General features: G+C 36.7%; 3 protein-coding genes across 5 annotated transcripts; all 3 read left to right on the plus strand.

Moving 5' to 3' along the window:
* The first annotated feature begins 19,134 nt into the window (after window positions 1-19,134).
* On the plus strand, window positions 19,135-21,584 carry LOC145011052 (putative zinc transporter 10). Of its 2 annotated transcripts, none has more exons than XM_078969674.1 (3): window positions 19,135-19,884; window positions 20,781-20,930; window positions 21,029-21,584. In XM_078969674.1, exons 1-3 carry the CDS (start codon window positions 19,276-19,278, stop codon window positions 21,311-21,313), a joined length of 1,044 nt encoding a protein of 347 aa, XP_078825800.1. In that variant the 5' UTR covers window positions 19,135-19,275; the 3' UTR covers window positions 21,314-21,584. The 2 variants fall into 2 exon arrangements, with proteins under 2 accessions (XP_078825800.1, XP_078825799.1); XM_078969673.1 differs by having other exon boundaries at window positions 19,138-19,884; window positions 21,008-21,583.
* Window positions 21,585-38,055: 16,471 nt separating this feature from the next.
* Window positions 38,056-40,993, plus strand: LOC145013060 (5'-AMP-activated protein kinase-like protein). Of its 2 annotated transcripts, none has more exons than XM_078971865.1 (7): window positions 38,056-38,823; window positions 39,193-39,362; window positions 39,459-39,649; window positions 39,760-39,905; window positions 40,143-40,276; window positions 40,378-40,446; window positions 40,714-40,993. In XM_078971865.1, exons 1-6 carry the CDS (start codon window positions 38,306-38,308, stop codon window positions 40,443-40,445), a joined length of 1,227 nt encoding a protein of 408 aa, XP_078827991.1. In that variant the 5' UTR covers window positions 38,056-38,305; the 3' UTR covers window position 40,446; window positions 40,714-40,993. The 2 variants fall into 2 exon arrangements, with proteins under 2 accessions (XP_078827991.1, XP_078827990.1); XM_078971864.1 differs by having other exon boundaries at window positions 38,057-38,823; window positions 40,143-40,290.
* A 27,945-nt stretch (window positions 40,994-68,938) lies between these two features.
* On the plus strand, window positions 68,939-71,997 carry LOC145012849 (protein NRT1/ PTR FAMILY 2.13-like). Its single transcript, XM_078971651.1, has 4 exons — window positions 68,939-69,218; window positions 69,542-69,759; window positions 70,432-71,012; window positions 71,095-71,997. Exons 1-4 carry the CDS (start codon window positions 69,077-69,079, stop codon window positions 71,969-71,971), a joined length of 1,818 nt encoding a protein of 605 aa, XP_078827777.1. The 5' UTR covers window positions 68,939-69,076; the 3' UTR covers window positions 71,972-71,997.
* Window positions 71,998-72,089: the final 92 nt, after the last annotated feature.

Genomic DNA, 72,089 nt, shown 5'->3' on the forward strand with positions numbered 1-72,089 from the left:
CAATGACTTTAAATCCTCATTAAAAGTATAATGAATATTATAAAATAACTAAACTCTTTTAATTCCCAATCTTAGTTATTTTAGGAAAAATGTGAACATGGTGCTAGTCCATGGAATTCACACTTTGTACCTTACCAAGTCGTTGGTGGAGCGTGTGTGGTTAACCGGCACACTAACTAGGACTAGTAAGGATCACGAAGGGTGACTTAATGTTTGTCATAGATCAATGGAGCGTGTGTGGTTAACCGGCACATTGATTAGGTGATAATATTAAGAGTACCAAGTGAATTAGCATGGTTATTCACACCTTGTTTTGTGATCCTCGGTATCCCAGTCACAAAACTTGAAGGGCACAATCGAGATTGAAACATGCCATTGAAAAGTTCAATGAATCTCAAAAGAATCTAGGAATTTCAAATCCAATTAAACCTAATAAATCATTTCGTTTTCATGGTGGAAATTGGTGAATCGTCATTCACCTACCTTTCAAATATATTATTACTTAGATTACGGCATCCCTCTTCTAAGTGTAATATATTGTGATTGGATCCTAGCCTTAATATTACATTTGGGTGTCTTATTAAGGATCCTAAATATCTAATCTAAACTTACTTTCTTCTTTCAGATGTCTTCCAACACTAATGCTTCAGGCTCTAACCCAACTGGTTCTTTCTCTCTCATGAATCTTTGTGGGAGGGTCATCTTTGATGGTTCCAACTTCATGGATTGGATTAGGAACATCAGGATGGTTACTCGTTACGAGGACAAGGAATATGTCCTCGATAAGGAGTTAAAAGAACTTGATGAGTCTACTGCTACTCCTGAGGAGATCGCTGAATTCAGGACTCATGAGAGAGATGCTACTAAGGTGGCATGTATCATGATGGCCACGATGACAGCCGAGCTCCAAAAGTCGTAGGAAGATTTCTACCCTTTTGAGATGCACCAAGACCTGATGGAAAGGTACCATCAGAGTGCTCGTCAGGAGCGGTATGAAATAATCTCCTCCATAATAACTACCCGCATGAAGGATGGTGAATCCGTCACGGGCCACATGCAAAAGATGCAAAGGTATGTGGACCGTTTGCTGAAGCTGAATGTTAACATCCCTGAGGAGTTGGCAATTGACATCATTTTGCACTCCTTGCCTTCTTGTTATGATCATTTTCGAATGACATATCATATGAACAAGGAGGAAGTTACCCTCAGCAAGCTTCAAGGACTCTTGAAGACCGCTGAAACCGGTCTTAAGGGTAAAGCGGTTGTTACCTTTACTACTCCTACTCCAACTTCTACCCCTGTTTTAGCTATTGGGCAAGGCAAAGGGAAAAAGAGGAAGCACCCTTCGAAGGGTACCAAGGGAAAGTCTCTTGAAGGCTCCTCATCAAAGACTAAGAACGGTTCTGTCACTCCTTCTGCCATTCCCAAGGATGTTGAATGCTTTTATTGCCATGAAAAGGCACACTGGAAGCAAAACTGCCCTAAGTACTTGCAAGATCTAAAGGATGGGAAAGTGAAACCCACCTATGCAGGTATTTACACTATATTGTCTAATTACTCAACATATTCTAACTCTTGGGTGCTTGATACAGGATGTGGTATTCACATATGTTCTGATTTGCAGGGCCTAAGAAGAAGTGAGGATGTGGAGCACGGGAAGATAAACTTAATCATGGGGAATAGGAAGGCTTCACCTGTTTCCAAGATTGGAGTTTATACTTTGTTTCTTAATAATGGGTTAAAATTAGATTTGAATAAATGTGTGTACTCGTCTGAAATGGCGAGGAATATTATTTCTTTTCATGCTTTGTACAAACAAGGTTTTACCTTTTCGTTTGATAATGAATGTGGTGGTATTAATGCTTTCTTTATTAATGTGTTTTATTTTAAAGCATTACCTTGTGATGGTGTGTATGAAACTGTGTCGATTGTGGACAACTTAGGAAATAATGTGTTGTATATTGATTCTTCTACTAGCCTAGATAAAGCATCATTGTGGCATTGTCGTCTTGGACATGTAAACAAGAAACGCATAGGCCAACTCCAAAAGAGTGGAGTCTTGGAATCATTTGACCTCAAATCAGATGATAGTTGTGAATCTTGTCTACTTGGAAAAATGACAAAATCACCCTTCACTGGAACTTGTGAGAGGGGTGAAGGTTTGTTGGACCTAATACATACTGATGTATGTGGGCCATTCAAAACCGCCACAAGGGATGCTAATCGGTATTATGTGACTTTTATCGATGATTTTAGTAGATATGGGTATGTCTACTTAATCAAAAATAAGTCCGAAACCTTTGAAAGGTTTAAGGAATTCAAGCAGGAAGTAGAAAATCAATTGGGCAGGAACATTAAGATGCTTCGATCCGATCGAGGTGGTGAGTATCTTAGTACCGAGTTCCTTGACTACCTTAAGGAGTGTGGGATTGTCTCACAATTGACTCCTCCCAGGACACCACAGCTGAATGGTGTAGCTGAGAGGCGTAATCGAACCTTGTTGGACATGGTTCGCTCTATGATGAGTCGAGTTTCGTTACCAATCTCTTTTTGGGGGTATGCCTTAGAGACTGCCGCCCATATCCTTAATCTAGTCCCTACAAAGAAGGTTACCAAAACACCTCATGAGATGTGGACTGGGAAGGTTCCCAATTTGGACCACATCAAAATTTGGGGTTGCAAAGTCTTCGTGAGGCGCGAAACTCATGATAAGCTTGAACCCCGAAGTGAAAGGTGTATTTTCATCGGCTACCCACAGAAATCCTTCGGTTACCTCTTCTACAGACCCAGTGAGAATGTGGTCTTTGTAGCACGAAGAGGGATCTTTCGCGAGAAAGAATTTATAAGCCAAGGAGACAGTGGGAGGTAGATTGATCTTGAAGAAATTCAAGAATCAATTGGTGAAGGAACCTCAGACACTAGCAATCAACCTGAGGAGGAAACTCCTGTTGATCCAGCTGACGAGTCTGTACCTCCGAGGCGTTCCACACGGGTTAGGAACACACCTTCGTTTTATTATGGTTTTCTTATTACTACGGAAGGTGATACGTTTATTAGTGATAGTACACTAGTAAATTTGGATGAACCTAGCAGTGTTAAGGAAGCCATGGCAGGCCCGGAGTCTGCTAAATGGAAGGAGGCTATGGACAGCGAGATACAGTCCATGTATGACAATCAAGTTTGGAACTTGGTTGACAATGTACCAGGCCGTAAAACAGTCGGGTGCAAATGGATCTTCAAGAAGAAGACATACATGGAAGGAAAAGTGCATACTTATAAGGCTCGACTGGTTGCGAAGGGTTTTACTCAAACTCAAGGTGTTGATTATGATGAAACCTTTTCGCCGGTAGCAAAGATTAAGTCTATTAGGGTTATGTTAGCCATTGCAGCATTTCATGATTATGAAATATGGCAAATGGATGTCAAAACTGCTTTCCTTAATGGAAAGTTGGCTGTGGATGTGTACATGAATCAGCCAGAGGGTTTTGTCAATGCAGCGTACCCTAATAGAGTATGCAAGCTTGAGAAATCCATTTATGGATTAAAACAAGCATCTCGTAGCTGGAATCTTTGTTTTGATGAGAAGGTAAAAGAGTTTGTCTTCTTGAGAAGCGAAGATGAGTCTTGCGTGTATGTCAGAGCTAGTGGGAGTATAGTTAGCTTCTTGGTACTGTATGTGGATGACATACTACTCATAGGAAATGACATCCCAACCTTGCAGGAGGTTAAGTCCTGGCTTGGGAAGTGCTTTGCTATGAAGGACCTAGGGGAGGCTACCTATATCCTAGGGATAAGGATATTAAGAGAAAGGAGTAGAAGACTAATTGGACTTAGTCAGAGTATCTACTTGGATAAGGTGTTGAAAAGGTTCAACATGGAGAATTCCAAGAAAGGAGATTTACCGATCCAAAGCAATACCAAACTGAGTAAGACTCAGAGTCCGAGTACAGAGGCAGAGATAGATGAGATGAGCCAATTACCATATGCTTCCGCAGTTGGCTCGATCATGTATGCTATGACTTGTACCCGTCCTGATGTGGCATTTGCTTTGAGCATGGTCAGCAGGTATCAGGGGAACCCTGGCAAGGCTCATTGGACCGCGGTAAAGAACATTCTCAAGTATCTGCGGAGGACTAAGGATTGGATCCTTACCCTTGGTGGTAGTGATGACTTGAGAATATTAGGGTATAGTGATGCTGGTTTTCAGACTGATAGGGATAATTTCCGCTCTCAATCGGGCTGGATCTTTACCTTAAATGGAGGGGCAATTTCTTGGAAGAGTTCCAAGCAGGAGACGGTGGCTGATTCGACTTGTGAATCAGAGTATATAGCAGCGAGTGAAGCAGCGAAGGAGGCGATATGGCTAAAGAACTTCATCGGAGACCTTGGAGTTGTACCAGCTATTAAGGAACCTATAGAGATTTTCTGTGACAACAATAGTGCGGTTACCTTAGCCGAGGAACCAAGAGATCATGGCAGATCCCGACACATTGACAGAAAATATCACTTCATAAAACACAAGATTGAAGAAGGACTCCTTGTGACAAGGAGGATATCGTCGGATGAGAATCCTGCAGATCCCCTTACGAAGGGACTGACGAGGGTTAAGCATTTTCAGCATGCGAGACGCATCGGGCTGAGGGACGATATTAGTTTTACAGATTAGATAGTTTTCCTGAAACTTGTAAAATGTAATCAACGTTTGATGATGAATAAAATTTGTGATTTATTTATGAGTAAAGTGTTACTATCATTGTTAATTATTTACTATTGTTTCAGTTTTGCATGTTTTGACTTCCAGAATAATTAATTTATTCAAACCTCCACAATCGATCATACGTCGGAAGTAGGTATGAATCAAGATTGTCATGAATTGGGTTTGTAGATGCCTTAAAGGTGTTTAGACATGGAAATGGTTGCTGCAACATTCATGAGTACTCATAAGTTATGAGTATTGGTATAAACCCACGCTCACTTGTATCACTTCATGGAATTTATCTCGAGTGATCGTGAGATGATAATATCATATAAATCTTTAAACCTAGAGATATGAGTTGTTACCTATGAGTTGGTTGTGCATTGATTGCACGTAAACGCATCAGTAACTTGATGTTATAAAACGTGCCTTTGTGTACAATTCAATAAGTAGTAGAACAAGCATATCAGTCAAAGTTTATCTGTTCCTTCTAGAAATAGAAGCGATATCTGGGCCCCTCGATGATTTTGTGTTGATCCATGTACCAGGCCTGGTCAGAACTAAACCGATGTGTTCAGTGAAGTTCTTCGTCAAACAAATCGGAAAATCGAAAAACAACTGCTAGACAATAAGCAAGACATAGTTCCATGTGTTTGTCCGGCTGATATCATGAGAACAGAGGATTATGTGATCACTTATCTAAAATGGCGCTTCATAGTTCGACAGAGTCTTCATTGTTCGAGGGAGTTTTCGAGAGCTACGATTGTTGGTTGGTTCCTGAAGTTATAGGCAAATATAGTTATTAGACTTATCCAAGTGGGAGTCTGTTGGATAAGGTGTCTAAGTCCATAACTTATTTGGTATATACTTGACCCGACCGGCATGGTCCATTTGGGTTGCATCTCATCCAAACTATTATGGATAATTTTATGAGAGTTATACACATATGTTTATTAATATATTATGAGTTATAATATATTAATATGAAGTTACGTTATTTAATTAGTTTTAGTCTTAAATTAATTATGAATTAATTTAGAGATTAAAAGGAATACTAATTAAATTATGGGCTATTTGTTTTATATAGTGTGGGCTAATACTCATTTGTTAATGGGCTAGGCTTATGTGGAAGTCCATGGATGATCCATGGAGCTTTTAACCCATGGATCCTTGGAAAAGGAAAAGACATGGGTTATTAGGGTTTCACCCTAACCATGCACACTATATAAGCATGCTTATGGAGCATGAAATGGAGCCCAAAAGAGAAAACTAGTGAACTAGTGTGTGTGTGCATGTGTGTGGCCGATTTTATACAAGGTGTATACTCTCTCAAAGTTTTCCAAGAGTTTGTGGTGTTTGTGATTCCATTTGAGGCATTCACACTATTGGTGCTTGGCCCTCAAACTCCTTAGAACCAAACTCACCAAAAGGTATGTAATCTCTTCTAACTCTTTTATGTTGAAATGTTCCCCATGCCATGTTAGATAGGTTATAAACCTTGGAAAATTATTATTTTGCATGTATTTAGACAAACATAGATCCAAGGTTTATTAGGGTTGCATGCACACTTAGGAAGTGTTAGATTGCTCAAAACCCAACAGTAAACACAACCAATAACTTGGTTGTTATGAAACATATCGTTGTGTGAAATTTGATAAGTACAAGCAAACATTTGGGTCGAAGTTTATCCATTTGTTTTACCCTTGGAGGGATAAAAGCGATATCTGTGGGCCCCTCGATGATTTAGTGATGACACCCCTAAGTTCTTGGCCAAGCCTGGACTGATTTGATTTGTTCAATTACTCAGTCGTCATAAATCAGAAATCGGGAAACAACAGATGGACAGAGAGAATGATTATAATCCATGTCTGAATCCATATGATTTCTAGAATTGAGGAATATATAATCCCTTATCTAATGGACACGTCATTTGACTAGGTCGGAGTTCGGCAACGGCCTTAAGAGCTACGATTACTAGTCGGGATCTTGGAGTCATACTTGAATAATAGTTTTAGACTTATCTAAGTGGGATACTATTGGATTAGATGTCTAAGCCCATAACTATTATTAGTATGTACTCGACCCGAGAGTAGCATGGTCCATTTGGGTTGCACTTCACTGAAACAATTCGTATGGATAGTCTTTTGAGAATAGTATGTCTATGGTTTATTAACATATTCTAAGTTAAAATATATTAATATGAAATCATATTATTTAATTAGTATTGATCAAGAATTAATTTAGTGATCAAAAAGGAACTAATTAAATATGGACTCTTATATATATATATATATATATATATATATATATATATATATATATATATATATATATAATGGGCCAAGTTCATTTTGGATGGGCTAAGCTTGCATGGATAGTCCATGGAGTTTTTAACCCATGAATCTTATGGAAATGAAAGGTCATGGGTATTAGGATTTACATGAATGTAACCATAATCCTTCATACTATATAAAGTGGTCTTTGGCACATGAAATGGCACTAGTGTGTGAGTGAATAAGAGTGGGCTGATTTCTAGTGTGATTACTATTCTCTCAAGTTTTCCAAGGTGTTTTGGTGATTTGTGATTCCACTTGAGGTATCCACATTATTGGTGCTAGGATCTTAAAGCTCCAAGGAATTAACCACAGGAATAAGATGTGTCATCCCACTAAGTTTTATATTACAAGTATCCCATAGTATGTTAGTTAGGATGAGAACCTTGGAAAAATCATATTTTTATGTATAATATAGAAAAACTAGATCCAAAGTTTATAGGGTTGCATGTACACCATAGAAGTGTTAGAATACTCAAAACCCTTCAAAAACTACATCCTGTATCGAGGACCCAAGACATAGCATGTGATGAGTTATTAGATTGAATAGTATAAATACCTACGAAGATGGGCTTTATATTCCCATCCTTGATGTCCTGCAGGTACTTCGGGCAGCTTCGTTTCCAATGCCCTTTCTCGTGGCAGTAGAAGAGGTACCATCGTGATACTTTCCCTTGTGGCTCTTAGAAGGGGCATTCCTCTTCTTTCCTTTTCCTTGCCTAATAGCCAAGACATAGGAAACAGTAGTAGGAGTAGATGTAATAGATTTTCCTTTCAGACTACTCTTAGCAGTCCTTAGCAGTCCTTAAAGCTTGCTTAGAGTGACCTCCTCATTGTTCATGTGGTAGGTAATACGAAACTGGTCATAGCAAGGAGGTAAGGAGTATAGAATAATATCTATGGTCATCTCCTCATAGAAGTTAACTTTTAACTTCAGCAAGCGGTCCACGTATCTCTGCATTTTCTGCTGTTGAGACGTGATGGACTCTCCATCCTTCATTTTGGTAGTGATCATCACAACGATGATCTCATACCGTTCCTACCTAGCACTTTGATGGTACCTTTCCATCAAATCTTGGTGCATATCATAGGGATAGTAGTCCTCGTAGGACTTTTGGAGTTCCACAGTCATTGTTGTGAGCATGACACAATGAACCTTCAGAGCATCTCGCTCATGGGTTTCATAAGCAGCAATTTCTTCGGGAGTGGTAGTGTTCACATTAACCTCCATCAGCTCCTTGTCGAGAACATGCTCTTTGTCCTCGTAGCGGGTGACCATGCGAATGTTGCGGGTCCAATCATTAAAATTGCACCCATCGAATATCACGCTCCCACACAAGTTCATGAGTGAGAATGAGTCGGAAGGGGTCGAGCCAGAAGTGTGGTTGTTGTTTGAAGTAGACATCTAGAAAAGGAACAAATTTTAGATTAGATAAGAATCCCCAATTAAACACCCAAATGAGAAATTAGGGCTAGGACCGAACATAATTATCTACAATTTAGAAGAGGGATGCTGTAATCTAATTGCATATAATTTGAAGATAGGTAATGACGATTTACCAATTTCCACCATGAAAAACAAAAAAGACAATTAAGTTTTAAATGAATTGAAATTCCTAGATTCTTTTGAGATTCATTGAAAATTTCAATGACATGTTTAAATCATGATATGTCCTTCAAGTTTGTGACTGCGATACCGAGGATCACAAATAAGGTATGAATAACCTTGCAAATGTCCTTTGTACTCTCGATGTCATTTACCACATAATCAATGTGTCGGTTAGCCACACACACTCCATTGATCTATGATAAACATCGAGCTACCCTTTTCCACCTTTGGTAGTCCTAAATTAATCCGTCGGTTAACTACACACGCTCCACTAACGACTTGGCAGGGTGTAAAGTGTAAGTTCATGGAATAGCATTATTTCACATTTTTCCTAAAGTAACTAAGATTGGGAATTTTATAAAAACATTTACTTACTTTATAGATCATGAACTTATTAATTAGAAATTATTTGCTCTATCCTACCCATTCAGCTAACGACCCTCCACCAATCAAGGAAGCGGTGGGTGAGAGAGGAAACCCATTAAACCACCATTTTATAGGTAGTAACCTTATACTCCCTTATAGATCGACTTTGTGAATGAGGCCTACTAACGGTAAGACTAGCTTATCTTTTATATATATATATATATATATATATATATATATATATATATATATATATATATATATATATATATATATAATTATTAATCTTATAATATTATAATAGTATAAGAGTTGAATTTTAAACTTGTAAAATTCTAGGGTTTAGGATTTAAATATTTCAAAATTAAAACTTTTAATTAAATTTTAAATCCCAAAACTTGAGGACGAGTTTTGAAACTTTTTAAAACATCTTTTAGATCAAATTTGAAAAATAATTAATTCATCATATTATTAATCTTTATCACATAATTTGACCTAATCTATTTTCTTGACAAGATAATTCAAATCAAAATACAAATAATTAATCTTTATCATATAAAACAAGTAATTATCTTATTTATGATAATTATGTTTGAATTGCATTAGGATAATCATAACTTTATTGAAAAAAATCAGATTTTATCAGCCACAAATGAGTTTGGTAATTATCCTAATTCAATTTCAGTCAAAATCCTGAAAAATCAGTCACTAGACGACTTGATTCGCCGAGTCACAGAATGGACTCGTCAAGTTGCCCTAACTCATCGAGTCCATCAGGTGACTCGACGAGTTCATCAGGTCGAAGCAAGATTTTTGCTATTTTTCAACCTTGAACAATTTAACAATGCGTTAAATACAAAAGAAAAATGACCTAGGCTCTGATACAACTGTTAGGTTATGAGCAAAACATTAATCCTATGGTGCACATGCAACCCCTAAAGCTTTGGATCTAGGTTTTTGTATTTGTACATGCAATAATCATCCAAAGCTCTTAAACCCTAGAACTAGCATACCAACATCGAAATTAACAACTAATAAACAAGTTAGAAAGTTACCTTTGATTGTTGCTTGTTGATCTTGAGCTTTTAAGAACCTAGCACCTCAAATGTGATGCCTCTAGTGAGTCACAAACACCAAAGCATTTAAATGATCTTGGAGAGAGAGGAATGAGGCTCAAAAACAGCTCATGATCCTTAGGGTTCAAGTGGCCAGTTTTAGGATGCCAAAGGGGTATTTATATAGTTGAAGAATTAGGGTTTCAGTCAAAGACCTCATGCGGTTGCTTAGGCTCTAAGCAGCCATAAGAATCTTTCAGAACCCTAGCCCTCAGATGAAATTCTTATGGGCTCCCATAAGATTTCATCCAACCCTTTCCAAAGGGTTCCTCAGCCCATTATGCAATTATCTTATAATTACAACTTTAGTCCCTTTAATTCAATTAACCTCTCTTGACCACAAAATTAACTCTTGACCAATTTTAATTAAATAATATGATTTCTATTTTAATATATTATTCATATAATATATTAGTAAACCATAATAACCTCTTTCTCCATTATTCATCCAGTCAATTTGCTCTGGTGAAGGCAACCCAAAAGGACCATGATACAACCGGGTGAAGTACATATCATATATAGTTATGGGCTTAGACACCTAATCCAACATAAATGGCTACACAATAAGTTAATATATTTAGAATAATATACCCCTGAAGTTTAAGCAGGAGGCTAATAGATACTCAAGATGGATCTAAAATTGGAGGACAGTAGGAACGGTAGTCCTTTGATGAAAATGTATGCATATTGATATCGATATGGGACATGGATAACTTGAACATTGCCAATGAAGACTTTATCCCAAACAAAATAAATGTCAAACTCAATGTTCTTAGTCTGTTGATGTTGAACTAGATTGGCCATCATGTCAATAGAACTAATATTTTCGCATCACACCGAGGTATCAAATCGAAGAGGGAAACGAAGTTCTCTAGGATTACAATACAAAGTTGGGTCTGAAGTTGGCTTCCCTCCAGTAGATAGCTTTGATGTTGGATCAAAGCCGGATCATCTGGTGTGTGAAATGGATTAGAGTTGGACATGTGACCACTCTTGAGAATCTCATGAGCATACTTTTGTTGGGAGAGAAACATGCCTGTGGTGGATTGAGTGACAGAAGTTCCTAGAAAATAGTTCAATGTGCCAAGATCTATCATAGATAATTCTGCACTGAGAAGAGAAATAAGTTGTTGAAGAAGGCAAGTGGTGTAGGTTACGAGGATAATGTCATCCACATATATAATTAAATATGTCAGGTGGTCTCCTTTTTTAAGAACAAAGAGAAATGAATTAGATTTGCTATGATGGAACTCAAAGAGAATAACATGACTGACAAATTAGTAAAACCAAGTGCTTGAGGGCTTGCTTAAAGCCGTATAGGGATTTTTAAAGGTGATAGACTGTGACATCCCCAAAATCACGGCCAGAAAAGACCGGTTTCATTTATGCTTTTAGAATAATTTCAGAGTAAATCCTTTTGATTTAAAAGAGTTGCGGAATTTGTTCCCAAAAAACAAAACGTGATAAAATAATATTTACCAAAGCATTTCATAAAGAAATGTATTTTCATTATATAATCAAAACTCGGGATGTCATGTTCCGATACAGACCATAAAACATAAACGATAAAATTACAAGTCATTCAACAAATATATACATATACAAACTTGTAAACAAAACAACTTGATGATTCATCCATCTTATGCCATTGCATCACTTCCTGTAATACAAATAAATTGAGTGGGTCAAGCTTGGGAGCCTGGTGAGCATATAGGTTTTTCAACCCACAATAAATAATTAAATTAATTTTCATCAACCAACAACAACCCAATTACCCATTCCTATTATTCTCACTTTACGTCCCTAAAATAACTAACACAAGGGACCTAGTCTAAGAATATTTCATCAGGGCGACAACACATGCTTCGGGGGTTTCCCAGCAATATATGTCAAATAAGGCAACCATGAGGGGGATGGAGTACAACGAATGAGCACCCAAGTTCATTAACACTTACAGGTGGCGAACCTGCTAGCGTTCCACAGGGCTGTCTAAAAAAGTCTGTGGTCGTCATTTAAACTCCGCTAGATGACTGAATCAAAAACAACATCAATGCCTCTCATCTGCTTATCACACATCAACTATCTACCCATGTTCTACCCAACATATTAGTAGATAAAAATATATATTTTTATACATAGTTTAAAACCTGTATAACATTCTCATTCAATACATATTCCAAACAACAGATGAGACACATACACATAACATGTATTTCATAGAGAATAAATCATATCTATGAGATTGAAGAAAGTGAATATACATTCACACATATAACAACAAATTATTCACATAACACTTATTTTGTATAAAATACTTCATAATTATGCGTTAGAAGAAAGTAACTACACACTCACTGGATTAGAAGATGATTGGACAACACTACGACTTGTAGAAGTAGTAATCTTCGGTAGATCTGGAAGATCTTCACATAAACCGGGCTCCTCGCGGGCAGAGCTTCGGCTCGAAAACTCTTTTCTTCTCGGGATCTTCGGGCTTCGGGACTCGCTTGCACGTAAATCGAGGTAAAACGGGAGAGAGAGGAGAGAAAATAGCAACCCTAAACGGCTGGCCCTTCAAATCTGTTTATAGGGAAAAATTTGCCCTTGCCACATCCTGACACCTTTTTCCACATCGTGGGCTTGGATTTCACTGCATGCGTCATCGCAAGTTGCGTCTGGGGGACTCCAGGAGGTGTCATATGACTTGCCACATCGTGGTATCTGACAGTTTTGGGGTTCTGCGCCCCGGACTTCAGAAATTCATAACTTTCGCATACGAACTCCGTTTCGACGTTCTTTATATCGACGCGTAGGTGAGATTATGATCTACAACTCTCGTTTAGACTCCGTTGGCTAATTTTGACTTTATTTTTAATATATTATAAATATATTACTTATATATTATTTTTTTAGTAGGCCGAGACAGGAAAACTCCGTTATAAATTCATAACTTCTTCATCCGACGTCCGTTTTCGCCTATCTTTTTATCGTTTCACTACTATTAACGAGATCTTCGATTCTCGTTTAGATTGTTTCGGCTAAAAACCGCTCGATATCAAATCGAGTATTCGGGTTGCATACTGCTAAGTCGAAACTTTAGAAAATCATAACTTCCTCATATGAACTCAGATTTTGGCGTTCTTCTTATGCACGCACTCGGTTTAACGAACTCTTCAACTTTAGTTGAGATTAATAAGGCTAGATATCACTCTATATTAAATTCGTATTTTACGTCATTCAACGTCATGCCGATTCTGTCGCGGAACTTCGACAGATCATAACTTCTTTGTTATAACTCGGATTTCGGCATTCTTTATATATTCGGAAACCTCGTTTCAACTACTAAAACATTATTCAAAGATATCGGCTTTATCTACTATTTTATTTTGACGCTTATTTTTCTTCTTAATTCATTTAAGCCACACAACTAAGCACAAAATATATAATACTCAAATAATACATTCTTATTATTTCAAAATGGGTTATAATGGTTAACGTAGACTAATACATTGCTATTAATGACAAGCCCAGAAACACAAGCATTAAATAGACATGGTTTATTAGTGGGGGTCAGTGTAACCAAATGGCTGATGCATGTAGACAGCCTCGGATAAGTGCTCGTGTAAAAAGGTATTTTTCATGTCTAGTTGATGAATACGCCAGTTTTAGGAAATCGCAAAATTGAGAACGATGTGTATGCTAGCATGATTTACAACATGAATACATGTTTTCTCACATTCAATCCCCCATTGTTGACTTTTTCTATTTTCCACTACTCTTTCTTTGTACATGCTAAGAGAACAGTAAACATTAGATTTATGTTTGAATAGCCACATGGAAAAAACAACATTAACACCTAGCGAGCAAGGACGAGAACCTATATGTCATTTTTACTAGCACATTATATTCATCATTCATGGAAGAATTCTAATGTGGGTCTTTTAGAGCTTGAAGGTGTGTTATAGGTATAGGAGATAAGGCGGAAGTGTGAAGCTTTAGGCGGTTAACGGGTTTTACAATTCCAGAACGAGATTGAGTAGAAATTGTGTGAGTGGGTAGAGGAGCAGAAAGTAGGGTTGAATTGTTGGGGGGGATTAGTTAATGAGGAGACTACCAAAAAAGGGAGGATAGTCAATGAGGGGGTTTTCAGAGGAGGAGAGGTGGGCGGAGTGGATGCGTCGGTAGTGGAAGTGGGAGCGTTGGCTGTAAGTGATGTCGTGGGGGTGTCGGGATTAACGGTAGAAAGAGTTTTTATTGAAGGAGGTGAGAGGTGATGGGGTTGATATATGTGTCAAGAAAACCATATGAGGGAGGTGAGTTTGGTGTCATATAGGGGAAAGGAATTACATTCTCATCGAATGTGATGTGTCGATATATGATTATCTTTTTGTGGTAGAGATCCAAATATCGGAAACCACCGTGGTTGTCGAGATATCAAAGGAAAACACATTGAGTGGATCTTGGAACAAGTTTGTGTGGAGTGTGGAGATATGGGTAACGTAAACATCCAAAAATGCATAAATGATCATAGGTTGACTGTTTTTTGTAGAGTTTGGATTATGAGGTATCGTTGTTAATGGATTTGGAGGGCATACGGTTTAGAATGTGAGTTGCTATGTGGAGAGCTTCGACCCAATATATAGGTGGAAGATTGGATTGAAAAAGAAGAGATCGAACGAGGTTGTTTATGGTGTGAATCATGCATTCATATTTTCCATTTTGTTGAGATGTCTTCGGGCAAGAGAAACATATATGTATACCATTTTTGTCAAATATGTTATGAAGTGCATCATTGTAAAATTCTACCCCATGGTCACATTGGAAAGCACGATTGTCATGGTTAAATTGGTTACAAACAAATGATTGAAAATGTATAAATTTTGAGATGGTGTCACATTTTCTCCAAAGAGGGTATACCCATAGAAAATCAGAATATTAATCTAAAAATGTAACATAATACTTGAGACCACTAAGGCTATGAAGTAGTGATGTCCAAACATTAGAGTATATTAAATCAAAAGGAGAGTTCACAACTTTATAAAATAAAAAAAATGAGAATTTAAGGTTCATAAACCAACTGATGGTTTGTAGATTGCTCGTGCCTGCCAAGTGATAGCTTGTTGAACATGTATCCATAAACCAACTGAAGTTTATTGGGAATTGGAGGTTGGTGGTTTGAAATGCTTTAGGAATCGAGGTAGGTTGATTAGTGGTTTTTGAATTGGACCAAGTAGCATGGAAGGCAGCAGGTTGATGGGAAGATTGTTGTTGGAGGTGGTGATGGCTTAAGGCACACTGTTGTTGTGTTGTTGTAAGCCACCCTTGATAGGTAGATTGGATCCAAGGCATAAAAGTAGTCAGCCAAGGTGTAGATATAACCCGTGGATACCATGAATCAAGAGGATTTGGAGGATGTATGGGAACAAATTAACGACGTCTCTCCCCCACTTCCACGACAATCAAAATGGCTACCTCCATGACGGTTATTTCGGTCATCACCGTCACCACAATTTTCATTTTGGTCATTGCTGTCACATTGAGAATTGTTATAGATATCGTTTTGTAAGGAGTTGGCATTACAAGGCTGATCTCTGGGTTTGATATAGAGGGTTTTCGGGTCATAAGCATTATTTCGATGAGTTCCATGAATGGTACGAGAGCGAGTGTAACACCCAAAGTCTAGAAGGCCAAGAAAGGAAATAAAACCCTAATTTTAAAGGGCGACTCGGCGAGTCCAAGGAGGAACTCGGCGAGTCCGAGCGGGATCTGGGTCGAGGAGTAAGTGGTCGACTCGGCGAGTCGGCCAAGAGGACTCGGCGAGTCTGGTCTGTGTGAGGAAAACCCTAAAATCGGGACTTGAAGCCTATTTAAACGTCTCATTCTCTCCCCTAGGGTTCCTTTACTGCCTCTTTCACCCAGAACATCGAACCCTAAGCCCCATTGTTGCTCATTCATGCTTCCAAGCCATTTTTGGGTGATTTGAAGGAAGAAGAAGAAGGGGAATCATTGAAGCTTCAAGGATTGGCCTTAGATCTAAAGATTTGGGGAAGCTTTCTGAGTTATTGAAGGTATTAAATCGTTCTCTCCTTTAGATCTAGTATGGTTGTGAGTTTTGGGGGTTTTTTAGCCATGATTAGTTACCTCTTTTGAGTTAGAAGCCAGATCTGAAGTTGCTACTTCAGATCTAAGCATATTATGGTCTTGAGAAGCATAAAGTATCAGCCCTTGAGTTGATTATGGAGCCTCTTTGCCTTAAACCCTAGTTTATGGTGTATTTTGCCTAAATCTCCTTCTCTACACGTAAAGTTTGCAAATTTACGTGAGGAATAGGCTTGGGAAGGGTAGATCTACAGTTTGGAGTCCATGCATGACTCAAAAGTCCTCTGCATGTAAGGAGATCTGAATGGACTCGGCGAGTCCTTTGAGTGGACTCGGCGAGTAGCATGAAGAGCAGGAGCAACTCGACGAGCGGGATGAACAAATCGCCGAGTCACATGAAAATTGCCTTGTACTCGGCGAGTCAGGTTGCGAAACCCCAAACCCTTCGAGTTGAGACTCAAATCAGTGAGTTGAGTGGAGACTCGGTGAGTTAGACAGGTCAGGACTCATAAATCGGTAGACTCGACAAGTCATGGACTGACTCGGCGAGTCGAGAAGCGAATGGAAGGACTCTAAACATATGAACTCGGCGAGTTAGTAGGGTGACTCGGCGAGTAGGGTTGACCTGGAAGGTTGAATTTGACCAGGACTTTAACTTTGACCTGAGTTAACTTGGTTGTCTTTCGGGGGTCAGTTAGGCTCAGTGTTGCTTTGATATTGGTAGTTCGGGGAGCAAAGGGAGCGGGAGTTCAGTAAGTTGTCGGGCAGCAGCTAATGAGATCATCAGCAAGTTCAGCCAGTACAGGTGAGTTTTCCTTTATGTGAATGGGTCTAAGGCCACAATGTCGGCCCATGTAGTTATGAGTAGAAGGCCCAGGGGTTAGCCCTAGGCACAATATGCTAGTATGATATTCCGGATGAGGTCCATTAATAGCGGGCGGGTGCCCAAGGATTTGTTTACATGATAGTTTATACTTGTTTGTGTGATGCATGTATTGCCTAGTAGGGAGGTGAGTGTGGGCGAGGTCCCGTATCTCACCAACAGCAGAGTGTGGATGGGGTTCCATATCTCATTAGTAGCAGAACAGGGGCGAGGCCCAAGTTAGGGAAGGAGTGAGAGTGGGTTGGGCCCGTATCTCACTACCAGTAGGAGCGTGGACGGGGTTCCATGGCTCATCAGTAGCAGGACAGGGGCGAGGCCTTAGGACAAGATCAGTCGTATGAGTTTAGCTTATGTGTTGTGATATGTTTATGTGTTATTATTTGTTGGCTGGCGAGGACCTGTGACAGGCGAGGCCTAAGTGAAACAGATCTGTATCTGAGCGGGGCTCGAAGCCAGGCGGGGCCGTTATAGCGGGCGAGGCCCAAGATAGCGGGTGTGACCCAGTATGTGCAGTATGTGGTTATGCATGGTATGTGGTAGGGTGGGGAACTCACTAAGTTTCGTGCTTACAGTTTTCAGTTTTGGTTTCAGGTACTTCAATTAGCGGAGGGAAGAGCTCGGGGTGATCGCATGACACACACCATAGATTAGACAGCCTGGGAATGTTTAATTTGATAATGAACATGTGTTTTGAAAATTAATACTCTGATATTGTTTTGGAATGATGACTTGCTTAAAGTAATGTTTTATTAAAATAAATTTTTGGTCTTGAATTTTGGGTTGTTACAGCGAGCAAGGAGGTTTTCTTCAAGTAAAAGCATGGATTGGGCTTGAAGCTTGATCGAACTTATCCCTAAGGTCGTTAAGCATATAAGTCACCAAGTTCTTTTACGAAACCGGTTGCTCGATATTAGCAAGGATATCAAAGATGAATTTGATCTTCTTAAAGTATTCGGTGACCATCATGTCACCAATTTCAATGGAACGGAGTTCTTGATCTAGTTGAATACCACAAACATCCTTGTTGTCTCGGAAGAGGTTTTCGAGACTAAGCCAAATTTTGTGTGCAAAGGCACCTTTCTTCATAACCATTTAGAGTAGGTATGTTTTGATTGTACCGTACAACCAAAGCTTGACAAGGGAATCAAGTTTATTCCATTTCACGGAGGGTTGAGAGGCGGTTGTTTTTGTGAGATGGTGGTGAACATCAAAGCTGATACAACAAGCTTAAAACAAATTGTGTCATGCATCGTAATTGAGTTCTTCAAAGTTGAGAGTATGTGGTACGTATGTGTGGATGTTGGCAATGCTGAAAGGATTTCCAGTGGTGTCTTTACCAATAATCGTGGTGGAAAGGGGAAGAAGACGGATGAACTAGGGTTGGCTACAAAAGGAACAAATAGAGAATGGAGAGAATGGAGCGGGAAGAAGAGAGAAATCAAGGATTTTCATTTTAAAACCGCTATGATACAATATGAGCGAGAATGAATCATTGTCATTCTATTAATATACAAGAGATATATATACACACATACAACATATGGCCCGAATATACATACAACATATGGCCCCAATATACAAAGGAATAAGAGCCTAAAGGGCTACTGAGTAAGTTAATATATGTAACTAATAAACATGAATAAGAATCCATGGATATAGATATCAGTAAATATGTTAAAGTTGAAGTTATTTTGAAAATAAAAATTAGGTATAAAACTGCAGAAAAAAAAGAGACAAAATGTAAGTCTTTTATAAAAGAAATTCAATATACTTGTCGATAACTAGCTCTATTAATGATATAACAATAAATTTGTTAAATTATGGTTTTCCTAAGAAAAAAAATACAAGTTTAAGTTTCAAACATAAAAACGAAAAAATATATGATTTTTCTAAGGAATATACACAAAAATTTAGATTTTGGTGGGTAAAAAAAAATATCCCTCTGGATTGCTTTATCACCATTTTGCCGGTGATAAAGAGTGAGACACCATTTTGGTGTGTTGGATGCCGTGCGCGTTTGGAGCTTAATCTCATATTGCTGTTTTGCCGGTTTGGGTTGGATCTGCCCTAAACAAATATTTATGATAATATTGTAACAATAATGAAGTACTATTCCAGTTTCTATATATGATATTGAAACCTCAAAGAGACCCAAGCACATTAAGAAAGTAGCCATGGCAGCCTACAACACCAACATTCTAAAACTAGTCTCTATCATCTTCTTCCTCACATCTTTCTTCTCCACCGGAACCCTAGCTCAGTGCAACGAAGAAACCAACACCTCCTGCAACAATAAAACCAAAGCTCTGCCATTAAAACTCATTGGCATTGCTTCAATTCTCATCACCAGCATCATCGGAGTCTCTCTCCCTCTTGTCACCCGCGCTGTTCCCGCCCTCAGCCCTGACCGAAGCCTTTTCATTATCATCAAAGCTTTCGCCTCCGGCATTATTCTGGCCACCGGATTCATGCACGTCTTGCCGGATTCTTTCGGCATGTTGAGGTCCAGTTGCTTGGCTGAGAACCCATGGCACAAGTTCCCGTTCACGGGGTTTGTTGCTATGTTGTCTGCGATTTTCACACTCATGGTGGATTCCATGGCTACCAGTATGTATACTAAGACGAATAACTCAGTCTCGGCCGAAGCTGATAAGGTGGTGGTTGCCGGAGACCATGAGATGCCGGTGGTGGAGAGTGGCGGTGGACATTTCCATGGACACCACCAGCATGGTCAAAGGGGCTCAATCGGAACACAACTGCTACGGTATCGCGTTGTTGCCATGGTTAGTATTATTTCTCATGCACATTCGAATCTTGCCATCGTTAATTCCCCTTTCATTGCTTTTTTTTTTATTTGAAGTTTTTGTTGTTGTTCCTTTTTCTTTTTTTACATTAAAGAAATATATATTAATGAAAATTTTGGTTTTTTCTACTGTTGTGTGGGTGTAAATTAACGTAATTACATAGTTGAGAGTAGCTAGAGTGTTCTCCTTTCTGGTTTTTATAATTGAACTACTTATTAGATAGAACGATTTCCAACAACTGGTGGCTTCCATGATCATATTTTTTTTGGAAAGGGAACTTCCCTAACGAGGGTTTTCGGGTCAGCTTTCGCGCACCGACTAATCCCCCACTGCAAACATAAAGCTTTGTCTCATGCTCTGGAATCACTGCAGGCGAACTTCCATGACCACAAGAACTGAGTGGTGCCACTTATTAACTTAGGAATATGATTAAGTTAATAAGTGGGAACTCTGAAGAATAACTATATACTCTACTTTCATTATGATCAATCCTTCAAAAGGGACAACATATTTTTTATACTCATAATGTTAACGTATTTATTTTTAGTTATACAACAACAGCCTACTAATTAATTACATTTCCTTTACAGTATATAACATGAAACTAATTATAGCAAAATACTTACAAGTTTCATGTTACATATACATTTTACTCCTTTTCAATAACACGTTATTTATACACGTTAAATAACAACAAATTTAAAAACTTGTAAGTAAATTACTTATAGGTAAACAGTAGCATACATTTTCCAAATTCTACTACTATATATAGTAGCAAATAAAACACGTTCTTAAGAAAAATATGCTACTATATTTTACGATTTGTTCTCTATACCAAATTTAGAATATTTCTATTTTTGAATTCATGGATATAGGTACTCGAGCTTGGAATAGTGGTCCACTCGATAATAATCGGGTTAGGTGTTGGAGCTTCGAATGACATTTGCACCATCAAACCATTGGTTGTAGCCCTTTGTTTCCACCAGCTGTTTGAAGGCATGGGCCTTGGTGGTTGCATCCTTCAGGTCCATAAATCTTTCAACCCTCTTACTATATAAATTTTCATAACTAAATATATTTATGATAATTCACGCTTAACTAGGCCGAATACAAAACGATGAAGAAACTCGTAATGGTATTTTTCTTCTCAATGACGACTCCTTTTGGGATTGCATTGGGGATCGGGTTGTCGAATACATACAAAGAGAATAGCCCAAGCTCATTAATCGTTGTGGGGCTGCTTAATGCTTCCTCAGCTGGTCTCCTCATCTACATGGCTTTGGTGGATCTTCTTGCGTCTGATTTTATGGGTCCGAAGCTACAAGGGAGCATTAAGCTCCAGATTAAGTCGTATGTTGCAGTGTTTCTTGGAGCTGGAGGGATGTCTGTAATGGCGAAATGGGCTTAAGATTTTACAAGCATCAAAATCAGTTAGATTGTTCATCTTTTGAATAGCACTTAGGTGTGGCTAATTAGCAATTAAAATCATTAATCTCGGTTATTCTCATTTGAAAAGTTGTATGTGGTGTAGCAAATTAAGTTTGTAATCACTATTGAACTATATACCTCAACCACGGTGACATTAATGGCAGCAATCATTGTGTAGGTGATCTCTTTATGTAAACTCATCGATCTTTTTATGTGACTTACGGATATATCAACGATCCATGTGAATGTGCTATTGTACATAATGAATTCAGGCCACATTATTTGAAGTACCAAACCTCTAACCTCTTCTTGAGGTTAATTGGAAGCTTATTCGGAGGACCACTATGGATCATAATCAAATATACTATCGATTCAACAACTGAAAGAATTTCTGTTATTCAGATAATTACATTTGGATTTTAGTTATTAAACATATGGATAACATATATATTGGACAAAACATTTAAAATTAAATTAAAATTCACTCTAGCACTCTCTACACGAATTAATTATATAGGTCTATAAAATGTTTTTAAGTCGTTGCTAATTGATGGAGATAACATGAGTGTATGTATTTAGTATGTATAACCCTCATGTATTCGGCTGATTGTTTATAACCTTGTTAGGCTACTTGTAATGCCCTATATAATATTGTCTTATTAAGAGATATAACATCGATGAGTAACATTCTGATTTCACTTTAAGATTATTAAAGAATAAGCTTTAGTCTTTAAAATATTTAGTAAAAATCTATTACGTTTAACCAATTTGTTAATCATGAAAGTTGTAGAAGGAATTATGAACCTGTTGATATAAAGAATGTTGAAATCGGAAATCATATGATAAACTTATGAATTTTTAAAGTTATCGAGAAAATAACATGATACTGACAAATTAAAAACCAGTTGGCCACACATAATGTTGCCAACCCCAAATACCTAGATTAAATGCTACCTAGGTGCATTAATGTCGAAGGAGCAGGTCTCCTGCATGGGTGTGACGAGAACATCTATGGGTGTTGCGCGTCCAGTGTAATTCCAGTCCTATACATAGAGGGACACCTGTCACTTCTTCCTTGTACTTTTTACTTTCAAGAATCTATCTTCTTCTCGAGATCTCGGTCCCTCGTGATTCAATTTCTCGTTTTGTAATCGTGTTAGCGAAGCTCTGGATCAAGGTTTCATACGGATAACTTTAAGGAAAAGAAGCAAGCGTCGAAGTTCCGCTATAACATCCTAAATTTTACAATAAATTTAAACTTTTAAAAACTTTATTTATTCATAATAAAATCCTAAATTTTCATTACTTACCCAAAATACGTTAAGCTAAAACATAAATAAATCATCGAACAACTTTCATTTAGTTTCGCAAACCAAAACTAACATCGAAAATAAAAACAATAAGTAGTTTTCAAGACAAGGATCAAAATCTTCCAATCATGCCACATGTACAGTCAAACCTTGCCTTTTCTGTTACTTGTACCTGCAACTCCTGAAACAGTTGTTTAAAAGGGAAAGGGTAAGCATGGAGTTTAGTGAATTCCAACACAGCATAACATTGAGGTAAAATATCTTACTCCTATAATTCAGGTACATCTATCATGCCAACAAGTAATAATACAACCATACTTCACCTAAAAGCAAACACATTCATACAACGTATGCAAGTTCAATAACAAATCAATAAACAAGCATACCATAAGGACTTGGTATTACTACCTTTGGTCCACGGACTCGACGTCACCGCCTTCGGCCCCATGACTCAGCACATATCCCTTCGGTCAACCCACTTATCCTTATGGCCTTCATCCCAACATATCATAAACAATCAGATAAACCTTACATACTAGTACTAATCATACATATCCTAATAACACACATATGAACTAAGCAAGATATAATACATCAAGGTAATGTATTGAGGAACTCATCTCAAGTCATACGTGAGTCGCAACGAGAACGCACCCGAGCTCCAACTTGTTACGTCCCAAAAATTACAATAAATTTAAACTTTTAAAATCTTTTTTTAATCAGCATAAAATCCTAAACTTTCATTGCTTAACCAAAATACGTTAAGTTTGTAACACCCATATATCAGGTAATTTTTTTTACCCAAAAGATAAAATATGTTTCAAAAGAGGTCCCTACGCTATACGCTTGCATTAATAGTATAGTTTTAAATACAAGTGTGTTCTTTCATAGAATAAAACAACATAATGAATAATTAAAATAAAAGACGAGTCTTGACTGCTCTGTATTCACAAAACCTGGTCATCGTAGTTGTCTACTGGTGACCTGAGAATACAAGTTATTTTGAAAGCAAGTATCAGCATAATGCTGGTGAATTCGTAAGTATTTTAGTGTCATTGATTTGCAAAAGCTTGTGATGAAAGACTTGTAGTTGTTTTGAGGAAAAGTTTGTATAAGTATGAAAACCCTAGAAAATCTCATATTACCTACTAGTATAAAAAGTAGTCTTCTACTAAGACCCGACTATTTTGAAAGTATATATCATTGTAAAAATGATGGTTTTTCCCCTGTATAACTATTATTATAAAAATATAGTCTACCTCGTCGTTTATGTATATGTATCACAAAATAAAGGTAATAAGGAAAATAATATATTTATATCAAAATATATCTTACCTCATCATTTATATGAATGTGTCACAAAGTAGAGGTAATAAGGAAAATAGTATAATCCTTATGAATGTATCCATTTGTATAGGATAAACACGGTGTGGTAACTCGACGAACAGTACAACCAAGAACATCCGAAGATGAACGCACCTTCTGTTGCGAGAAACCAAGTGTAGGATGGTTAGTCCATGAGTGTGTAGAAGTATAACTTCATATAGTATGTAGTAGTATCTCTTCATATAGTATGTACTAGTGTTTCTTCGTATAGTATGTATTAGTGTCTCTTCGTATAATATGTACTAGTATCTCTTCATAAAGTATGTATTAGTGTCTCTTCATATAGTATGTACTAGTGTCTCTTCGTATAGTATGTATTAGAGTAGTGTATGTATTGACTCATGTATGAACTGACTCTTAGTGAGATTCCTTGTACTTAGGAATAGTATATAGTATCTTCTAACTATACCTATTATAGTTACTAGTAATGTACATGAATAATCAAAAGTATGCCTTTGCTACCCAAAGGTAGTGAATTGACTGATAGAACTTTTATGTCTATATATGTAAAGATAATATATAACTAATATTTAGACGACATTCGGAAAAATATAAATATACATATATAGGCATGCATTTGACAATATAAAAGTATAAAAGAAGTTTTGTAAAACCTTTGGAAGATTAATAAATAAGAATTGATGACTTGATGTCAGTTTATAAAACGATTTAAAAGCAGTTTGTTTGGTAAGAACAATTTAGAGTGTAAGAAATCCTTTGTTTGAAACACAGCTTGGAGTACATGAAAACCTTTTTTTGAAACGAAGTTATAACAGAGTTTGAAAGGAAAGATATAGTATGTAAGACAGTTTAATAAAGAGTTTAATATGTAAAAACGTTTTGAGAAATCATTTTGAAGTAGTATATTGAGTAAAAAAGCTAAAAGTGTAGTAAATCCATAGTTTGATGGTTATTAATCTCATGTGATTAATATAATAACTATCATGATTCAACTTGTATCCCCCCCCCCCCCCCCAATAAAAGCATTTAAAAAAATTTAAAAGGTTAATAAGGGGTATGAACTCACCTGTAGTGAGTGGATTGTATGGAAGTGTCGGACAAGTGCTAGGTGTCAAGTGAAGACTTGAACACACACAATGATCCTAATAACATATAAAGACATATATATATATATATATATATATATATATATATATATATATATATATATATATATATTAGTGATTATAACACTAATTAGACAAGTTAAGACATATTAGGACATGAAAACACTTTGATTCAAGTGCTATAGGTACTAAAGGGTTGCATCTAAATGTTGCATAGCATGACATTGGATTTTATGGCCCAAGGACCACTCCTTAAGGAGTTTACGGCCTAAGGTCATTTCCCCCATGAGTTTACAGCCGTAAACTCATGGTACTAAGTGCCATTGGGTGTTTTGAGGTCTTATAAGTCAAGATTGAGCATTTAATGATCAAGTCCAAGCCTTAGGAAGCATTAGGGGAAGAATGGCACCACCTTATAGAGTTTACGGCCTAAGGACCATTTCCTTATGAGTTTACGGCCGTAAACTCTATGTGCACTTGATCTTTTTGATGTTTACAGTCCTAAACACTTCAAGGAAGTCATCTAGACTAGTATCCAAGGCCAAGGAAGGGACTAGGGTGCACTTTGCCCCACTTATAAGGGTTTACGGCCCAAGAACATGCCTTGGCCGTAAAAACCTTTGATCATGTGTTTCTTTGTGATTTCTAGTTGAATAAGAAGTGAAACAAGCCTTATAACACACTAGGGTAAGAATACTTACAATAAAAGAGCTTGAAAGGGTGTTCATGACCCAAGAACACTAGTGTGTGTTCTTGGTGAAATGAATAATGCTTGAAGAACTAAACAAATGGAATGATTTCTTGGATGAAATGATGTGTAATCACTAGATGGTGAAGTATATCAACTAATCAAGGAGGAAAACACTTACTAAGTTGAAGATCAAGAAGGAAAATCGGATGCTACTTGAGAGAGAATGGCTTCTTGGTCTGAAAATGGTAAAAGTGAATAAAATGACTAAGTGTCATATTTATACTCCCTTAGAGTTTACGGCCGTAAACTCCAAACTATTGGAGTTTTGGGACTTAAATGTTGCACACTTTACCTTTGAGTATCCTCTTTCCAGTTATCTCTTGCAGTACTAGGCTTTAGAACACTTAAACGGACTTTAAGCCGGCTAAAAATTAGCAAAAATGAGTTTGACTTTCAATGAAGTGTTTGACTGTACGGGATAGAAAATTTCGGGTTGTCACAAACGCGCACTTAAGTAAATACGTTGGGTGTACATGTCAGGTGAGCAAACACTGATTTTTAGGGTTTAAGCATTATTAAAGCATCCTTATCTCCTCAAAAGCCTTTGCTTCATGACCCTCCATCTCCCAAAAACATCCCTTGCAAACCCTAGTTCCTTGCGTGTGATTATGATCTTGATAAGAGTGTATTCTTGTACTTGTGAAGGAGGAAGAAGGTGGTAGATCATCTTGGAAGCTCAAGGCAACCAAGATTCAAAGTGTTTCACCCTCAAGCATCCCTTGAAGGCATAAAACTTGGATCTTGATGAATATTTTCCTTGGAACTTGCTAGCTCTTAAGTTTTTATGCATTTTAGTCCCATAATCTTGGTGTTCATGAGTATGGCTTACTATAAACCATAAGAGCTATCCTTTCAGACATTTTTGAGTATTAGGAATCAAAAATATGATCTTTTTCCTTTTCTTCCCTCCATGCAAGAGTTATAATGCTTTGGTTGTGTATTATGTTAGGGTTTTGGTTTTTGGACTCCTTCTAGCCATGGAAATCCATAAAGTTGGAAACTTTATGAGTTAGAATGTTAGTTAGGACTAGATCTGACCTTTGGATGTGAGATCCTAATGAAATAAGCACTTAATAGAGAAAAAGGGAGCCAGCTAAGTACGCTGAGCATACCTAGTGGTACGTTGCACGTACCTGGTTGATGCCACGTAACTTAGCTAAGGGTGTACTATGCTAGGCGTAGTGACTGAGTACACAGAGCATACTCAGATTATGTTGATTTTCTTTGACTTTTTGACTTTTGACCTTTGACAAGGGGTTTGTCCAAGTTTGACTTAGGGGTATTTTGGGTATTTTGAGTAGTAGTTTGAGTTTATGTCACTATTTATTATACAAGTGACCGGTAGAGTCAGCTGTTGGAGAAGTGATCTGTTCAGCTACATTTCAGTCTATGAGGTGAGTTTTCCACACTGTACTTATAGGTCGAAGGCACCAATGTCGGCCCACTGGATTATGTCTCTTGTTATATCGTATTGATGTCATGTTGGTTATGTGTTAGACTGGTAGATCTGTATGATTACCTGTGTTCACTGAGTATGTATTAGACTAGTTGATCTGTATGATTACCTGTGTTCACTGAGTATGTATTAGACTGGTAGATCTGTATGACTACCTGTACTTGCTGGTTATTGATTGTTTTTGTATATGTCGACATGTTATAGTTTGTTGGGTTGAGGCGGTCCTTCTTTGTGCTGAAGGTTGAGATACCCGGGGCGGTCTAGATAGATTAAAGGCTCGTGAGGTGGTCCAGTCTTGCCGAAGGCCCGAAGAGCGATCCAGATAGGTTGTAGGCCCTATGAGGTGGTCCAGTCAAGTTGAAGGCTCATATATGCATGATGTTATATGTATGGTGGTGTCTGGTACTTTAGCGAAACTCATTAAGCTTTGGCTTACAGTTTAATTTTTATGGTTTTAGGTACTTCAGAGGATAGTGGCAAGGCGAAGGCTTGGTCGTGCACATCCTTTGGGATTTATGAGATTTGATTTGGGATACTTTGATATATGATTTTGACATTTGGGAACTATGTTTTGAAAACAATTATGGCTTTTGGTTTGGTTTTAAATTTGAAAATTTTACCTTGATATTTGGGATGTTACAATGTTAAAACATAAATAAATCGTGTAACAACTTTCATTTAATTTTACAAACCAAAAACTCACAAAAAAAATAAAAACAATATGTAACGTCCCAAAAATTAAGACTAAAGATTTTGATTTTTAAATTAGTAAAACCATTATCCAAAACAACATCATAAAAAACAAAGTAAATCAGAGTCTATCAATAAACATCCCAATACATCAAAGTACTATAAAATGCAGAACGATGTGGTGTGCGCACTGCAATCATCACAGGCTCTTCCCTTTCAAACAAGAAGTACCTGAAATATAAACTAAAAACCGTAAATACAAAGATTAGTGAGGTCCCTAAAATACCACATAACATACATATCAAACATATAATGCCCGACATCGGGCTGCGTCCGGTATACATATAAACACATACACTTCCAAGAGTCATGCAGAAAACTAGCATCCTAAATATAATAAACCATAAGTCGGCATTGGTGCCTTAGACCCGCTAAACATGGTGAGGAAACTCACGTCAGGCTATTGAGTCTCTCAGATAAAGTCTCAATCTGTTGATCTGGAAAATCCCTGCACTAACATCATCAATCATACCCAATTAATAATTAGGTCTTAATCCAAAATCAAGTGTCTCGATCACTTGCCCAACATCTAGGGTAAAATACCATTTTACCTTTTTTCCTACTTGGCCCAAAATCAAGGCCCAACCCATTTGCTTCCTAAATGCTCAATTTCCTAAACAGCACCCAAAGCCCAATATGGCCCAATCTAAGAAAGCCTAAAGTCCAAAAATTATCCATGGGAGTTAAGGGGCCAAGCCCAAATGAAACATAAACCAAAAACCCAAGCCCACAATTCCTTTGGACTACAGCTTAGCGAACGCTCGGCGTACCAAGCTCGTACGCCCTGCGTACGGGAGTGATTCAGAAACGGGCACGTAGCTAGTACGCTCATCGTACTGAGGAGTAAGCCCCGCGTATTAGCCTGGTCCCAAACCTTTGGCCAAACGACTTAATCACTTCAAAACTTATCATTTAATCCACAAAATATCATCATATTAAGGTCCTAACCCATAAAGTCGAAGGCTTTAAGCTTTTGCATTGCTAAAAAGCCCCCAAAGTCCAATTCAAGCATCTTAGCTCCATAAAATGAGACATCAACTTTGCATGGTTGCACAAAATCCATCAAGGTGCCATTTTTATGCATCAGGGACCTCTAACATTTCCAAAAATCCATTCAGTTTTGTGGATTCGAGTGCCTTGGTGAAAATATCATCTATTTCCAAATGATTTGGCACAAAAATAAGTTCAATGTTACCTTTGAGGATATGGTCTTTGATGAAGTGATTCTACGTAGTTCTATGTGTTTCATCTTTGAGTGATGAATAGGATTATGAGAAATCGCAATTGCACTCTCTGAATCACAATATATGGGTACTCACAACATCATGTACCCGTAGTCCAAAAGTTGTGTCTACATCCAAAGGACCTGGGAGCAGCAACAGACAACGTCCACATATTCCTCCTCTGTGGTGGACAATGAAACACAGTTTTGTTTCCTTGAAGACCAACTAACTAATCTTCCACCCAAGAACTGACATCCACTCGAACTTCTCTTTCGATTGAGTGTGCACCCAACACGATATGCATCTGTAAATGCCTAAGGACTGAAGTCATTACCTGCAGGGTACCAAATACCCAAGGCTTTACTCCCTTTTAGATACCTGAAGATCTGCTTGACTATGGTCAAGTGGGATACTTTGGAATCGAACACAATATACGCTCGACTAGCAGTGAGGTACATTATCGAGCCAATCATTCATCGATATATTTTGTGATCAACTGACTCCCCGATAGGGTCACGTGAGATTTTATACCTGAAGGCCATAGAGACCTTTGCCTGGGAACAATTATCCATTGAAAAATTCTTCAAAAATTCATTGGTGCATTTCTCCTGATGGATGAATATCCCTTGACGGACTCGTTTAACCTGAAGACCTAGAAAGAAATTAATCTCTCTGTTCATGCTCATCTGAAACTTGTTAGTCATGAGCTTTTCAAAATCATCCATCATTCCCTGATCCATTGAATCGAAAGATGATATCATTCAAATAGATTTGAACGGGCATCAAGTGTTTTTCATTTGCTATTCTAAACATATTAGGATATGTGGCACCTCTTTTGTACTCGGTTGTGGCAAGAAAATCAGAAAGACTCTTATACCAAGCTCTAGGAGTATGCTTTAACCCGTAAATTGCTTTCCCCAGCTTATAACAATGATTTGGAATTTCTGAGCTTTGAAAGCCTGGAGGTTGTTGTAGATATAGTTCCTCTTTCAGTTCACCATTAAGGAAAGCACTCTTCACATCCATCTGATCGACCTTGATGTTTTTTTGAGATACATAAGCTAAGAAGATACGTATGGCTTCCACCCTTGCAACTAGTGCATATGTTTCGTCATAGTGAACACCCTCAAGTTGACTATACCCCTTTAAAACTAAGTGTGCTTTGTTTCATACTACCACACCAGATTCATCTAACTTGTTCTTGTAAACCCATCTTGTGACGAAAACAATGTGACCTTTTCGTATCTGTACTAATTTCCAAGCTTTGTTTCATTCATACTCAACTAGTTCCTCTTGCATTGTAATGATTTAATCGGGCTCCTAAAGCGCTTCTTTTGTGGTTCGAGGCTCGACCGATGACATGAATGTTGCATAATGACAATGGTTATTTAAATCAGAAGAGGAACGAGTTTGAATACCTGAACATGGGTTGCCAATGATTTGACCTGGTGGGTGAGATTTCGTCCAAATATATAGACGAGATTGTAGATGGTCTGCGGCAACATTTGATGGAATATCCTCTACGTCAGAGGAGTCGAGAGGAGTCTGTTTGAAGAAGATAGTTCCCCCTCGATTTGAGAGCAACTCGTAGATGAGTCTTGGACTAATGGGATTGGTTCTATAGCTGGTAATGGAAGTTCCCCCTGGATTGAATATGGGAGTTCCCCTTGAACCGATGACAGTTCCCCCTGGACCAGTGATGTTGGTTCCCCCTAGACTGCTGAGTGATTAATAATCCTTAGATCTGTTCTTGTATCAATATTTTCAACTTCTTCATCCTCAGAGTCTTCATACATGATTAATGGATTCATTAGGTTGTGTAAAACTGTCAGAGTAGCATCTTCAAGTACTGGAACCTTGAAGGTCGTAACTTCAAAAGGAGTTGAACTTTCCCCCCCTCAACCGGTGAGGTGGAAGTATTGAATGAAGTTCCTTAAAAAAAGATTGGTCTAGATACTTCTACATGTTGTTGTTGTGCTACCAGAGGCACCAAAATTTCTAAAAGATGTGTTGTCTCTGCGGGATCAAAGAGGTCATCATAGTTAACTTCAACTATGTTTAATGGACCCAAGGAGGTTGGGATATCACTTTCCAGGATGAACTTTGTTTATGTTGAAGGAACAATGTTGCGGACATAATAGTCATCGAATTTGACGTCAAAGCTTTCGACTATTAGTCTTGTATGTTGTATAAGAACTCTGTATGTAACCTTATTGGTTGAATAACCCAGGAAGATGCCTTCATCAGAATTCAATGCAAACTTGTTAATATGATCCTTTTTGTTGACCACAAAACACTTGCAACCAAAAATGTGAAAGAAACATGCATTGGGTTTTCGATTGTTTAGACCTTCATAAGGAGACTTGTTGAGGCGTTTGCAAGTGATGCTTCAATTTTGAACAAAGCATGTAGTTTCCACTGCTTCCATCCAGAAGTAGAGAGGTAAGTTGGCAAAATTAAGCATCGATTTAGCTTCTTCGACCAATGTTCTATTCCTTCTCTTCATTACTCCATTTTGTTGTGGTGTGTAAGGTGCCGAGAAGTTGTGGATGATTCCCTTGGAGACTAAAAGGCTATTCAAGAGCTGATTAATGAACTCAGTGCCATTATCACTTCTTATCCGCCTGACAGGTAGTTTGATCAGAAGCTCTATTTCTTTGATGAAGTTGATCATGATGTATGGTGTATCTGAATTTAGTCTCAAAAAGTAAACCCAAGTGAAATAAGTGAAGTCATCAACTATGACCATAATATATTTCTTATGGTGAAGACTGGCTACAGTTGATGGATCACTAAGATCGATGTGGAGGATCTCTAGAGGTTCAATGATTAAAGAATCAACTATCAGAGGATGGCTACCCTTAGTTTGTTTACCACATTCACATGTTGGGCACAAATTGTCTTTGTTGAACTTCAAGATTGGTAGTCCTTAGAATAATTTTCCAGTTACTAAGTTGTTGATGTATCTGAAGTTGAGGTGAGCAAGTTTTCAATGCCATAACTAACTCCCTTTAGACACAACTTCTCCAAATGTGATTTTTGGATTCAAAAAGTCCAATTCTTGGGTCATATGGTTAATCAAGAGGGAATAATGGTTGGCCTAGCAAAGATTGAAGTTGTAATGAGATGGGAACGAACAAAAAGTCCCACTGAGATTCGAAACTTTCTGGATTAGCTGGATATTACCAAAGGTTTATCCAAGGCTTTTCTTCGATAGCTGCTCCATTAACAACTTTGACCCATAAAGGAGCTACATACACATGGAGTGAGAAACATGAATAAGCATTCGGGAAATTAAATAAGAAGTTATGTGAAGCACCTATTCTTTCTTTACCTGACAGAGTTGAAGACTTTACAGTCTATAGGGATGCATCTGGAGTTGGGTTAGTTTGTGTTATGACCCATAGAGATAAGGTGACAACATATGCATCTTGTCAATTGAAAGAGCACGAGAAGAACTACCCCACTCACGATCCGGAGTTTGCAACGGTAGTATTCACATTAAAAATATAGAGGCATTGTCTTTATGGCACAAAGTACAAGCTCTTCACTAATCATAAAAGTCTCAAGGATTACGAATGTGAGATACTTTACTACCCATGTAAAGCAAATGTTGTAGTTGATGCTCTAAATCGAAAGGTAAACCTGGAAAGAAAAAGGCCAAGAATGTTAAGATTATAAGTTGTCTCAACAATTGTGCAAAGCATCTAGAAAGATCAGGAAGAAGCTTTGGAGAAATATGATTGAAAGGAAGAAAGGTTAGGCAAAATGTTGGTATTCAGTACAAATAGTCAAGGATTGAAGGTATTCCAAGATAGAATTTAGGTACCAAAGATGGGAGGAATAAGAAATATTATGTTAGAAGAAGCTCACAAGACTATGTACTCGATTCATCCTGGCAACACTAAGATGTATAGGGTTCTGAAACCTTACTACTGGTGGCCCACGATGAAACTCGATGTTGCAAAGTATGTGGCAGAGTGTGTAACACATGCTAGAGTTAAAGCACAAAATTAGAAACCGTTTGTGAGTTTAGAACCTTTACATATACCCATGGGTAAATGGGAAGACATCACCATGGATTTTTTTGACTAAATTGCCCAGGATGAAGAACGGTCAAGACATGATTTGGGTAGTCGTGGATCGGTTCACAAAGAGTGCACACTTCATAACAGCCAATGAGAGGTGGTCTATAGATAAGCTTGCAAATGCTTACCTGAAGGAGGTAGTAAGACTTCACGGTGTTCCTTTAATGATTGTATCAGATTGTGATAGTCGTTTCACATCAAGATTTTGGAGAAGTCTACAAAAGGAAATGGGTACGAAGTTGTTTTTAAGTACAGCCTACCATCCGCAGACTGATGGTCAGAGCGAAAAAACGATTCAAACATTGGAATATATGTTAAGAGCATGTACCCTAGAATTCCAAGGTAACTGGGATAAGCATTTACCCCTGGTAGAGTTTTCCTACAACAATAGTTAGCATTCGAGCATTAAGATGGCACCTTATCAAGTTTTGTACGGTCAGAAGTGTTGTACGCTGTCTTGTTGACTTGAGGCCGAAGAAAAGTAGTTTATAGGTCCCGAAATAGTCCATCAGACTGCTGAAAAGTTAAAAGTGATTAAAGACGGGATGTTAGCAACTCAAGATCACCGAAAGAGCTATGCTGACAAGAAGCGACGATCGATAACATTCGAAGTTGGAGATTCGGTATTACTCAAAGTCTCACCATGGAAGGGACTTATAAGATTTGGAAAGAGAGGAAAGTTGAGTCCAAGGTTTATTGGACCATTTAAGGTTTTTCATAGGATTGGGAACCAAGCTTACAAGCTGGAATTTCCAGAAGAACTAGATGATATTCATAACGCTTTTTGTGTGTATTATTTGAGGACGTTCATGGGAGAAGTTCTTGATATAATTCCACTTTCAGAATTAAGGATGGATGAAAATAAGAGGTTAATCAAAGAGCCTAAAACGATTGTTGATTGTAAGACAAAGAAGTTGCGATGCAAGATGGTCGACTTGGTGCTTGTGCAATGGAAACATATGAATGAGCCAACCCTCACCTGGGAAACAGAGTGACATGATGAGTCGCTATCAACATTTGTTTGCCGATGCATGATTCTGAGACGGAATCATCCTAAGGATGAGAGAATTGTAATGCCCGTTTTTCTAGGCTAAGCATTATGATGATGTAATAGTTAGGGTCAACAGTTTTAACATATTTTGAAGTAATGAAAAGGAATTATATGAGTATTATGTAAATTATGTGATTTTATATGCATTATACTTGCTATTAACGATGCAATAAAAATAAGCGTCAAAAATAAAATAATAGATAGACCCAATATCTTTGAAGAAAGTTGAAGTAATCGTAACAAGGATTTCATGGATATAAGGAACGCTAAAATCCAACTGATAACGAAGAAGTTATGACCTGTCGAAGTTTTGCGGCAAAACCGGCATGACACCGGGAATAGTAAAAACTAAGTTTGCGATAAAATACTTTTTAGCCTTAACGATCTAAACAAAATTCATAGTATACATTAAATTAAGAGCGTTCATAAAAAGAACGTCCAAATCTGACTTCGTATGAGGAAGTTATGATTTTTCTAAGATTTGGCATTGCAGTGCATAGCCCGGAATTCGAATTTTAGATGACAAAACCTAAATGAGAATCGAAGATCTCGTTAATAGGAACCCCAACGATATAAAGACAGACAAAAACAGACATCATAGGACAAAGTTATGAATTTGCAACAGACTTTACCTGTCTAAGCTTGTTAAAATATAACTTTAAAAATAAAGTCAAAATTAGTCAACAGAGTCTAAATAAAAGTTGTATATTACATCGCCACCTACGCATGGATATAAAGAGCGTCAAAATGGAGCTAGTATGCGAAAGTTACGGAATTTAGAAGTCGGGAATATGCTGATGCGATGAGGGTGACGTGGCCGAATGTTGACCCTTGCTTCCTCCCCACGGCCTCGCATGCGGAGCTGACACTTGGCCTCGTACAAGTAGTGTAGCACTTCGTACGCCCCACGTACTGATTAAGCTTGACGTACATCGAAGTTACGCCCTGCGCACTCGCATCCAACCTCCTATAAATAGGTGCGAGGTTTCTCCCATTTCTTCACATCTCAACCTTTCTTTCTCTCTTAATACTCCAAAACTCTCCCTCCCCTTCCCTAGTACTTACTAAGTGCTAGAGGCGAGTCTCGGGGAGCCATAAGGCTCCGAGAAGAAGAGCTTTCGGCTCGGAAGTTCTGCCCTTGTAGAGCCTGGTTCCTAGCCAAACCCCTTTGTACGTGAATTACGCTTACCCTACTTTAAGTATAGCTTATATTTAAGTTCAATATCATCATTATGAACCTATAAACAATATATTTATTCTAAAATATAATATACAAAGTGTTATTATAATATATTTAAACTACTCGCGGTATGAGGAATCTGGTTTGAAGGGTTGCATAGGGTTGTTGGATTTTAGAACAACTTAAATGCCAAAATGGTTCTGCCCTCCGGTGTTTCATTTCTGGCCCTTGTTTGTACATAGTGATTGAAAAGTATTGTTTAACACTTATAAAACAATATCGCTCGTAAATAGTCGCATAAATATTAGACTAAAATTTAGTGGTAATAATACTAGGTTTTGTCGAAAGAAAACAGAATTGTTAGAAGCGAAGCGCTGCCCGAGTTTGGAATCATCACTTTAACAAGTGAGTGCCTAGTTACTTTCATCTTACACATAGATATGAAGTATTTAATATAAATTATGTGTTATGTGTGGATATTATCTGTGTTCTTGATATCTATGCTGGATGAACAAAATATATATGTTTTATTTGATTTAAACTGTATATGTATTTTGTACCTATAATTATGATGGGTAAAGATGAGCAGATGATATAGATGATGAAATAAATGATGAGAGTCATCGATGTTTAAGATGATCCAGTTATCTAGTGGAGTATAGATGACGTCCACAGACTATTCTAGATAGTTTGGTGGAACGCTGATAGGCTCGCAACATGTATGTGTTTTTAAATTAAGTGTTCACCAGGTGTACTCCATCACTCTCATGGTTGCCTTATTTGACATATATTGTTGATGAATCCCCTAAGCAATGTTGTCATCCCGATGAAAATCCTTATGCTAGGTCCCTTGAATTAGATGATTTAGGGACAAAAAGTGAGGATAACGGGAATAGGTAATCGGGTTGATTGAATGATGAAATTAATAAACTTAATTATTATGGGTTGAAAATCCTATGTGTTCACCAGACTCTCAAGCCTAACCCACTCGGTTTCTTGTATACAGGTAGTGGCAAGAGAGTACATGAGTGATGATCTTATGAGAGATCAATGGATTATAGGTCACTTGAATAATAGATGTTGTAAAGCCTATGTTGTTTTTGTTTATGTTTTTTATCTTTATTAACAATGACATCCCGAGGTTTTTAATAAAATGAAAATACATTTCTTCGGAAATGATTTGATAAATTCTTTATCATATTTTTTAGAACAAATTCCGCAAATAGTTCTTCAAAAGTATACTTTGATTTTCAAAATAAAGCATAAATAAATCGGTCTTTTCTGGCCGTGGAATTGAGGATGACACAAGTAGTGCTGATTAGATGTTATATATGCTAGATAGGAGCACAACCACTATGCAACCAAATGGCAAACATACTTCAGAACTAGACACTTTGTACCCAGTTGAATACCTAAATCAACTAAGTTTTACAAGGATTTCGCCACATACACTATTGCTAAAACTTATTTCACAATTAATTCCTACAATAGTCAAAGCAACAATAATAACATGAACATGTATCGGAAAACGTCTCTCTCTCTCTCTCTCTCTCTCTCTCTATATATATATATATATATATATATATATATATATATATATATATATATATATATATAGAGAGAGAGAGAGAGAGAGAGACAATTTCCAATTAATTAAAATTTATAAACAAAACTCCCAATCTACCATTCGTCTTCATACGAAAACAATTTCCAATTAAAGTTTGTTACGCTATGACCATAAACAAAGTTAAGGTCAGTCACCGAAAAAATTGGTTTGTATATGTTTCAACCTGTATTTACAAACGATTAACTCTACGTCGCCTTATCTCGAGCAACATCCTCCGCTTCACTCAAAGTTCTAATGCATGCCGATGCCGATGAGTATATATCATATAATAATTATTATATTTTATATATTATAATTATTAAAAATAACTCTTTAATTAATAATATTTAGTAATTAATTATTTTAGATTCATTTTATGTGTTTTAAATCACTCCTCAAACAACGTTTATTTATAGTTATATAATAATTCATATTATTTATTAACTTTTTTTTTCTAGTCAATTAACCAAAAACGAGAGATTACATTTATAGTTCTAAATAGGATATTAATATTTTCAAAAAATATATCAAACTCTTAAGTACATGAAAATATATATTTATAATTTTAAAAATGTATTTAGGTTTATAAAATTTACTTTTACGATCATCTATAAATGAAATAAATACATAGGAAAAAAGCATAACAATATTATAAGCTTAAAAGTGTTTTAAAAAATATTTTTAGTGATAATTTGGTATTATAATGACAAAATTTAAAATAAGTTTTAAAAATTCGATGTTAATTCACCACAAAATAATAAAATAAACAATATTTTTTTAAAAAAATCATGGTTTTCATGTCGATATCCTTTTTCATTTTTCAATCACTTTTTCAAAAATTGGCAGCTGAGACGTTTACTCCACGGTGTCTTGAACGAGGCAAGTGGAGCCTTCTATCATCCATTAAATTTGTAATTGACTCATCTCGTTTTAGCATTGTTCGTTGCTTCACAGACCCACCCTCCTTTCTTCACTCTTTTCGAGCCCTTCGGCGTTCTCTTCTCCATCTCTTCTGACACCATAATCTTTACGCCACTGTAGATGCGGAATCTTTCTCCAAGTTTTCACCAAGGCAAACCATCTGTTCGATGAAATGCCTGAACGATGATGTTGTTTATCGCCTCCACAACTCCGTATAATTTGATTTCCCCTATCGTTCCCATTCTTGGGTTGGGAACTAAGTTCAAGATTAGTCCACGCGTTTCGTTCATTTTGGTGAAAAAGGACCGAGTTTTCGGGTATAAAAAGTTCAAAGAAACTATAACAAGAAGTGGGTTCTCGTGTGAAGGGTATTCGGATAGTGAAGCAGAATTGGCTTTGGAGAGAGAGATTTTGATGTTCATGAAGAATTCGAGTAACCCAAATGAGTTTCCGACTAAGAAACAACTATTGGATGCTGGGAGAATTGATTTAGTGGATGCGATTTCTAAAACAGGTGGGTGGCTGGCATTGGGTTGGGATTATTCAGATGATGAAAATGATTCCGAGAGCAATTATTTCGATGATAATAGGGAGTTACAAACAAGGGTTGAGACTCTTCAACAAATACAAGATGTATACGACAATTCTTTGGGTTTTCAGAGTTCATCTCATCAATCTGCTTCACCCTCTGGTAGATCACTGTAAGATTTTTGTTATTAAGTCTATAATCTTTAATACAAGTTCTTGATTTAGGGTTCTTTAAATGAAAAAACACGCGATAATAGTATATAGAAAATAAAAGGTTCAAATTTTGAAATGTAAGATTCAACTGAAAAACTTGCCTTGTACATTCCACCTTATTGCAAGTATTAGAAATTGAATGCCATTTCGAAAGTGAAAATTCTTTTTGATTCTTGAATAAAGAATGAAAATTGGTTTACCCCATTTAACAAAATCAAGAATGGTGTAAATGCATCTGCTTAAAAAAGAGAAACCGATACCCATTGAAGGAAAATGAGTTCAGTGACATAGAATACTCCATGTTGACTCAATATAATCCTTCTGATCAGTGAAATGGAAGCAGATGAAGATACAGGTGTAGAAGGCATTTTGAGTAGATTGAAGAAACATAGAAGTTTATCATTTGATGTTCATATGGAGAAAAGCATAAACGATACATATTCTTCTAGCAAGGACAATGGTAATATCTCTCCAAGAAAGCACTTCTCAGACTTTCAAGGTATTTCCTTTATAAACTTTCTACCCTTAAAAGATTTTATACCTTTCTTTCTTCACCCATATTATTTATCAATATCAACCCTTTGTTCAAATACAGCTGCAGAGATTGATTATGGAAAAGATTACACAAAAGAAAAAACACCCAACATCCAACCTGATTTACAACTTGAAGATAGAAATAAGGAAACAAGCCCAGATCATATAAGATCTAGACTCAAGCAAATGCAACTTGAGCTTTCCTCTGCCCTTCATTCACTGAAGTCAAAAAGTCAGACACTTACCCCAAAGGTACTTTCCAGATTATCAATCATAACACTTACATTTTAATTTTTACCTAATATGTTTTATGCAAGACCTATAAAATTATGACCAATTGTGTTCATGAAAATGTTCACCAGGTTTATGAAAACAGTTCCAGTGAATTGCAGCAGCTTTCTGATGCATGGGAATTCCAAGAAACCGAGCTTATGAAAGCTGAAGATAAGTTGAGATCAATACGAGCTAAACTAGCAGTGTTTGAAGGAAAGATAGCACTCTCAGTAATGTATGCATTCTCTTTCTCCAAATATACCCTTTTTGTCTACTGTCTACTGGCCTACTAAGGAACAAAAGTTACAATTTTGTGTCCCACCTAAAAATGTGTGAATGGAGTCGCAGTTGCTCTAAATCTCCCGTTTGTGCAAAAGACTTTATTGGCCTCATCCTTATCATGAAAATGACAAAAATAGCCCTGAAAAGTACGTGTAGTGTAAAATGCAAGATGTTTATAATTTGTTTTCAGTGATACACAGAAGTTAGTGGAGGAGAAGCAAAGAAGAATCAACAGTGCCCGTAAAACTTTGCAGCTTCTTCGAACCACTTCCATATTCTGGACTCATTCGGCTTCAGAAGTTCTGTTGGTTGGATCATTTGATGGTTGGACCTCTCAGGTTCTTTTTTTTTAAAATCTCTAAACTATGATATAAAAATTATATTTTTTGGATTTTAAAAAGTTTATGTTCTGAATTCTTGTGCAGATAAAGATGGAGAAAACAGTAACAGGGATTTTCTCCACTTCCCTGAAGTTGTATCCTGGAAAATATGAGGTAAATAATCTGGACTGAGACTCAGACTCAGACTGATGTTACTAAATATAGAATTTGCAAATATTTTGTGGACATGGGCTTTTACTATTTTGATTCTTTGAATGTGAAAAAAGACGTAAATGCCCTCCCTAATTGTTGATAGATATAGAGCTAGAAAAGGAACAGTTAGGTTTCTTTTCTAATAGGAATACAGACAAAAGAAGATAACAAACAGACTATCTTTCTTTCTGTTGTTTGGCTAAATGTGGATTTTTCTTTATTGTGTAGATAAAATTTATTGTTGATGGGATTTGGAGAGTTGATCCGATGCTCCCTATAGTTCACAATAATGGGTACGAAAACAACATGCTTGTTGTCCATTAACGATCTTCATAGCGTCTTTATCTACAATTTCTTGGTGACAAATTAAAAGATTGTGTACAGTTTTTTACTTTTTTAACCCACATTCATATACTCTTGATTCTTTTATTAGATTAGTTTTGTCGATCTACAAAAAATGATTCATTTGTAACAATTTATTATTTATGATTATGATGTTTTTGAGTCACATGTAATGTCACATGTGTGGTTGGTTCTCCATCATATTATGTCCATGTTTTTGGTGTAGGTCTGGTTTCGCTTGACCAGTCAATGTTTTTTGTTCATGTCTTGAATTGTATTAATAATAATTGAGGCATTAAGGTAGTAATTGGACATTGGTAGTATGGAATTGGAGATGGAATGGAATGGAATTAAGCCCAAAAAAATGACAATTGTTTACAATTACGTCCCGAAAGTTGGCAATTGCTTGCAATTAATTCCAAAAACCGGCAGTGACCTAATCTCCATCCTTATCTTTATCTCCGAATCCTCGTTCTAATCTTCATATCCATCTACATCCACATTGCAGAATATAAATGAATCTTATTCCCAATGAGTATCGGGAATCCTCAATGGGAATCGTGAATTTCTTTTTCTATTTTAATATAAAAACTTTTATGTAAGGAAAAAAAAAACTCTAAATTTCAATTTTACAAACATAAATTTAAATATTTTATAAAATATAAATATATTCATAGATTGCATAAAAACTATAAATAATTTTTCTACCAAATTTAAATACATACATAGAGAATCAAGTAGAAAAAATATCATCATAGTGATATATGAGGTATCAACAGATAAACCAAGAATAAATAAAATTATACATGATGTTAGATTAGATGAATAAAAAAGAAAAAAAAATATAATATCAATAAAATAATTATTAATGAGTTGGATTACTTTTATCAAATTTTAAGTATTGTAAATTTTAAGTATCAATGGTCGAAAACTAGAGGAATTTCCATCCCAATCCCCTTTCGTGATTTTTATTCGGAGATTCTTCATCCCCGATCAACTTGGGGATTCTCAATCAACATGGATGCGGGTTTCGAGTTCCACGTCGAGTATGGGTTTCTTTTCCATCCCTAGTAACCAATCACCAATTGAGTACTAGTGTTTTTTTAGGGACGACAAATATGTATCATAGAGAACAAACCAATATGTTACCAACCGAACTAATTAAATTAGTAGCCAACATGTTCGGTAGCCAATAAGTTTGGCAGGTATTACAATACCAATTAAGTAAACTTGGTATGGTAACGGTACAAACTTTTGAATACTATGGTTGCACCGTATCAATCAATTCATATATATATATATATATATATATATATATATATATATATATATATATATATATATATATATATATATATATATATATAGGACTAGGTTATAATGTGGATGAACAACTATTGTGTGGACGTGTGGTGTAACATCCTGAAAAGATGTATAGCTCTCTGACCTTAATCTTTTATGTATTTGTCAATACTAGTCCTTATTGAGAAAAGGTGGAAATTGAGCACGCGGGGCGTACGCATGTGTACGCACATCGTACTCATGCACTTTGCTTGATCGCGGAGGTCACCTAGTACACTGGGAGTACCAGAGGGTATGCTGGGCGTACTAGGCTTAGAGTAAAACCCTAATGCCCTTTTGTGACCCTATTTAAGGAACATGATGGCCTCATTCATAGCCACCATTTCCAGCCTCCAACCTCCCTCAAACCATAATTTCGTATTCATAGCTTGTGTGAGTGTTTATGGCTCATTTGAGTGATCTTGTGAAGCTTATGGTTAAGAAGGAGCCTTGAAGGAAGGATAACTTAAGTTTCTAGCTCTTGGATCTGAGTTCTACTCTTGTTGGTACATCTTCCAGAGGTATCAAGTTTGAAACTTGCTCATTGTTGTGTTAGTTCATGTTTTGGGTCCATTTTTAGGGTTTTATGTCCCAAGTTTGGAGCTTTGTGAGTTTGGTGAACTCTAGAGCATATCTCCTGTCCTTTTAAGTGTATTTGGTTGTCTAGACTCATAAAAATGGTAACTTGATCGTCTAAACCTGTCCATGCATGAGTTATGTGGACTTTTGTGTTGGGAAGGTTAGAGTTTGTGGGTTTGGGACATGTTCAGTCAAGTTAAGGCTTAAAGTCCACGACTTTATGAAGTAATAGGCCTTAGTCAGCTCAGATCTATAGTCGTAGCATTTGTCTTAACGGATTAAGGCCAAGTGAAGTGAAGAGTAGAAGTTTGAGGAGTGCGTTGTGCGTACTCTCAGCTACGCACAACGTAGCTGAGACCCCCTGATGCATGCATGGTTGGTTGTACGCCCAACGTATTGGGCTGTACACCTAGCGCACTCATAGGGTGTTGACTTTCGATTGACTTTTGAGTCAATTTGTGGTCTTTTAGCCAAGGAGGGGCAAAATGGTCTTTTCACCATCCTGATATTTTGTAGAGTGACTCGATCTAGCATTTTGAGATTATTAATAGTATTTATTAATTAGAGATGAATGTAACATAATTAGGCGGAGTCTAGACCGGCAGTTCGGGTGCAAGATTGATTGCTTTTCAGCGAGAGGTGAGTCTTGTCACTATACTTACCTGCGTGGTAACTTTTGTGTGACCTGAGGGTCTTATTCATGTTATGGACCGGAGTGTATTAATTGTATTACTGACCAGAGGGTCTTATCTTTTTATGTGTTATTATGCAGTCTGTCTTTGTGACTTATTATGTTATATTATTATGTGTATCTGTTGAGACAAGCCCGAAGGGTCCATACCAAGACGTGAGAACGGAGGGTCTTCACTGAGACACATGACCGGAGGGTCCTTATTGGGGTTTAGCCACGAGAGGCTAATAATTTGTGTATATGGTATTTTGGGAATCTCACTAAGCTTTGTGCTTACAGTGTTGATTAAATGTGTTTCAGGTATATCACATGATCGCAGGAAGGCACCAACATGATTGTACACACCAACTTGATGATTAGGGTTTATGTGGATTCTTGGATACTTGTCTTTGTTTCATGATATTATGTATTTGACTATTACATTTTGGCATGGGTTGATGCTATGAACTATGTTTTGAGAAATTTTAAAATGAAAATTTTGGTTGAAAATTTGAGTTGTTACAAGTTGGTATCAGAGCCTTGGTTTGAGGGATTTGGGCACGCCCTCGGGTATGTCTGGACTCAAATTAAGGAGCTGATAAATTTCCAAAAGAAATGACTTCCTTAAACATATTTTTTTGTTCCAAAAGAGTAAAGGATTTCAAGAGAAAAGCAGGTCGGAGCAGTGTGTACAATCAGCTAGAGCCCGAGCAGTGATTTCCCAAAATACCCTTATTTGATTTTATTATGCGATGAATTGTTAGTTGAACTGTTAGAATTGCATGCTAGATGATAGGCTAGGTATCTTCAGGATGTATGAGCTAAAGTTGTCTGATCTGTGATGCCATAGCCCAGGGAGTGTTTCCTTAATTGAGTAATCTTGTATGAGTACCTAGATGTTTAGTTTGAGAAGTCTACTGAGCGAGTAGCTAGATATTTATGTAGAATAGAGTACTTGCGAGATAAGAGGATGAATTGGGACAAATACGGGTTGGAGTGGAAGGTAGTATTGGGCCCGTACTACTGAAAGCAACAAATTCGTAAACGGCTCAAGGAGAAATCTTAGGATGCTAAGAAGCTTGCAAGAGTGTATAAGTGTGGAGTGTCTGTACTTTAGTCTGTTTCTGATGATTTTCATGTTTATGTTCCACACACACAGAGAGAGAGAGAGAGTATGGTGGTTACCCGAGGTTCAGGCTCCAGCAACCCCGAGAGGCCAAGTACTAGTGATGCGGAGATCCATAGGATCATTGCTGAGGAGGTGACCTTAGCTATCAGGGAGGCTATTCCAGAGATGTTCGGGTCTATTAAGACCACGTTGATTGAGACTTTTGACGAGCGCTATGCATCTGTCACTGAGGATGCCGCAGCCGCAGCCACCACAGCCCTTGCAGCTGCTAGGCCTTATGGGGTGATTCTTTGATGTTTCGAGAGTTTAGCAAAACAAAGCCATCAGAGTTTGATGGGACCTAGGACCCAATTGCTACGATGAGATGGATCTCTGATGTTGAGGGATGTTTCTATACCTATTCATGCCCTGAGAACTTGAAGGTTTGATTTGCGCTGAACCAGCTTTGCTTGGGAGCAAAGGACTGGTGGAAGTTTATGACGACTGATTATTCTCCTGCAGAAAATGTTGCAGTAACTTGGGAGAGGTTCACCCAACTATTTTGAGATGAGTTCGTTCCCCAGATGGAGAGGGAACAGTTGGCCCAAGAGTTTTTGACTCTCAAGCAGAAGACGGAGACGGTGACGGAGATCACGAGGATGTTTCACGAGAGGGCATTATTCTACCCTGAGCACGTGTCTACGTAGCAGGCACGTGTGAGACAGTACTTGAGAATTTTTAGGAGGGATATTTGGGAGTTCGTGATGAACTCATCGTATCAGACATTGGCTGAGCTACAAACCAATACCCGAAGGAGGGACATAGAGCTGGAGACCCAAACAAGAGAGGAGAAGGAGTCTCAGGAGAGAGAGACAGGAGGCCAGTGCAGTCACATCCTGCGGCCAAGTGACCTGAGCATGTTGATTCTAGAACAGGAGGCCAGAAGGGACGCACTTGTGGAAAGTGCGGTAAGAGTCATGAGGGATCTTGCCGATTAGGGATTTGTTTCAACTACGGCAAGGAAGGGCACATGGCGAAGGATTGCACCAAGGGATTTTCAGTTTGCTTTCATTGAAACTAGATTGGCCACAAGAAGGATGAGTGTCCATAGCTCGCTAAGGGGTCGTCCCAGACCCCTGCTCTTGCTACTTTGCGTATTTCTGAGGGACGACCAGTGAAGGCTGAGGCTCTGAGGTATCGTGGGAGAGTTTTTCAGCTGACTGTGGTGGAGGTTCACGCATCACCTAATGTCATTGCTGGTATGTACTCTTATTTATACAATTGATTTGACTGTGGTGGAGGTTCACGTATCACCTAATGTCATTCTTGTTAGGTACTTTTCTTTTGAATTTTGTGTCTACTTTATTGTTATTTGACTCGGGTACGAGTCGATCCTTTGTGTCCTTATCCTTTTGTCACTGTTTTATCACCATAAGTGAGGCCTTGAGTTGGCCATTGAGGATTTCCATAGCCGATGAGCAAGCGGTTTTTGCTACCGATGTATTTTGTGGTTGTGTTTTGGAGATTTTGGTGTCGAGTTTCCGATTGATCTGGTGTCGATAGTGATAAGGGATGTCTATGTTATAGTGAACACGGATTGGTTGAGCTGATTTGGGGATTTGATTGATTGTGAGCGGCAGTTAGTGACGGTTCGTGACTCAAGTGGGGGAGTGCTTACTATTTATGGTGATCGTACTAGATCGGGATCAACTTTCTGTTCTGCTGCCAGGGCAAGACAGAGTCTGCAACATAGATCTATGGGTTTCCTGGCTTATGTGGTGGATAATGGGTTGTAAAAGAGGAGTCTATTTATGTTTTCGATGTTCCGGTGGTATGTGACTTTCCTGATGTTTTCCCGAGGAGTTATTGGATGTGCCTCCTGAGATGGAAGGTGGAGTTCTGGATCAATCTGGTTTTGGGGGCGACGCCTATCACCAAGGCACCATATCTTCTTGCGCCGCCCGAGTTGCAGGATTTATCCTCGCAGCTTCAAGAGCTATTGGGGAAGGGATTCATTCGACCGAGTAGTTCACCATGGGGAGCATCGATCCTTTTTGTCAAGAAGAAGGCTGGTTCACATCCGATGTGCATTGATTACGAGGAGTTTAACAAGTTGACAGTTAAGAACCACTATCCGTTGTCGATGATCGACGACCTATTTGACCAGTTGCGGGGGACGTCTTGGTTTTCCAAAATCAACTTGAGATCTGGATATCATCAGATGAGGTTCCGTGAGGAGGATATTCGGAAGACGACCTTTCGGACTCGTTATAGGCATTACAACTTCGTGGTGATGCCTTTCGGGCTCACCAACGCACCGACGGCATTCATGGACCTCATGGACCGGGTGTGTAGGCCCATTTTGGACTGATCGGTGATCGTTTTCATAAACGATATTTTGTTATATTCGAATTCTATGGAACAACATGAGGAGCATCTTCGGGAGATTTTTAGGGTGTTGAGGATGGAGAGGCTTTATGCCAAATTCTCCAAATTCGATTTTTGGTTACGAGAGGTTCAATTCTTGGGGCACCTTGTTAATCAGAACAATATTTTGGTTGATCCAGCCAAAATTAAGGTAATTATGCGATGGGAGGTGCCGAGATCTCCATCCGAGATACAGAGATTCCTTGGTCTGGCAGGATATTATCATAGATTTATGAAGGATTTTTTCAAGTTTGTTGTTCCTCGCACCAAATTGACCATGAAGGATGTTGTTTTATTTGGGGGCCTGAGCAGCAATCATCATTCAAGACCCTTTGCCAGAGGTTGTGTGAGGCTCTAGTGCTAGCCCTCTCGGAGGGAGTGGAGGACTTCCTAATATATTGCGATGCATCCATAGTTGGGTTGGGTGTTGTGTTGATGCAAAGAGGGCACATGATAGCATATGCATCGAGGCAGCTGAAGCTTCACGAGACGAGGTATCCTACCCATGATTTGGAGCTGGGGGTGGTGGTATTCTCCCTCAAGATTTGGCTTCATTATCTCTATGGTGTCCAGTGTACCATATACACAGTGCATAAGAACCTGAGGTACTTTATGGATCAGCCCAACCTGAATATGAGGCAAAAGAGGTGGTTGGATGTAGCAAAGAACTACAATTGTGAGATTTTGTATCATCCAGGAAAAGCTAATGTGGTAGCTGATGCCCTAGGTCGTAGAGAAGCGAGTGCCCCGATTCGAGATGTATGTATGAGGATGACAGTGATGACTCCAGTCTTAGATGTCATCAAGGAGGCCAAAGCGGTGGCCATGAGACCAGAAAAATGCAACAGGGAGTGGGTGATCTGGTAGATTTTGGCTTTTGAGACAGATAGTAGGGGGCTTATGACTCTCCATGGGCGAATATAGGTGTCGTATACGGATGGAGCCCGACGGATTTTGATGGAGGAGGCCCATAAGATGAGGTTTTCTATCCACCTGGGGCCACAAAGATGTATCTGGATTTAAATCACAATTATTAGTGGCCCTGTATGAAAATATATGTGACATGGGTTGTAGAAAGATGTTTGACCTATCACAAGGTCAAGACAGAGCACCAATGCCCTCATGACAAGTTACAACCTCTGGAGGTTCCCCTTTGGAAGTGGGAACAAATTTCTATAGATTTCATAACCAAGTTACCGAGGATTGTGAGGGGAGTGGACACTATCTGGGTGATAGTGTACAGGTTGAGAAAGAGTGCTCACTTCTTGGCTATAAGTGAGAACTCCTCCATAGAGAAGCTGGTCGAGGTCTATATTCAAGAGGTGGTGGCTCGGCATGAAGTGCCGACATCCATAGTGTCTGACCGTGACATACATTTTACTTCCAGATTTTGGAAGAAATTTCATGAGGAGTTGGGTACCCAGCTGCATTTTAGCACTGCGTACCATCCATAGATGGACGGGCAGAGCGAGCGGACGATTCAGACGCTCGAGGATATGCTTCACACTTGTGTTATGGATTTTGGTGGGAGTTGGGACTCCTACCTTCCCTTGGCTGAGTTTTCTTACAACAATAGCCATCACTCCAGCATCAGGATGCCTCCCTTTGAGCTTTTATATAGGATGAGGTGTCAGACTCCTATCTGTTGGGGGAGGTCAGACAGAGAGTTATGGGGAGCACTGAGATAGTACTCAAGACGACAGAGCATATGCAACAGGTCAAATAGAGATTGCTAATAGCCCAGAGTCGTTAGAAAAGTTACGCGGATCGAAGGCATTCTGAGCTAGAATTCTAGGTCGGTGACTTTGTTCTCCTGAAGGTATCCCCATGGAAAGGGGTGAACCGATTCAGGAAGCAGGGCAAATTGGGCCTTAGACTCATTGGTCCTTTCAGGGTGATTGCTCGAGTGGATAAGGCAACTTATCGACTAGAGTTGCCTGAGGAGCTGATTCATATTCATGACACCTTCCATGTATCCCAGTTGAGGAAATATGTAGCCGACAAGACGACAGTGGTTCCTCTAGAGGACATTCAGGTTGATGATCACCTAAAATATGTTGAGAGGCCGGTGACAATCTTGGATAAGAAAGTAAAGACCTTGAGGAACAAGGCAATACACTTAGTTAAAGTACAGTGGCAGCATCGTAGAGGCGCAGAGTGGACATGGGAGCCAGAGTCCGAGATGCGTGAGCAGTATACAGAGATGTTTCCGGAGGATGACTTCGAGGGCAAAGTCTAATCCTAGTGGGGGAGAATTGTAACATCCCTAAAAGAGGTATAGCTCTCTGACCTTAATCTTTTTTATATTTTTCAAGACTAGTCCTTATTGAGAAATGGTAGCAATTGAGTATGCGGAGTGTACGCATGTGTACGTGCAACGTCCTCATACACTTTGCTTGATCGCGGAGGTCACCTAGTACACTAGGCGTACTAGGCTCAGAGTAAAACCATAATGGCCTTTTGATCCCCAATTTAAGGAACATGATGGCCTCATTTCCATCCACCATTTCCGGCCTCCAACCTCCCTCAAACCCTAATTTCATATTCCTAGATAATGCTAGTATTTGTGGTTCATTTGAGTGTTATTGTGAAGCTTGCGGTGAGGAAGGAGCCTTAAAGGAAGGGAAGCACAAGGCTCATTTGAGTGTTATTGTGAAGCTTGCGGTGAGGAAGGAGCCTTAAAGGAAGGATAGCTTGTGCTTCTAGCTCTTGGATCTTAGTTCTACTCTTGTTGGTGCATCTTCTAGAGGTATCAAGTTCGAAACTTGCTCATTGCTGTGTTAGTTCATGTTTTGGGTCCATTTTTAGGGTTTTATGTCCCAAGTTTAGAGCTTTGTGAGTTTGGTGACCTCTAGAGCATACCTCCTATTCTTTTAAGTTTATTTGGTTGTCTAAACTCATAAAAATGGGAACTTGATCGTCTAAACCTCTCCATGATTGAGTTATGTGGAATTTTGTGTTGGGAAGGTTAGAGTTTGTGGGTTTGGGACTTGTTCAGTCAAGCTAAGGCATAAAGTCCGCGACTTTATGAAGTAATAGGCCTTAGTCAACTCAGATCTATAGTTGTAGCATTTCTCTTAACGGATTAAGACCAAGTGAAGTGAGTAGTGGAAATCTAAGGAGTACGTCATGCGTACTCCTAGCTACGTGCAATGTAGTGCTGAGACCCCCGATGCATGTATGGTTGGTTGTATGCCCAACGTATAGGGTTGTACGCCCAACGTACTTGCTGGGTGTTGACTTTCAATTGACTTTTGAGCTTTTTTGTCAATCTGTGGACTTTTGGCCAAGGAGGGGCAAAATGGTACTTTCACCCTCCTGAGATTTTGTAGAGAGACTCAATCTAGAATTTTGAGATTATTAATAATATTCAATAATTAGAGATGAATGTGCATAATTAGGTAGAGTCTAGACCGGCAGTTCGGGTGCGAGATTGATTGCTTTCTAGCAAGTGGTGAGTCTTCTCACTATACTTACCTACATCGTAACTTTTGTGTGACTGGAGATTCTTAATTATATTTCTAATCGAAGGGTCTTATCTGTTTATATGTTATTATTGTTGGAATAGTGTCTAAGGCTGCAACTATATTTGGTAAGTACTTGACCCGATTGAGCATGGTCCTTTTGGGTTGCCTTCACCATAGCAACTTGATAGGATGATTTATAATGAGAGAAGAAATATTATTAATATATTATGAGGATAATATAAGGAATAATAATACTCTTATTTGATTAATATAAGTCATAAATTAATCAGGAATTAATTTGGTGGCTTAAAGAGATTAATTGAATAAAAGGGCATAAACTGTTAATTGTATGATAGTTGTAGTTTGGGCTATAATCCCTTATGGATAAGGGGTGGACGGTTTTGGGGTTTGGAAGGACCTAGAAATCGTCCAAGGCTTATCATTAGGAATATTGGATTGCTTAGGGCCTAAGTTATCCAATTAGGGTTTAAGGGTGAAACCCTAGGAGGCTAACTAATATAAATAGACCCATGGGGTCAAGGAAATCGACACTCTTGCCTTTGAAGAAACCCTGACCGATTTCTCGCCCTCCCCTCTCTCTCTCTAATCATCCTCTTGCTAAATGGTGTTTGTAAGCCATTAGAGGAGTGACATTTTTGACTCTAAGCTCTAAGGACAAGAAGATTCAAGCAAGCAATTCAAGGTAATCTTTCAGATCTGATTTCATGTGTTATTATATGAATGTTTTCATTAGATCTATCAATCAAAGACTTGGATAATTGCATGTTCAATTACAGAAACCTAGATCCAAGCATTAGGGTTTGTATGTGCACATAGGAATGTTCTTATGGCTAAAACCCATCAGTGGTATCAGAGCCTTGATTGGTTTCTATTGAATTGATGCATTGGTTGCTTGATTGTTGATTGCAAAATTCGATTTTTGTCCATCTGCCTGATGAACTCGGTGAGTAGGCCTCAACTCGGCGAGTCCATCGTGGTACTCGGCGAGTTCGAGCGTCAGAAGGAGCTAATTTCGGGATTTCTTGCTGTTTATCTTATGGAAACTTGCCTTTATTTTAAAGGGTCAATATAAATCCGATTTTAACATATATTTGAGTATATCCTTGACCTAATTCAAGATAATCACCAATTAACTGAATAATAATTTCCTTATGTGATAATTGATTAATTATTTTAATTAAATTGGTAAATTGTTTTGCAAGAAACATCAAATATGGATAATTGTGAGATTAAATGGTTAATTTAAATTATTTGTTATTTTATCCCTTGTGTTTTGAAAAGTTAAAACTAATCCTCAAGTTTTGAAATTTAGTTTTGTGATTAAAAGTTTAATTTGGACAATTTAAATTCAAACCCTAGAATTTTACAAGTTTAAAATTCAACCCTATACTTTATATGATTAAAAGCTTAATATATATATATATATATATATATATATATATATATATATATATATATATATATATATATATATATATATATATATATATATATATATATAAAAAATTAAAATGCTAGTCTTACCGTTAGTAGGCCTCATTCACGAAGCCGGTCTATAAGGCAGGAATAAGGTTGATGCCTATAAAATGGCGCTTAATGGGTGTACACTCACACCCACTGCTTGCTTAATCGATGGAGGGTTGTTAGCCGAACGGGTAGGATAGGGCAACTCTATCTCCTCGTTAAAAGTATAATATTAAATACGAAGTAACTACATATTTTTCAAATTCCCAATCCTAGTTACTTTGGGAAAAGTGAATTGATGCAATCCCATGAAATTACACTTTGCACCCTTGCTAAGAAGTTAGTGGAGCGTGTGTGGTTTACCGGCACACTAATTGGTTCTAAGCAAAGGTGGCAAAGGGTGATTAATTGTTTATCATAGTTCGGTGGAGCGTGTGTGGTTTACCGGCACATCGAATAGGTGATTGTTACAATGAAGGCACCGTGTAGATTTGCATGGTTATTCACACCCACTTTGTGATCCTCGGTATCCCAGTCACAAACGAGAGGGGCATATCGAGATTTAAACATGCCATTGAAAAGTTCAATGAATCTCATCGAAATCTAGGATTTCTCAATACATTTCGAACTTAAGGTTATGTTTTTATGGTGGAGAATTAGTCAATCGTCATTAACTTACCTTCAAATTGTTTGCATGTTGGATTACGACATCCCTTTTCTAATATGTAAATAGTGTTGTTGGATCCTAGCCCTAATTTCTTTTATTGGGTGATAATTAGGGATTCAAATTCTAATCAATCTTTGTCATTTCTATTTGTAGATGTCGAACGCGAACAACGCTGCTGCTACCTTATTCACATTGATGAGCCTTTGCCAAAAGGTGACTTTCGATGGAACGAACCTTAGCGAATGGATAAGATACATTCGCACGATTGCTCGCTACGAGGACAAAGAGTATGTCCTCGACGAAAAGCTCGAAAAGATCAATCTAGAAATCGCTACTTCGGCTGAAATCACCACTTTTGAAACTCATGAGTGTGATGCAACGAAGGTTCATTGCATCATGATAGCCACTATGAACTCCGAATTCCAAAAGTCCTACGAGGACATGTATCCGTACAAAATGCATCAAGACTTATTGGAGAGATATCATCAAAACATGAGGCAAGAGCGTTACGAGATCTTCACTAACATGATCTCTGCTAAAATGGGACATGGAGAATCTCTAACCGTACACTTGCAAAAGATGCAAAGGTATGTCTATCGTCTTTGCAAGTTGAATGTCGACTTTGGGGAAGATTTGGCTATCGACATGGTACTTCATTCCTTGCCTCCATTTTACAACCAATTTAGGATGACCTACCACATAAACAAGGAAGAGGTCACCCTAAGTAAGCTCCAAGGTCTCCTAAGGGTTGCTGAGAGCAACCTCAAGGACAAGTCTGTTGCACCAACTCCCAATCCACCTGCTGCTCCTGTTTTGGCTATTGGGCAAGGAAGGGGCAAGAAGAGGAAGGCTTCGTCTAAGAGCCACCGCAAGGGAAAGTCCCTAGATGGTTCCTCTTCTAGTGGGACCAAAGTTGATCCCGCTAAGCCCAACTTTAACCCAAAGGAGGCAGAGTGCCACCATTGCCACAAAATAGGGCATTGGAAGAGAAGCTGCCCGGAATATCTGCAAGCCATCAAGGAAGGAAAGATCAAGCCGTCTTTCTCAAGTATTTACACAATTAAATCTAATGATTCATCTCATGCTATTTCTTGGATCCTCGATACCGGGTGTGGTTACCACATTTGTTCTGAATTGCAGGGACTAAGAAGAAATAGAGATATGGAGCGTGGAAGAATAAATCTAATCATGGGGAACAGAAGATCGTCGTCTGTGACCAAGATTGGAGTGTATTCTCTAGTGCTTTGTAATGAATTATGTTTAGATTTGAATAATTGTTGCTACTCGCCAGAAATAGCAAGAAACATCATTTCGTTTCATGGTTTGTTTAGACAAGGATTTAGATTTTCTTTTAATAATGAGAATGGTTCAATTTATGCTTATCTAAATGGTGTCTTATATTTTGAAGCAATGCCATGTAATGGAATTTATGAAACTGTTATGATTGTAGATAACCTAGGAAATGATGTTTTATGCATGGATTCTTCAAATAGTATGGATAGAGCATCCTTGTGGCATTGTCGTCTTGGACATGTCAACAAGAAGCGCACAGCCTAACTTCAAAAGGATGGAGTGTTGGAGTCATTCGACCTTAGGGAAGATGACATATGCGAATCTTGTTTACTTGGAAAGATGACCAAGTCAGCCTTCACTAGAACATGTGAAAAGGGTGAGGGTCTATTGGACCTCATACATACCGATGTATGTGGACCCTTTAGATCAACCACAAAGGATGTAAACCGCTTCTATGTGAATTTTACCGATGACTATAGTAGATATGGGTATATTTACTTAATCAAGCAAAAGTCAGAAACATTTGAAAAGTTCAAAGAATTCAAAAATGAAGTGGAGAATCAATTGGGCAGGAAAATCAAGATGCTTCGATCCGATCAAGGAGGAGAGTACCTAAGTCTTGAAATCCACGACTATCTCAAAGAATGCGAAATAGTTTCGCAATTGACGCCACCTAGGACACCGCAGTTGAATGGTGTGGTAGAAAGGCGTAATCGAACCTTGTTAGACATGGTTCGTTCTATGATGAGTCGTGCTTCACTATCTATCTCATTCTGGGGGGTATGCCTTAGAGATTGTCGCCCATATCCTTAACTGAGTCCCTACGAAGAAGGTTACCAAAACACCTCATGAGATGTGGACAGGGAAAGCTCACTCGTTAGCACATATCAAGGTTTGGGTTTGCGAGGCTTTCGTAAGACGAGATACTCACGACAAGCTCGAACCTCGTAGTGACCGATGTATTTTCATCAGCTACCCACACAAATCCTTTGGATATCTCTTCTATAGACCAAGTGACAATGTTGTCTTCGTTGCAAGGAGAGGGGTTTTCCGAGAGCGAGAACTCATAAGCCAAGGAGACAGTGGGAGGAAAATTGAGCTTGAAGAGATTCAAGAATCGATTAATGAAGGAACCTCTACCACTGGCACTCAACCCGAGGAGGAAACTCCGGTTGAACCTATTGACTAGTCCTTACCTCTTAGATGTTCCGAAAGAGTTAGAGTTCAACCCCAGTTTTATGGTTTTCATATTACTACCGAAGGGGACACGTATATTAGTGATGGTACACTAATAAATCTAGATGAACCTAATAGCTTTAAGGAAGCCATGGCAGGCCCGGAGTTTGCAAAATGGAAAGAGGCAGTGGATAGCGAGATCCAATCCATGTATGACAACCAAGTCTGGAATTTGGTTGATAATGTGCCCGGACGTAAGACCGTTGGGTGCAAATGGATCTTCAAGAAGAAGACCGTCGTGGATGGAAATGTACACACATATAAGGCGCGATTGGTTGCGAAGGGCTTTACTCAAACTCCCGGAGTTAACTATGATGAGACCTTCTCACCAGTTGCGAAAATAAAGTCTATTAGAGTGATTCTAGCTATTGCCGCATTTCATGATTATGAGATTTGGAAAGTGGATGTCAAGACCGCTTTCCTTAACGGGAAGTTAGCTGAGGATGTTTACATGGCTCAGCCAGAGGGTTTTGTTGATCCAAAGCATCCAAATAGAGTGTGTAAGCTTGAGAAGTCCATTTATGGACTTAAGCAAGCGTCTCGCAGATGGAATATTTGCTTCGATGAGAAAGTTAAAGAGTTTGGATTTGTACGAAGCGAAGATGAATCATGTGTATATGTCAAAGCCAGTGGGAGTATAGTCAGCTTTCTCGTTTTGTATATCGATGACATACTGCTCATACGAAACAACATCCCGACTCTGCAGGAGGTTAAGTCCTGGCTCGAGAAGTGCTTCTCTATGAAGGACCTCGGAGAGGCTTCCTATATTTTGGGAATAAGGATAGTGAGAGAAAGAAGTAAGAGACTAATAGGACTTAGTCAGAACACTTACTTAGATAAAGTACTATAACGTTTTAGTATGGAAATTCGAAGAAGGGAGAACTACCGATAAAAAGTAATGCCAAGTTGAGTAAGACTCAAAGTCCGAGTACCAAAGCCGAGATAGCAGAGATGAGCCGAGTACCTTACGCTTCCGCAGTTGTCTCAATCATGTATGCTATAACTTGTACTCGCCCTGATGTAGCCTTTTCTTTGAGCATGGTTAGTATATATCAAGGGAACCCTGGCAGAGCCCATTGGATTGTGGTTAAGAATATCCTTAAGTACCTTCGGAGGACCAAGGAATGGTTTTTAGTCCTCGGGGGGAGTGATGACTTGAAGGTGCAAGGGTATAGTGACGCCAGCTTTCAAACCGATAGGGACAACTTTCGTTCGCAGTCGGGCTGGGTGTTTACCCTTAATGGAGGAGCAGTAACTTGGAAAAGTTCCAAGCAGGAAACCGTAGTTGATTCAACGTGCGAATCAGAGTACATTGCAGCGAGCGAAGCGTCGAAGGAGGCAATATGGTTGAAGAACTTCATTGGTGATCTTGGAGTTGTGTCTACCGTAAAGGAGCCTATGGAAATTTTCTATGATAATGAAGGAGCGGTTGCCTTGACCAAGGAACCGAGGGATCATGGTAGATCTCGTCATATCGACAGAAAATATCATTTCATTAGACATCGAGTAGAAGAAGGACACCTCGTGGTGAGGAGGATATCATCAGAAGATAACCCAGCAGATCCGTTTACGAAGGGACTGAGTAGGGTTAAGCATTTGCAGCATGCTAGGAGTATTGGGTTGAGAGATGATATTAGATTAGATTAGATAATTTTAGAAACTTGTAATAGATAAATGTAATTTAACTTTTGATGAATAAATAAAGGAGTATTATTTATAAGTAAAGTTACTGTCTTATTTTAAATGTTTAACTATTGTTTCACTTTGCATGTTTTGACTTCCAGAATAATTGAGTTTATTTGGAATAATCGAATTATTCAAACAATTCACAATCGTTCATATGTTGGAAGTAGGTATGAATGAAGATTGTCATGAATTGATGTGTAGATTGTCTAAATGGTATTAGACATAGCAAAAGGTTGCTATAACGTTCATGAGTGCTTAGCATTGTAACAAACCCGCGCTTGCTGGAATCACCTTATGGAATTTGATGAAAAGGGTGATCGCAAGATGATAATATCCTATGGTCTTAAAACCTAGATATATGGTTTGTTATTTGTTAGTTGTTTGTACATTGATAATGCAAAACCGGATCAGTAAATTGATGTTATAAAACGCATTGTTGTGTATAATTGATTAATGAATAAGTAAATGCATATAAGTCGAAGCTTATCTGTTACTTTTATCCTAAGAGGGTAAAAGCGATATCCCGGCCGCTCGATGATTTGATTTGATTTATGTGTCGGGCCCGATCAGAACAAAATTGATGTGTTCGATTAAGTTCTATTTCGAATAAATCTGAGATCGAGAAACCAACTGCTGGACAATTGGTTCCATAGAATTGTCCGCATGATATCTAAACAGAGGACTGTACGATCCCTTATCTAAAGGACGAAATTGATAAGATCTGAGTTTGACAGTGTCTTTGAGAGCTACAATTGCTAATCGGTATATATAGTTACTAGACTTATCCAAGTGGGAGACTGTTGGAATAGTGTCTAAGGCTACAACTGTATTTGGTAAGTACTTGACCCGATTGAGCATGGTCCTTTTGGGTTGCCTTCACCATAGCAACTTGACAGGATGATTTATAATGAGAGAAGAAATATTATTAATATATTATGAGGATAATATAAGGAATAATAATATTGTTATTTGATTAATATAAGTCATAAATTAATCAGGAATTAATTTGGTGACTTAAAGAGATTAATTGAATAACGGGGCATAAACTGTTAATTGTATGATAGTTGTAGTTTGGGCTATAATCCCTTATGGATAAGGGGTGGATGGTTTTGGGGTTTGGAAGGACCTATAAATCGTCCAAGGCTTATCATTAGGAATATTGGATTGCTTAGGGCCTAAGTTATCCAATTAGGGTTTAAGGGTGAAACCCTAGGAGACTCACTAGTATAAATAGACCCATGGGGTCAAGGAAATTGACACTCTTGCCTTTGAAGAAACCCTGACCGATTTCTTGCCCTCCCCTTTCTCTCTCTAATCATCCTCTTGCTAAGTTGGTGTTTGTAAGCCATTAGAGGAGTGACATTTGTGACTCTAAGCTCCAAGGACAAGAAGATTCAAGCAAGCAATTCAAGGTAATCTTTCAGATCTGATTTCATATGTTATTATATGAATGTTTTCATTAGATCTATCAATCAAAGACTTGGATAATTACATGTTCAATTAGAGAAACCTAGATCCAAGCATTAGGGTTTGTATGTGCACATATGAATGTTCTTATGGCTAAAACCCATCAATTATGCACTCTATCTTTGTGACTTATTCTGTTATATTACTCTGTGTATTTGTTGAGACATAACCGGAGGGTTTATACCGAGATGTGAGACCGGAGGGTCTCCACTGAGACACATAACCGGAGGGCCCTTATGAGGATTGAGCCACGAGAGGCTAATTATTTGTGTATATTGTATTTTGGGGAAGTCACTAATCTTTGTGCTTACAGTGTTGATTAAATGTGTTTCTGGTACATCATAAGATCACAGGAAGGCACCGACATGATTGTACACACCATGTTGATGATTAGGTTTTATATGGATTCTGGGATACTTGACTTTGTTTCATGATATTTTGTATATGACTATTACATTTTGGCATGGGTTGATGATATGAAATATGTTTTGAGAAATTTAAAAATGAAAATTTTTGGTTGAAAATTTGAGCTGTTACATGTGGACAATGCTATTTTATAAAAATTACTAAGAGAATAGGTTGTTTAGTAATGTGAATATGTTCAACCTCTCACAACTATCATCATTTTTATGCATTCTCACTAATTCTTATTCATTTTTGTTTTCACACATCGTTTTTCACTCATTTTCATTCTTACAGAATACGACTTAATAAACATTCTAACAGAATAAGAATAATAATAAAAAGTCTATAATAACATTATAAACGATTTAATTAGTGAGAATGTGTGATAATGGCAATAGTTATGTAAGATTGAACGTATTCATATTATCAAACAACATATATTTTTTTCATTCTCACTGAATAGTATTGTACACATGTTCGCACAATAGATATCAATCAACATTTGAACCTAGCTCTCTCTCTCTCTCTCTCTCTCTCTCTCTTTCTTTCTTTCTCTCTCTCTCTCTCTTATATATATATATATATATATATATATATATATATATATATATATATATATATATCAATTAATAAATATGAAGAAATATTAATTATCACATTTTTATGTTTCAATTAGGAGTATCAAGTCTGCAATTGGCATTACATATACATTACTCAATTCCTTATACATTACTCAAAAACAGAATACTAAAAACAATTAACTAACCACTTCTTAGACTAGTATATCATTTTTTGCTATTTATTTATGGATAATGCTTACAATCAAGGGGGTGAGATAGTCGTGTAGTTACTTTATAACAACGTGATGGTTGAATACATTTACTTTACATTGTACTTGATAGTTATTTTATTTTATATGTGTATAAACAATACTAAACATCGATGATTTTTTTTTTTTCGGTTTTGGGAATTTTTCTAACCATTGGGTGATAATTATAATGTGAAGCCTAATATAGCTAATCAAGTGACAAACTCTTCAAATATACAAAGTTGTTAAAGTTTTTTGTATATACTAATACCAATACGTACCAACCAAAATTTTGGTAGTCAAATAAACTGGTACCAAATATAGTTTTTTACGGTAATTGTAGTTAAATTCTCCTACCAATTATAGTTGGTACAGTACGCGGTTTGAAGAAAAAAAAGTCGGTAATGTACTAATACCACCCCTAGTTTTTTTATAAATGTAACCAAATTTTAAGTTAGTATAATACAAAATATGCACTTAGTTAGTCCAATACAAAATATTAGATAATAGTTAGTCTAAATCCATAAACAATGATCACATATAGGAAAAAAAAACACACTCATATTTGATTCACAATCGGTTTACCGGGGTAAAAACCCAAAAATTACTGGTTTACCGTATAACATCCATAAAATTCATGAAAATTTTTATCTTTTAAAACAACCCATAATTTATCGTTGATTACAAAATAGTTTTCAAAACATGTTTAATATCTAAGTTTTCCCAAAATCATAGAACAAAACACGAGGATGTGCACGATCACGCCTTTGCCTTCGTGCGGTAATTTGAGGTACCTGAAACATAACCCAAAACTGTAAGCTCAAAACTTAGTGAGTTCCCACAAAATAACAACACAATACAAAACTAACATAATAAATGATAGGAAAATCCTAGATAACCCTTATTTTAAAAAAATTGTAAGGTAAAGGCCCCTACTTATAGTTGATAGGAAAATCCTAGATTAATAGGAAAATCCTACTTATAGTTGATAGGAAAATCCTAGATAACCCTTATTTTAAATAAAATAATAATAATTCAAATCTTGCATTTATCTAGTTTCCTTATTATCTATATCTACTATAATAAATGAAAATGTTTTTTTCATTTGTTATTTCCTCAAGATTTTTGTCACATGTCATTATGTGAGATTTTTGAATTACTTAAATTTCACATGTCATTATGTGGTATTTTAATTTTTTTATTTATAAAAAATTAATGATCAATTCCACTAATTAACACATATATTATTATATACGTAAAGTATTTATTATATTAAATGTGTAGATCAAACTATAATTAATGAAACATTTATTATTTAAGGTAAATATATTTTTATCAATAAAATGAATATAATAATAAATAATTTGTCTTTATCTACCACTAAAAACATTTATTACGATTTTTTTGTTACATAATTACAATAATAACATATTATAAAATAATATTTTCAAAATTGAGATATAATAAAATATATTTTTTTGAACTTTGAAATAAAGTAGGCATTAAAAGTATTTAATGTTTACACCCTGGTATACAACTTTTATTTTTAATAAACTTGTGTAGTACACGTGTCTCACACCTAGTTATTAATATGGAATAATCTATAAACCCTAAGGAGCATTCAAAATTTCGGCCTCCCTTAAAATTCTCTAGAATTTTTATCTTGTTCAATTGTTGAACAATTACAACTTAGGTCCTTACACTTTTAATTAATCCAAATAATCACAAAATTAATTTCAATTAATTTTTGATTAATTATTAATTAAATAATACTATTTCTAATTAATATATTAACCTCATAATATATTATTAAACTATTTATTATTATTTATTCAACATATAATAAACCAATAAATCAGCCTCTCTCTCCAAAAGATATTCTAGTCAATTACTAGATTTGATGGCAAACTAAAAGGACTTTGCTTTTAATTCAAGTATATACGAATTTAGTTATTGGCTTAGACACCTAATCCAACTGGTGTGATAATTACACTTTCTTTTTAAATAGGTACTTATAGGAATGGTCTAATGATGGTATTCTTCAGCAATAAGTATTCGAGCTCTAATAGAGCAACCAACACTATTGGTAACATTCACATAGAATTGTGCATATTCTAACCAGTCTTTTATTATAAAGATAAGTTATATATTATGTAAGTTTTGTTTTCGTTGTGACTCATAAATGTAAGAAACCATGTTTGCTTGCAATGATAATATGAGTGTTTAAAAAAACAATTGCTTTTGTTATGATACCAATTGTTAAGGTTTTTTTATCTTTAATGCGAAACTAGTTAAGTACAAATTTGAAAAATACAAGATATAAACAAACAATTCTCATGAAATATAAAGAAAATGCTGAAATGAACAAGAAAAATGTTGTATTTAGATAACTTGTGAAAATATACAATTGGACATTGTCTTACTTATTTGATTTGTATGATATTTATATTCTATTTATAAGAAAACTTAAAGAGTTATGGGTGATAAGGTGTGCTAAAAGGTACAGTATATTCTTAACTACTGCCAAGACATTATATTGACACAAATATACATTCTGATCTTGTGATATTATACAATTTAACTAACAACCTTTAGGTATGTATTATCAAAATTAGGGCTTTTTGTCATATATCAAAAGGAATTTATAATAACTAGCTTCACTTTGCTTTTTTTACTTTCAGGGTTGCCTCATTATGGGGCCCATTTGTGTATTAACAAGTAGAGTCAACATCAATCCCTTCGTCAACCAAATTTGTACATGTGGGCACTTGATCAAGTTTCAACCAAGGATGGATGAGGATTTTTTTTTTTTTGGGGGGGGGGGGGGGGGGAGGGGTGTTTTAAAATTTTCTGCATGAGATGAACTAAAAATCAATTTATGAATTTTTATATGATTAGTGCCCTTGAAATCATATAAAAAGGGAGTGCCCTCAATGGCATTATCATATAGGCATTGGGATAACTACTTAATACATTAAAATAAATACAATGAAAAGTAAGCGGACTTATTTAACATAAGTCTAACACTCTATTTTCATTTCCCTTGTTTACTACTTCCAACACTCTTTTACTCCAACTTTGCATTTCAAAACATTCATTTTTGTGTTTTATTTACACATGATATTGCATATTTTAGAGTTTACAAATATGTGTTTGGTATATATTTGTATAGATTTGATGATGTAAAAGATATACATTATAGTTATAGTTTTATAGCTCAGTGTAAACAGTCAATCTTATCTAAGCAAGTATAAATAATATAACTTAGACAAGTTAATCTATCAGAGTTTGTTTGGTTTGTTAATCTAAAGATATCTATCAGAGTTTGTTTGGTTTGTTAATCTAAAGATATGTTGATGTTTCTAAAGATTGATATTGAAGATGTATGTTATTGCTCTACCAAACACTGAATTTCAGATGTTGAAGACTGAACACCAGAGCTAAGTTGCCTCAACTGATCAAACATGGAACTAATCTATGAAGCTATCATGTTTATGGTGGTGCTGAAGTTCATCCCCAAACGACTAAAAGACACTAAAGGCAACATCAACATAAAAGGCATTGAAAGTTTTATCATCACGAGGACTATCCATTCACTGAAGACCTCATCCGTTGGTACTGATGATTAATAAATGTGTCCATATGCTGAAGTTCTTAGACTGATAATATGACATGCAGAAGACATGATACGTTGATAGTTATCCACTATATGTTGAAGATGAACCTGCTTGAGTTGAAGCTAAACCTTATCAAAAGATGACTCCCTGACGTTGATGCCCCTAATAAGCATATATCGTGCTGGTGTTGATGTCCCAATTTGAAAAAGATCATAATTACTTGGTGAAGAAGTATTCTGAAGGTTTTATCTGATCATCTCCTTATTTACCAAATCTATATTTATTTTAGAAGATTCAATCCCATCAAATCAAAGATTTGATTTAAACAAAAGATCTACAAAATCTACAGAGTTCTTGTATCCTATCTTTGTGATAATCAGCTAGGTTATACTAGTATTTATACTAGCTTCTCTCATTAGTTGAAAGTTGATGGTTTGTATTGTATTCTGAGTGAGAGATTTTTTGTAGAGAGATCTGAGAGTTCTTGGTGAGTTCTTGGAGAGGATTCAAAATATTTGTTATTTCTGAATCATTGTACTTGTTCTCTTTGTGAGAACATTCTTAATGAAAATTTTGACAAACAAAATTGGTTTTTATTTGTTAATTACTTGTGCTATTATTCTGCATTTCCATTAGCTTCGTACTCAAGTGTTAGGGTTTGGGACCTTCAGTTGGGATCATAGTAGTTTAGAACATTTGTTCTAAGATTTGTTGAAGATTCATAAGTTCAAGCATTATTTAGAAACTCAAAAATCGGAAGAAGAAAAAGAAGAAATCTTATACAATCAACAAGATATGAAGAATACAATGATTTTTGTGTCTTGGTGTGTCAATTTTATCTATTTCCTTCAAAGATGTGCTTCATAAGGGTATTTTGGTTTGATGGTTAGACCTTCAACAAAGTTGTCTATAGTAAAATATAGTGGGCAAACAAATGAAAGGACACGCTTCGAGGGTGGCAAGGGTTGAATAGCCTCAGTCAAAAAGGAAAGTCAAACGCAGAAGGTATATGATGTAAATTATTTTCTTAAGTTAAAAAAATCGATTTTCCATAGTTTTAAATAGTTTTCTTTTAACTTAACCAAAAAAATAAAATAAATAAAAATAAATAAATCGTTTTTTAATTAGTTTTCTTTTTAGTTAAATAAAAAAATTTATTTTGCAAAGTATTAATTAGTTTTTGTTTAAATTAAACTATTTCTAGTTGTTGAATTTATTTAATTCATTTAAATTTTGTCTTTTATATTTTTTTTATGTAGTTATGGTTTAAAGATGAAAATATAAAAACAAGTGTTCTGTGTGTCTTCTCAGCAAAGATCTTCAACTATATTTTTCTATCAGCTTTATAGAAATATAAAGTGGATAATACACTAAAATAAGTCAAACATTTAAATTAAGGGGAGAAATGTTAATATTGGGTCTGATATTCAAATTACCCATGAAATATCATAAGTTATTTACCCCGTAAAAATTCTAACAATTATATCTTTATTTGTGTGTACACAGTTCTTTGGTTTCAAACACTGATTTGCAATTGAACAATATATATCATGTGATGGTTCTTTTTCTTAGAAAAGATAGTTTTAAGTGGATCTTGATGACGATCTACCTAATGTGTCAATACACCTTTTTCAAGATTTGCAAAATCATTGAACCACTTTAAAACTATTTGACGTTGAACTATGTGCTTTATGAAATGTCATGCTTTATGATCATACACTGAGCTGACAAAGTGTTTCAAGAGGTTGGAAGAAATAAACCACATGTTTAGGGTGAACAGTTAATATATACAAAGACAATTGAGCTAATAATTTATAAGCTGGTGGAAATGATTCTTAAAGCTGAAACCTATGCTTCATCGGGTATGGTCACTCGTTTTAAAATCATTATACCTTTGATGTTTTGACGGTGACATTTCATAAGCAAATATGTAATTGTTGACAAATCACTTTCCTTGGAACAAATGTTGCCACATATGCCTTAAGTCTCGTGTCTTTGAACAATTAATGACCTGAAGAGATTTCACCTCAAAAATATTTAACCCAACATGTCATGTTCCTATCTGTTGAGACTAAACGAGCTATCCATATTTTGTGTTGAAACTGATAAAAATGTCTATTCTTCACCTAGAGATATTTTCCTGGTCACAAATGAAAATTCTTATAAGGAAAGGATGTTATTCCCTCTATTAGCCAATCCATTCGTTATAATTGTGAACTTCTATGTTGATATATCTTTAGACTGATAAATTTTCCTAGAAGCATGTTGATGTACGTGCCTAAATCTCTCTTAATATCTCAGAAACGAGACCATCTACTGAGATGACATTTAGTTACCCACTCACACTGATTGTTATGCATTGACATATCCTTCAATAAGAGACTGCCTGGTCCAAAGCATAAAATTATTGTAAGTCTTGGGTGTTTATTTTATGATTAACTGTTTTATCCATACCTTGTCCCCAGAAGCATGCTTATCGTATACATCAAGTCTCATGTTATGTTGAACATCGAGCGTAACCTAATGGCTCACTCTATTGCATTGTCTATTGTCTGAGAGATACTTGTCTGGTCCTCAAAGACAAAGGGTATCTTATGTCCTTGACCTCTATTAAGGTATGACATAGTACCATTATATGAATTGACAATGGATCTAATTCTCCTAGCTCTTACTATCATTTTCCTTGATGTTAATGATTGGCGGTCAAACCAACAGTCAATGAAACATCTTTCCCCCATGTTAATTATCTTGCTATAACACTGATAATGAGTGAGCATACTTATCGCTGATGTCCAAGAATTCTCGTATTAAACCATACGGTAAGGGAGTTTTAGTAACCTAGTGTCTAGGAACATGATGTATTACCCCATATAGTGTGAGAGAAATGAAAAAAACTAATGTCTAAGAACTGATGTAATAAAACATATAGTATGTGAGCATCAAACCATCACATGTTAAAGAACACATGTATTACAACATACAGTTATTTCATTATTTAATAGCTTGGTTTTGACATCATTAAATAAGGGAGATTGTTGGGTACATATTTGTATAAATTTCATGATGCAAAAGATATACATTATAGTTATAGTTGTACTATTCAGTATAGACAATCAATCTTGTCTAAGTAATTGTAAATAATACAACTTAGACAAGGTGATTTTTCAGAGTTTGTTTAGTTTGTTAATATGAAGATATGTTGATGTTTCTAGATAGTGATATTGAAGATGTATGTTACTACTCTACCAAACACTGAAGTTCAAATGTTGAAGATTGAAGACTAGATTTGAGCTGCCTTAGCTGATTAGATCTGAAACTAGTATCTGAAGCTACTATGTTTATGTTGGTGTTGAAGATCATCCCCTGATAACCAAAAGACACTAAAGGAACTATCAGCATGAAAGACACTGAAAGTATTTTTAGCACGGAGATTACCCATTCACTGAAGAGCTCATCTGCTAGTACTAATGACTGATAAGTGTCTCCATACACTGAAGTTCTTACACTGATGATATGATGTGTTGAAGACCTAATATGTTGATGGTTATACACTATCTGTTGAAGCTGAAGTTGAAGTTGATCAGCAGATAACTCCCTGAAGTTGATGCCCCTAACTAGCATATATCGTGCCGGTGCTGATGTCCGAATCTAGAGAAGATCATAATTACTTGGTTTAAGTATCTCAAGCGAACTATGGATTATGGTTTGAACTACTTACGGAGTCCTACAGTCTTAGAACTAAAAAATATTACAAATGGAGCTGTAATTTATCGTTTCCAAAATGTGCAAGTCTCAAATGACAATTATAATATTTATTTGAACATTTTTTTAATATAACTTTGTTACCAGTTTAAAACATTTTCAACCTTCAAATTGGTTTCTTTAAAATAATTTCTCCAAACCATTTATATGAAAGTTTTTAATAAGTCGTTTATTTCTAACTTTTTAAATTCTTTATAACTTTTTGAGATCAAGACGATACCATTTTAATGAAACTCACATTTTTTTTTTCTTTTGGGTCATCTTTTTTTTTTAGTTATTTTAGTGTGAAACACTAAAAAGATAACTTATAGCTTTACAACAAAACATAAAATAATTTAAACATCTTTAAAAAATCTTATTTTACTACTACTACATAAACTAATAAACATTTTAATATATATATATATATATATATATATATATATATATATATATATATATATATATATAGGGTAAAGTGAATATACCTAACAACCTTATATAAGTTTAGGTACCTAACCACATCATACTACGTAATTTTGTATCATATATGCATTGTAATCACCCAAAGTTCTTAAAATTCAACCTCATAACTTGATTGCTTCCAAAATCTTTGGACCTTCACCATTATCTTCCTTCAAATGACGTCTTTCTATCGGAGACCCCCTAGTAGGCTTCATATACTACCGTTGCAAATCAAATGGTGTAGGAGGAATATAATGGTGAATGTTTGAAAATCTTGGAAGTAAATCAAGTTAAGGGTTGAAGTTTAAGAACCTTAGACGATTACAATGGAAATATAATACAAAACATTGTAGTATAATATGGTTAGGTACCTAAGCTTATATAAGGTTGTTAGGTATATTCACTTTACCCATATATATATATATATATATATATATATATATATATATATATATATATATATATATATATATATATATATATATATATATATATATATATATATATATATAACCCAATCCCAACATCTCCAAAGTTTTATGAAAACAAAAGATTTGAATGTACCAATCAAGAAAGTGTCTAGTGGAGGACACCCTAAAAAACACCATTAGCGTCCTTTGTTGTAAATTAGAATTACTTTTCATTTGGATTATCTAATAAACACATTATTATGATAAAAATACAGAACAATTGAATTTTAATCGATAATATGGTCATGCCTTCCATATGATTAGGTCTGATACAGTAACGTACTAATCAAAGAGACCAATCAACATTTCTTTTCGTGATCTTTTAGAGCATTCACAATGGTGAGTTCAATGAGAAAGTTGAATCAGGACCGGTCCAAACGTATATGGGGCCCGGGACGAAAAGAAAAAAACGGTCCCTTAAAGATAAATATAATAAATATTAAAAAAAATATCATTTATTTTCATTATCAACACGTTCAATTAGCAATAACAAACATATAAAATTGTTTATCTTTTGAACTAGTTTGATTTTGAACCAACTTTAAGCCTTACAAATCATTTAGGTAATATTTTTTTATATATATCATTACATAGCCCATAAATTTTGGGCCCCCTGGTGACGTGGGCCCTGGGCGGTCGCCCGGGTTGCCCACCGTCTGGACCGACCCTGAGTTGAATGAAGTGGTAAGTTCATATATCATTCAATGGATAAAACTCAATCATTGTGAGATGTCACATTGGCATTCAATGAATTTGGAGTTTAATGGTCATTGAACTCTTCAATGGAAAAAATGAAAGTTTTAATCCTTAAATATTTACTATAAATTATATTTTGTAACATTCTATTGAATTTTGTAGAGTTCAATGCATTATAGAGAAAACAATAATAGAGTTGTATGAATTTTAGAATGATGATGTGGCAATCCATTAAACTCTATGGAGTTCAATATATTGTGGATGCCCTTAGGCAAAAACTAGAACGACAAAAATCATTTTAATACGGTAATTTAAGCATACACAAATACTTTTAAATTTCTATTATCAAATATCAACCCATCTATCTATTACAATGCATTTATTATTATACAATTATAATATATATATTTATTATAAAAATCTGTATATCTCTAATATTATATTCATTACAATATATCTACTATTATATATTCCAAACTAATATGTTGAAAAGCTTCAATGGAAGTTGAAGACAAAACACCAATCATCCACCCAACTCTATCATGTGCTATCATTAATCAAGTATAAATAAGTGGTGAACTACAAGATTACTTTGTAAATCTTTCTTCTTCTTCTTGATCAATGTCTTCACCATCATCCAATTCTCCATTGCCGGAAAATGATGTCAGAAAAGCCCTTGATCACCACTCTCCACCATCATCACTGCAATCGAAATCTGGCGAACGAAAGCCAGGTGGCTGGAAGTCCATGCCTTATGTACTAGGTAACAAGAAACAAAAACAATTCGGTTAAATATTCATATATGCTTTTGACTTTTTAATAATCATATTTTATTTATGTTTACAAAAAAGAAAGAGCTAAGTTTTGTAAGATTAAGCTATTTTCAAGGGTAAGACCAAATTTGACAATTGAAATTCATATTTTGCTATTTACCGAAAGTTATGTTAGTGCTTGCAAATATATGAAATGATCTCTAACTTATATTCTTTACATCACTATATACAAATAGAGATTGTTCAGGATAATATTACATAACCATTAATTCTTAAGTGTATCTTAATTGTTATTTCGTGAATAATTGTGCAGGAATGGAGTCGTTTGAGAGGTTGGCAACAATCGGATTATTAGCAAACTTTACAGTGTTTTTAATGACTGTTTTTCACATGACTCAAGTATCGTCATCGTATTTGATATATATTTGGTCTGGAATTGGCAATTTTGCCCCTCTCATCGGCGCCTATATCTCTGATGCACACGTCGGAAAGTTTTGGGTCATTGCTTTCGCTTCCTTTGCTTCTCTTATCGTACGTTTTGATCCTTCCTCTTCACAATTTTCCATACATGCAAGGGCAGTTTTGTCTTTTCCCAAAGATTGTGTGATTGTGTCGATTGAAAATATTTTACTTTTATTATTTTCGTTCAACAAACGTTGTCATATCATTAAATTAAACAATAAATCCCTGAGATCATGCAATATTTACTATCTATTTATTTTAGCCCGACACGCATATCAATAGCTACCGATCAAAAAGATAGGGACGGGCCATTATACATTTATATCAAGGCCCCACCCCACCCTCAACAATAAATATAAATTAATATCAAAAATACAATTACTATATAATCTTTTAAAGTTATTTTCTTATATTTTACTTTTATGTTTTAATATAAAAAACAAAACACCTTTCTCTATCGTGCCTTGAAAATAGACGTTTCATTTTCAGATTTTATATTTCTTCAATAACTTTTTTTGTATACTGATCTCACTGAAATCTACGCACAGTTTACCAATTCTAAGTTCATCTCAAACAACTTGGTCTAAATATAAAATGAAATTTTATGTTTCATGCTTTTTACTTGCATATTATATTCCACATCAAAGCGTGGGATTAGTGTTTTTGTAACGATATTTTAACATTCAATAAAAAAATCATATAAGTACAAATTTTGATAACTTTTATTGCGATGGACAACAGGGAATGGTGATTTTGACCCTAATAGTGGCTATACCAGGCTTACACCCACCTCCATGCACCCATCAAGAAGCCCAGCTCAACCAGTGCCAGGGTCCAACCACAGTCCACATGGGTGTTCTGGTCCTAGCCTTAGGGTTCCTAACCATAGGGTCAGGTGGGATAAGACCATGCAGCCTACCCTTTGGTGTGGACCAATTTGACCCAACCACTGATGAAGGTAAAAAAGGGATCAATAGCTTCTTCAATTGGTACTACACCACTTTCACTATCATTTTGCTCATTGCTTTGACCCTTGTGGTCTACATCCAAGATCAAGTGAGTTGGTTTTGGGGTTTCACCATCCCAACCTTCCTCATGGTGTGCTCCATTGTGCTATATTTTGTGGGTACTAAGATGTATGTTTATGTCAAACCCGAGGGAAGTATTATGTCTGGGATCCTTCAAGCTTTTGTCGTTGCTTTCAAGAAACGTAAGCTCAAGCTTCCTAAAGCCAATGAGAATGTGACCGAGGTCAAATTTTATAACCCTCGGTCAAAGGGAACGTATGATGTACCAAATCTACCTTTTACCAACCGATTCAGGTGATTTACTGTTATTATGGCTACCTATGCATGTCAACGTAAAACCATTTACTACACTTTTCTTATGTCTAATTGTCTATAGGTTTTTGAACAAAGCTGCTATCATATTGGATGGTGAAATTACATCAGATGGTTCTCGAATTAGCCCATGGAGATTAGCAAGCGTTCAACAAATCGAAGAAGTGAAATGCTTACTCAAAGTAATCCCGATTTTAGTTTCTGGTATCATTAGTTTCATCTCGATAGGTCAACAAGGGACATTCACAATATCACAAGCACTAAAAATGGACCGACACCTCGGTCCACATTTTCAAATCCCACCGGGCTCGCTTGCAGTCATTTCCATGATAACAATCGGTATATGGCTCCCATTCTACGATCGTATCCTTGTACCATCACTAAGAAGAATCACAAAAATCGAGACTGGAATCACACTCCTCCAAAGAATCGGAATCGGCATTGTATTCTCAATTTCATCAATGGTGGTTGCGGCAATGGTTGAGAAAATGAGAAGGGACTCAGCCACTAGCCACAACCAAACCGATGGGGTTGCGCCTTTGTCTGTCTTGTGGCTCACCCCACAACTCATTTTAATGGGGTTTGCAGAAGCATTCGGTATTCTTGGTCAAATCGAGTTTTTCTACAAGGAATTCCCTGAAAACATGAAAAGTTTTGCGAATTCGATGTTTTTTGTGGTGATTGGTATGTCGAGTTATGCCAGCGGTGCGTTGGTGATGATCGTTCATAAGGTCACTGGGAAAAATGGTCGACCGGATTGGTTAACAAAGAATATCAATGAAGGAAGGGTCGATTATTTTTATTATGTGATAGTTGGACTTGGAGTTGTAAACATGGTTTACTTTTTAGTAGTGGCTAATCGATACCAGTACAAGAGCAAGATGGAAGTCATCGAATGTGAATCACAAATTGATGTAGAGTTAAATTGTATCAAGACTTGATATATCATCAGTTTCTGTTAGTTGAATGATCAAATCTAATGATGTCGGTACATAATTAGTTTGTAAATTATTCGCCAATAGTTGTATTTTATAGTTTAGTTGATCATTTTAATATTGG

This window comes from Lactuca saligna, chromosome 8 (genome assembly GCF_052625555.1).
Source record: "Lactuca saligna cultivar CGN05327 chromosome 8, ASM5262555v1, whole genome shotgun sequence".
Lineage (NCBI taxonomy): Eukaryota > Viridiplantae > Streptophyta > Magnoliopsida > Asterales > Asteraceae > Lactuca > Lactuca saligna.

Coding starts and splice junctions, on each gene's coding strand:
- LOC145011052 (XM_078969673.1), top strand. CDS start 19,276: ATGGCAGCCTACAACACCAACATTCTAAAACTAGTCTCTATCATCTTC. Junction 19,885..20,780: donor GGTATCGCGTTGTTGCCATG/GTTAGTATTATT, acceptor TCATGGATATAG/GTACTCGAGCTTGGAATAGT. Junction 20,931..21,007: donor TTGGTGGTTGCATCCTTCAG/GTCCATAAATCT, acceptor ACGCTTAACTAG/GCCGAATACAAAACGATGAA.
- LOC145013060 (XM_078971864.1), top strand. CDS start 38,306: ATGATGTTGTTTATCGCCTCCACAACTCCGTATAATTTGATTTCCCCT. Junction 39,363..39,458: donor GCACTTCTCAGACTTTCAAG/GTATTTCCTTTA, acceptor GTTCAAATACAG/CTGCAGAGATTGATTATGGA. Junction 40,291..40,377: donor TTGATGGTTGGACCTCTCAG/GTTCTTTTTTTT, acceptor ATTCTTGTGCAG/ATAAAGATGGAGAAAACAGT.
- LOC145012849 (XM_078971651.1), top strand. CDS start 69,077: ATGTCTTCACCATCATCCAATTCTCCATTGCCGGAAAATGATGTCAGA. Junction 69,219..69,541: donor GTCCATGCCTTATGTACTAG/GTAACAAGAAAC, acceptor ATAATTGTGCAG/GAATGGAGTCGTTTGAGAGG. Junction 71,013..71,094: donor CCTTTTACCAACCGATTCAG/GTGATTTACTGT, acceptor AATTGTCTATAG/GTTTTTGAACAAAGCTGCTA.